The sequence below is a fragment of the Talpa occidentalis genome, unplaced genomic scaffold (genome assembly GCF_014898055.3).
Source record: "Talpa occidentalis isolate TD23 unplaced genomic scaffold, MPIMG_talOcc4v2.1 talOcc4.15, whole genome shotgun sequence".
NCBI lineage: Eukaryota > Metazoa > Chordata > Mammalia > Eulipotyphla > Talpidae > Talpa > Talpa occidentalis.
Window position 1 is genome coordinate 52880985 of NW_023601543.1, and position 56033 is coordinate 52937017.

Sequence of the window (56033 nt, forward strand, 5' to 3'; positions counted from 1 at the left end):
GGGGCTTCTCTGGCAGTGGTTTCCATGCTTGGTGAGTCCTCTCCAACCACACTGGGCCACTGGTGGTTTAGCTGGGGGCTTCTGCAATGTACTCTGACTCCTGCCTTGGTGTCTTTGGTGGTGCTGGTGTCTTCTGTGATGGTTGTGGCCCCTCTCACCTGCTCTGGACTGGAAGTTGTGATAGTTTCTTTTGCTATGCAGAAATATTTTAGTTTGATGAAGTCCCATTGTTTATCTTTGGTTTTCTTTCCCTTGCTATTGGATTAAAAGTCTCAAATACATCACTGAATACAATATAGCGGCTTACCTGTACTTTCTTCTATATATTTCATGGTTTCAGGTCTTGTAACCAAATCTTTTAATCCATTTTGTGTTAATTTTTGTGTACCCTGGTATTGTGTTCTAGTTTCATTCTTTTGTATGTGGCTAGAAAGGAAACAACTTTTCCTTTCTCTAATGTATATACTCTTTGCTCCTTTGTCATAAATTAACTGGCTTAGAAATGTTTGCTTATTCCTAGACTATTCTGCTCAAGTTTTCATTTTTATTGCAATTATATACTGTTTTGATGACCATAGCTTTGTAGTATAGTTTCAAACCTGAAATGTGATGACTTCATTCTTTTTTGTCTGGATTGTTTTGGTCATTTGGATTCTTTTGTGGTTCCACATTAATTCTATTATGTTTGTTCTATTCTTTGAAGACTGCCATTGAAACTTTGGTAAAGATTGCATTGAATCTGTATATTACTTTGTGAAATATGACCATTTTAACAATGATTATTCTTCCAATCCATGAGCAGGAAATATCTTTTTATTTCTTCATGCCTTCCATTTTTTTAACAATGTCTTATATTCTTTGTTGTACAGATTTTTACCTCTTTTGATAAGTTTATTCATAGGTATTTTGGGATGCAGGCCAGATTCGCAGGAGGGTGAGAGGTTTCACCAGAGACAGAGCAGGGAGCAGATCAGGCAGAAGGACTGAAGTACACTGCTGAGGGGAGCAGTGGGTGGGACAGGAGAGGTCTGCTATGCCATGTGGGAATCTCCCTGCCTGGCCGGGAATCGAACTGGTGCTGCAGAGTCTGCAGATAGCTTCACAGTGCTGCACTCAACCCACTGTACCACCGGAGAGGCCCCATAGGTATTTTTTGATGCAATTATAAATGAGACTCTTTTATTGATTTGTCTCCCAGTTCTTTCACTGTTTGAAGAAGTGCAACTGATTTCTGTGTACTGATTTTGTACCCTTCCATTATATATGTGTGTGTGTATGTATGGCATATATATATATTATATATATATATATGGCATATAGCATATATATATATTTACTAGAGAGATTAAGGTTTCCTATATGTATTATTATGTCTTGTGCAAATCGTAATCACATCACTTATTTTCCAATTTAGATTCCTTTTATATATTCCAGTATTGGCTAACTTTTCTAAGACTTCCAATACTATCCTGAATAGTAGCTGTGAAAGTGAACATCCTTGTCTTTTAGGAAAAGTTTGTTTTTCAATATTAAATTTGATTCTAATTGATTTGTATACTCTGCTTTTCACTACCTACTGTGGTGAAACTTCTTGTGTCAAAGCCCCAGTGAATAGTGGAGTAAGACAGGGCCACAAACATGTGGTTTACTATTTCTAAATTAGTAAACATAGTTGTAATATCATAGCTATATACCACATCTGGGTTCACCTCACATTCTACAACACAAGTACCTTTAAATACATGGAGGCCATATAACTTCAAGGTTAAAGTTCAGTGTACAAATTCTGGAATTAGATTAATTGAATTTAAATCTCAATCTTATCACTACTACATAACTGTGAGCAAGTTTCTTATTCTCTTTGGTTTGTCTCCCCACCTGATTAAATGGGATAGTGATAGCACTTATCTTATGGTGTTCTTGTGAAGATTAAATGAGACAAAACTTAAATGACATTTATCTGACTATTAGTAAATGCTGAATTAAAAGTAGCTCTGTTTCCATTCAAAAACCCACCTAAGTTTTCATATCTTATTAGTTAGCAAACAATACTGGTTGAAACTGGATAAAGCTCAATCTCTAAACAAATTACTACCCATACTCTTTACGCCACAATGGTTTCCATTGCAACATTATTCTTGGTGGTGGATAAGGGGTAGCAGAGTGTTTTAACAATCCCCATACAAATGGTTCTGATGCATGCTCAAATTTAAGAACCACCTCAATCCTGCTAACACTGGTAAGAACGCATAATTTGATTGTATCGTTAATTCCACATTTTAATTTTTGATTTCTTCTCTCCATCGTGAAGCATATGGCTTCACTATCCATTTGTGTTTTCTTCAGTTTGAAAATGGCTCCATCCTTGAGAAAATATCTTTCTCATATTTTTTTGTCTTCAATGACAAAAGACCAGCTGATCATCACCATAAAAGGATTAAATCAAATTGAGACACAGGGCAAGCTAGGAATTAGGCACTTTTAGGGACACTGCAGGAGGGGACCTTGGAGAATTGAGGAAGGCTTCAGCGATAAGGGCAGCAAAAGGAGTGTAACTAATTCCACCTGGAAAAACAAACATCCCAGGACCAAGAACAACATTGTTAACGCTGGCCTTGGTTTCCTTCAGGCGATAAAGGGAGGTAGAAATTGGGGAAATGGAGAGTGGTTTAATTTATGGACAACTTAGAAGGGCAGCTGTTTAACTTCAATGCAGGGATGCCCATCCAGAGGACTGGGCCATAAAGATAAAGATGTAACAAATGGGGAAAGACAAACCTGTTAGATAAGGAATGTGAAGATCCCCCACTCAGTAGCAAATTAAGTGAGACAGCCGAGAACTAACCAATCACAAAGAAACTGGTGGAGCTTTAGAACAATTAGGGAAAGAAGGTATATATTCCCTGAGACACAACTCCACTTTGGCTTCCTTGACCCTCCCAGGCCTGGTTCCCTGGCCTGGGAGTCCCACTTTATTTCTGTTCTTTTTCTCCTCAATAAACTTTTCTTTCTCTAAACAAACCTGCCTCTTCTCGTTTACTTGCTTGATCGTCTGTGAAGTTCCTGCTGCGGCTTCATGAGACACCAACCCGTGGGGGTCTAGTGGCTGGGACTCAGCGCTGCCCCTGCAGCCTGGAATCTGTTCCTGGCTGGGAGACTAGGCCTGACAATTCCGGTATCAAAATCATAACCTTAATTTTCTAATATTTCATCCTGTTATATGTCCTCTAAATCCAAGTAATAACTAGAATCTGAGCAAGGGCTTAACCAAGGGCAAATTATTTCCTCATGCTTATCTTATTTAATGTCTACATTTATCTATATCCTAAGCAAAAGCACAGTTTTAGGTAACTCTCTCAAATTCAATCCCAGATTTTGAGGATGTTGGGAACAAGTCAAGGAATGATTCATATCAGTTAAGAAACAGACCCCTGGTTCAGTTACTCTTTTCATTTTCCTAGATGATAACAGGATAGGATTCTGAAACATCTACTTAAAAAAACACTCCTTTGTTGAAGATTAATACAACTGCTAACAAAATTAGTCACATGCAGTTCTTTTAAAACTAATAATATAGGCTACCTAAAAGACAAAATGTTCTTTGCTTCTCAGTGAAAATGCTCTCAACTGGAGATAAGATGGGGAAAGGAATTGCTGTATCATATGGTAATGGAGATGGAGATTATGCTAAGTGAAATAAGTCAGAAGAAGGAAGACACATTCTACATGATTTCACTCATAATGTAGAATATAAAGGAAAATAACCAAAGGAACTGATAGAAAACTAAGTCAAAACAAACACTAGAAGAATGACTGCAAATTGAGGCTACTAGATAGTGAGGGATAGCTGGGCATGGGAGTAAAGCAGAGAGAGGGCTCAACAGCCTAGGATAAAGGACTATAGGTGACTTGATGTTGGGGGTGGTACAGTAACATACATCTGAGGTGTGAACCTATTCCCCTAAATAATGTACATTGGTTGTAAACCAGTATTATCTCAAAGAATACAAAAAACTAAGATGGGTAAAGGTGAAGTTCTGGTGGTCTGGAAGGAGTTTCTTCATGACATGAGACTAGCAAAGTGAGATGAGTCTATTGTGCAATAGATTCCCTACATGTTGTTATGTTTTGTTATCCTACCTACGAAAACTGAAAATATTTAGGTCTTTGAGTAATTTTAGAGTTGTCAAGCTCCATTTCTCCCAGTTGACAATGCTTCATCTTTTTCTTAGGTGATTAAGTAAAATATGACTCCAACTTAAAAAAGTTTTAACACTACTTGATTAACATAATGCACATCCCACTACATATTATGTATGAAATAGATAAAATTAACCATTCTTGACTCAAAAAAGACTACATGTCATAAATTATATTTTCCCTCAATTTTTTATTCCTTCTCTAGTTATATCCTATAACACTTTTAACATACCTCAAGTCTGTATACAGTTTCTCCAACTGCTATCCATCAGTCCATATAATTTAGGTTAACTTTATTTCAAATTCCTTTCACATAATTCCCCTCCTCAAAGCCTACAATTGTTTCCTACTTCCTATCACATTCTATCTAAACTTTTCTGGTAGCTTTAAGGCTATAATCTGGCTCTATCCTTCCCATTCAACTTTATATTTTTTAAAAGTATTTTTATTGATTTATACAAGAGCTGGGGTACAGGCCAGAGGCATGGGAGAGTGAGAGAATTCACCAGAGACATAGCAGGGAGCAGAACAGTCAGATCTACTGAAATACACTGCTGAGGGGAGCATTGGGCAAGGCAGGAGAGGTCTGCTGCACCATGTAGGTAACTCCCTGGCTGGCCAGGAATCAAACCCGCGCTGCAGAGGCTGAGGACAGCTTCCCAGTGCTGCGCTCACCCCGCTGCGCCACCGGGGAGGCCTCCATTCAACTTTATTTTGTACTATTTCTCAACCAGCATATCACCGTTCCCTAAGATAATTGAGAAATTGATTTACTTTTAGGGGAAAGTTGAAGAAACAAAGAAACAGAAAAATAGACACTTAAATTCCTAACAGCAAGTTTATTTTCAATTGAAGTTACAGAATATTTTTAATTCATGCTGAGAAAACAGTATATTCCAAACATAGGTACTATCTCACAAGGAATACAACACAATGTTGGGAAAGGGAAATTTGACATACACAGCTATTAGAACCAGGTCATCAGAACAAAGACACTAGTAGAAGAACCTGTTATCAGAACACATACAAGCACCTACTTTATGTCATACCAACTTTATGAACAGCTTATCTTTTAACTCTTCACTGGCTATTTGAGTAAATAGCATCCAAGATAAACTGGGAAGTAGGGAAGAATACAGAAATGGTAGCATCACAGTATTTCAGAGCATACATATACTAATACAACATTAAGATTAATTAAGAAATAGTATTTCAATTTATTTTCTGAAACATTTTGGCAATGTTAGCGCATGAGAAGACACTGTTTTGGTCCATCCACTCTTTCCAGCTTTTCAAAGTGTTTCCTGGCGTTGCGGATATTGATCAGTGTAGCTGCAGAGGCTGAGGTGGAGGAAGATACCCAACAAATTAAGTACAGACAGTTAAAGGAAAGTTTGACTATTAAAAACAAATGAGCCAAATCCATTAATGAGTATCATAGAGAACATACAGGGATAGGAGGTACCAAGTTAACCATCATTTAATTTTCCGGATAAGTAGATTTGTTTATATTCTAAAAACAGAGATTAAAAAATAAGCTTATAAAATCTTTAGGCTTGAGGTTATAAACCCATTATTTTATGTTGCATTTTATTTATTTATTTATTTATTTATTTATTTATTTATTTAATGTTGCATTTTAATATTAACCTAAGGTCGGAAAAGTCAACATATCAGAGATAATTCAAATTTCTGGGAACATCTTGGAAATAATGCTAGAACTTTTAATTCAATAGTTAGGGGATATGACTAATATGACATGCAAGCACCAAATACCTCCCTTTATGTCCATAACACAAAAGTTGGAATATAGTACTTAGGAATGGAAAATAACATACAAAATGGCTGAATAATTTTAATTATAATTCAGGATTCAGATTGACTAGTCTTGAAAATTTATACCACATAGTATATAAACCACACATTCTTTTCTTTCTTTACTTTTTTTTTTCTTCACAGTATTCTTACTGTTTAGGAAATCACAAGTATTAGGAGCTCTGTACAAAGAAGACCATACACACACACACACACACACACCACACACACACACACACACACTTATTATAAATCACATTACATACAGAATTAGGTAAAGCTCTTACATTCTAACTATATTATATACCCATTGCTTAGAATTCAGCAAAGAATGTTGTTATGTGTAAATTTGAGATGAGGCAATACATAAAATTACTCAATTACAGCCTTGGAATGGGATAGTCTCCATTAATAGTTCATATAGAACATGACTAAATGGTGATAATGCATTCTTTTCTTTAAAAACTGTAAATTTAGTAACTTGATTTTTGAAATAAGTACTCAAGTCTAATATTTTTTTAAGTTTCCATATATATGTATTAACTAAAAAACTACTTACCACTAGTACTATATTAGCTTTAAAAAATTGGTAAAATAAACCTAACAAGAAATTTACCATTTTAACTATTTTTAATTGTACATTAAGTATGCTTAAGGTCAGTGGCATTAAGTGCATTCATACTGTTATGCAACCATTCTCACTATAAAATAATTTTATAATATCTAAAAAGTATTAACTCTAGTTTAAAGAACACATAGTTTTGAACCTATGTCAGCTAAGTTTAAACTTACGAATGGATGGATCAGACATCACAACCATCACATAAGTGTTGGATGTAAAGATGTCAATAAAAGCAGCAAAGTTAGAGTTCCTGACTTCCATGCTTTGGAAAGAGGCAGCCAACTTGCTATAGGAGTAGGAGAAAGGAGAAAAATTAGTAAATATAATAACATTATAATAAATTCTTATCTTTTATGTTACACTTTTTCATAGTATTATGCCTCAAATCATCACTTCATTTAGATGGTTAATCACTAATCCTACTTTATTTTGCACGGAAGCTCTAATGCTGAATTAACATGTTTTGGAAAGTGACTGAGATAGAAAGTGGATTAGGACTTGCTATTGACTGTGAAATCAAAGTGGGTTTAGACCAAAATTCCTGTTAAAAAAAGATTTCTCTAGTATTTAAGAAGCTTAGGTTAAAACTTCCTATCATTTAGATTAGTAACTATATCTTTTGAATATTATATTGAAATTCAATTAATGAGTCCACTTCTAAAATAAACAAGGTAACATATGCATGTCATTTTCTATTTCTTTTTAAAAATATTAGCATAAACATGTCAGAAAGTCTCAAACTGTGTTAAGGCATAAAATGAGTAAATTATTCTATTGTCTAGACATCGAAGTTTTACCAGGGTAAGAATTTTGATTATTGAATCTTTACTAAATTATAATGCTGAGTCTCTCTTTCTTCCTATATTCACAATGCTAAGATTCAAATTGTATTTAACCAAAGCTGAGACAACATAGTTCAGCATTTCTGTACTCTCTGTGTTGTACCATTTCTTAGTCAGTATCTCATTATTTTAAATGCTGTATATTTATAGTAAATCTTTTTATTTGGTAAGGCAAATTCTCCTTCTTTCTACTTTTTTAAAACTCTTATGAATTTTTTAAATTTATTTCTCCCCAAGTATTATTAAACATCCCAAAAGGGTGCTCTGTTTATATATTTTTCATATGCTTTTTTTTTATATCAGTTGATTTTGCACTAAAGGATAATGACTTTTACCCCAGTCAATTGTAGGCTCTCTTAGAGTTTTAGTTTTCTTTTTGATTGAAGAAACCTTTTTGAAAATGTGTGTTGCTTAACAATGTCTCCATCAATGACAGATCATATATATCATGGTGGTTCCGAAAAGCCAACACCATATAACTGCGGTTTGTAGTGGACTATATACTATTTAGGTTTGTATAATAACACTTTATTACATTTGCACAATAACAAAATTTTCTACTAATGCATTTCTCAGAACATATCACCATTGTTAAATAATACATGACTATAGAAGTATAATCAACTAGTTATTTGAAACTCTCAAAAATGGTAATAAATTTTTCCAGAGATATATAGATAACACAAGATCTCTTACCTGCAGCTTAGTTTAAACTGCTTAATAATGTTGCTGATTTTCTCAAATCTGTGGGCATCACGCTGTTCTTTACACTGATAATGAGAAATCACCTAAAAAAATCAATATCCTTTAATTCCATGTTCTATAGTCATATCACTTCTGCTACTCCTCAAGACAGGTACATGCCTCTATTTTTTTTTTAAGATTTATGTATGTATATATGTATGTATGTATGTATGTATTTATTTATGCAAGCACTAGGTACAGTCAGAAGCGCGGGAGATTGAGAGAATTCACCAGAGTCAGAGTGGGGAGCAGAATAGGCAGACTGACAAAGTTTACTGCTGAGGGGAGCAGCAGGCATGGCAGGAGAGGTCTGTGCAACATGTGGGACCCTCGCAGGTGGCCAGGGATCGAACCGGTGCTGCAGGGGCTGTGGGCAGCTTTGCAGCCCAGCGCTCAACTGCTGCGCCACCGGGGAGGCCCATTATGGCTCTATTCTTCAAGGTAGATTTGGTACCTGGCTCTCTCCTGTCCTATATCCTGCCAACATTGTGCATGATTTCAATATCCCCATGGATTGGGACTCACCCTGGAACATTTTCTATAATTTTATTAGGTCATTAAAGTATTATCTATTTTGTTTCATAGCTATTATTCTTCATTTCAATTATTAAATATCTTATTTCAATATTTCATAGGATGGGTTTTGATTTATAAATGTATAAAACAAAAAGAAAAAAATAAATAAAAATCCTTAGTTGTTCTTGAGGTTTACTTAATGTACTGAATTTATAAATAAATGTATTCATGACAAACATCCACACCATGTCAAAAATACTTCACCTAACACTTTCAGATTTTAATAAAACCATATGAGTATTTCCTCCAGGCTGATTATATACATGTAAATTTCTCATAGGAAGCAAAACTGAATCACTCACCAGAAGAAAATTTGCAGAGCAGTTCAATGAAAGCATATGAAACTTTCAAAACACAATTCTTAGATAAATGGAGGAACAAGTCCCCCTTATTTGACTTCAATACCCTCAATGAAACTAGTCAATAATATCTAAACTTAGTCTTCAAAATACACTAAAGCCACCTGTTAGAGTTAGTGAAGAACAGGGAGCTTATATTAGATTAACCTCTATGATCATGTGTGATGGATACTGGCAGAAGTAAACTGCTGAAGTAAAATTCTGTCATGTCATGTATATGAAGATAGACTACCTCACTTGCTTGTTGCTATTCACACCAGCAGGAAAAACAGTCTTTAGGGTAGTGTAATTCAAAGCAAATGACCTCTGCCAGTGGGCTGAAGCAGAAAGATGCTCTTGTCAGGACTCCTTGACTCACCTGTACCAGCTAGCTGGAAGGATAGTTCACAAATACAGCTAGGGTAACAAGGTTTCTACAAAGGAAGGGGTAAAGACTACACTTTTTTTCTTTTTAGATTTATTTGTTTATTTATACAAGCACTGGGTACAGTCAGAAGTGCGGGAGGGTGAGAGAATTCACCAGAGCCAGAGCGGAGAGCAGAACAGGCAGACTGACGAAATACACTGCTGAGGGGAGCAGCGGTCATGGCAGGAGAGGTCTGCGCACCATGTGGGACCCTCGCCCAGCAGCCGGGGATCCAACGGCACTGCAGAGGCTGCGGGCAGCTTCGCAACCCAGTGCTCAACCACTGCACCACCAGGGAGGCCTCATAAAACTACACTTTGCATTCTCTATCCTCCATTGCTATAATAGCAAAAGGAACCAACATTTAATATTTTGTCAACTATATGCTAACTCTTTTGATAAGGCCACTTTAACCTATACAATAAGACTATGACATAGATATTATCTCCATTTTATATAGAAGAGGAACCAACTTCAGATATTAAGAAATAACAGACATATGAAAATTGTTCAATATCACTTATTGTAAGGGAAATGCAAATCAAAATCACAATGAGATATCACCTCACTGCTGTTAGAATGGCCCATATCAAAAAGAATAGAATTAATAAATTGTTGGTGAGTTTGTGGTAAAAACTCTTATTATTCACTATTGGTAGGAATACAAGTTGGTGCAGCCTCTCTGGAAAACAGTAGGGAGATTTCTTAAAATAAAAACAGAAATTCCATATGAATCAGCAATACCTCTATTAGGTATTTATCCTAAAAATATGAAAATTCTATATGAAAAGATTTATGTATGCCAATGTACATAGCATCACCTTCAACAATTGTCAAGTCAGGGAATCAACTAAGTGTCTTTCAATAGAAGAATAAAGATTTTGTGGAATATATACTCAATGAAATACTATACAGCTGTGAAAAAAGATGAAACAGAGGTTTTTGGAGCAAAAAGGATACACCTCAAAGTGATTATATTAAGTGAATAAGTCTGAAAGTGAAAGACGGGTATCAGATTAGGTTTTACTCATCTGTGGAATATAAATAACCAAAAAATATATACATGCAAAATACAACAGGAATAAATCTTGGACTTAGTGAAGGAATTGAATGAGTAGGAGGGAGAAGGGAGTGGGGAAAGGAGGCAAACGGATGTTGGAATAGCTGATTTGGTGGAAGGTGAATGGAACATGTAAACATATGGAAGAGCAAAAACGTAACACCAAAATTAAAATAAAAACAAAAAATTAAATAAACAAGTCTAAATTCACCAAGCATTGGTAGAGCTCAGAAAACAATTTACAGTGAATAGCTCTGAGAGTTACATTTTCTAAGGTGATCAACACTTCTTTTGACATCTCAAATTAATTTTTATTACTGCTATTTAAAAAATTTACTATAATAATTGGTTTTTGTAACCCCCCTTAGGATCACACACAAAGTAAGCGCTAATAAAGTTGTTAAATTGAATTTATAAGTAAAATAAAAATGTCAACATCCCTCTTTCTCATTTCACCTGTCCATCTGAGCTCAGCTTTTCCACTGATTTAATCATTACAGCTCTTGTAATGGAAACTAGACTTTTGGTGATTATCATGACATGGGTATATAGATGTTGAATCATATAGCTGGATACTTGAAACTTACATAATGTTATAAACCATTGCTAGCTAAATAAAACTTCATATAAAATTGTTTTTAACTCTTTTTTTTTTTTGCAGAAAGGATAGGAATACAAGTTTTCTCAAAAGGAAAATATCCTTCATTTCATAATAGATGTTCATAGTAAATAGGAATCCTATAACAAAAATGAATGATTATTAGCCAAAATAAAATTATCTAAACTCTATAATAAGACATACCTATAAAACTCTAAGCTTTACTAACATATAAGGCACTATATACTGAAGGTCTTCTTTTGGGCTATTGCTAACAACCCAATCACATGTGGCACAATGATATTTCAGTCAATGATAGACCACACTGATGGTGGTAGACATAGGTCCTATATAAAGTCCAGGTGTGTAGTAGGCTATACCATCTTAGTTTGCGCACGTTTTATGACTTTTGCACAATGATGAAATCATCTACCAATACAGTTATTAGAATATATCCTCATCATTAAGCAATGCATTACTGTACTATTCTATAAATAAGGCTATGCATGTGCAGTAATGACAAGAGGGAAAGAGTCTTCCTGAAAGTGGTAGTATGTTGTTCTCTGTTGCTGAATAGAAGATGGTAAGTGAAGTATATCTGGAGAGCAGAAAATTCTCACCAGAAAAGTAGCTCTCTCAAATAGAAGCACTTCATCAGCCTCAATAATTTCAGCAAAATTCCTTAGGTTCATTTCCAGCTGCTGAACATTGGGAATTAGCTGATAAACAATGCTGGACCAAGCCTAACGGAACAGAAGCACAGAACAATATTAGTAACAGGCAGCCAGTTCCAGACATTTGCAAATGAATAAGTTCACTATAACGTACAGACAGCAAAATATGGTGATAATTGAGTCCCAAACAAATACTGATAACAAATATAACACAAATAAAATGAGAAAATGAAGCTAACATGGGATTTTTATCGTTCAGTTGGATTTCTTAAAATCTCAAAACACTTTTGCAAAATGCTGGAGAAACTTCTTTCCAATGATAATTAAAAACAAATCATTTAATTCCATCAAGTTGTCTTAGAAAAAAGTTGAAAACTGATCTACTGGAGTAAAAGCTTCTATTCTGGTCATTCAAATATGGACAGACATTTAAGTACAACCATGTAACAAGAGATTAGAACCTAATAATGTTGTATTTAATATATATGCAAAAATCAACTTCATGAAATATCACTCACATGGACAAATGGCCACTCCTCTCCATGGAATAACATACACGAGAAATTAGTGGCATTATGAATCCAAAAAGCTTATTGTCAGCTATATAAATTATGGATCAAATGGAATTAAAAATGGCCCACTGTGTTTGCCTAAAACTGACTTCATCCAGAGGAGTAAAACTAAAAAGTTGAAATTAACCACACCTCCCCTATATTCATTTAAGGCTCTTTAATTTGAATTTTCATTATAATACTTCCTTCAATCTCACTCCAATTTGTCTGTTAAATTGTACAATGTTCTTTTCTCCCCAACTAGAGGGCAGGAACTTGGTCTTATTGTGTGTTGAATAGCATCAAGCAGGTATGAAATGAGTGCTTTCAGATTAAAACTTACTATAAAAATTTAAGTCAGCTTTATGCAACAGTGACTTAATACAGCCATGTCTATGTTCCAATTAGTTTTATTATATAGGTATGGGGGTTCCGGTTCCAAGTTCCCAGGTCCGTGTAAATGTCACTGCTGAATTTACCTTGGGGAAATCACCAAAGCTAACCACAGCAGAGACATTGTCACTCACAGCAGTGTTTAGCCAATTGTCTTTGGCCGTGCTATGTATTGCCATCCTTCACACCGCAGTTGGTTCTTAGTGCATCATGTCCATCCTTATTCATGGTTACCTGTTCTATGGGAATAAGGCTTTGAGAGAAATTCAGCCCAAATTAATCTAGGATAGTACTTCCTACATAGGTATCGCAAAATGATCTGTCATTAGAGTGAGGCTGGGTTAATATAATATTGGGGGGGGAGGGGAAATGAATTAGTTAAAAAAATAAATCAATGGCTCTTTTAAAAGTCCAGTAGTTTCTCTCCTTGCAAAATCAGGTTTCTGTGCTTCTGATTGCAGATACTTGTCAGATGCAGTTGATACTGAAGCTGTAGCTACCAATGACAGAGAAGGATGCTTTCCCACCCAGAGTCAAACTTGTCAATGTATAACATAAGCAGTCTGAAGGAAAGGTCTGACCACAGGAGGATATAAGTGGAGCCATCTTTCAAATCACTAGATCGGTAGAAGAAAGAGAGGAAGCAGGATAAGGAAGTCTATGTGCCCAAAAGGTAATTTCAGCTTCATCCAAAACACAGCTATTGTTGTAACCTTTACAACTACTGCAAGCAGTGTGGTATCCATTCCAGCAATGGGAACAATCCTTTTGGTTGAAAGAATGCTAGTCTCCAATTTGGCAAAAATGTTGATGCTAACATACTCTAGGCATAGCATGCCTCATTCTAAGATTCCCTTTTTCAATCTCTCCCCTAAATATTGTTCTTCTAGGCAGACTAGTTTATATCCTGTAGAGGTACCTGAATATTAGACACAGCTCCAATCAGCATTGAGATCACAACAGGTCAAAATAGAGGATGGCCAGTGAAACCTCTGTTGTCACGAAGATCAGTATCAAGTTAATCATGACCAAACTGGCTAATTCAGTGTGATTTGGTAGGTATGTCGACACAATCTAAGATCAAAACCAAAATCTCTTAAGGTTAAGTCTGATATTTTCCAAACAGTTTATTGTAGATTTGTTTTTAGTACAACACATCTAGCTGGCTAAGAATTAAAAACCTTTTAGTTTTGATAATACCCTTCTAGCTTTTATCATGCTCTTAAAATAAGGGAATTCAGGGACATATACACACCTTATAGAGGGTTTCGTCCCAGATAGATGTTCGGAAACAAGAACATTCCAATGGGCGAGACAAGCGCCTCAGATCTTCTTCTCTCTCTTTAAAAATCTGAATTAAGAAGTCCAACACACTCATCAGCATATAAGAGATCTCCTCTATCACAGCAAAATCTGAGACATAATTATCTCAGAATATTTTAAACAGGAGCTTTAATGATTTCCTCAGTGGAATTTCTTGACTATGCATTTTACTTCATAAATGAGGATGCAGAAATGATTTCAGATCAGATTTAAAAGTGCAACTGCTATCAGGATTCTTCAAGCCCCTGATGCTAGTACTCAGTACACACTTATGACACTATGCTGGAAAATAAAATTAATAATACAGAGGAGTCCTAATAAAAATATTTAACATTCCAAATCACCCAGTTGGGCAATTTAAGATAGCTATATCCACATCAAGATTTTATAAATAAAAATTCTTTAACATTTGTAGATGTCTTTCTCACACACATGTGCATAAACTCATATATATTAAAACTCATATATTTATGGAGTATATCTGTTCAGTTATATGGCTATAACATCCTTAAACACACAAATATATACTTATTTTGGATATGAATCTATGTATATATGCCCATGTAAACGTGGAAAATATTTATTTATACAAATATATATACACAGATATTTTCCATGACTGGGTGGGTTTGTAGTGAGTGTGTGTACACTGTAATGGTTAACTGTAGGTATAAATTCACTCCATAGCACAATAGAGAGGTTGGAATCACCTTCCCTATTAATAAAACTATAAAAAAAATTCACTCAAAGATTTGGAATTTTCCTAGCAGAACTTTTCTATAAATGATTTGCATTAATATTGGTGGCTTGCTGCAAGGAAGGAGAGTATGGCCAGGAAACAAGATACCCCAGCTGAGAAAAAGGCTGGCGGTTAGCCATCTATGGGCATATGGGTGCAGTGAATTTCATGGACTTCACAGCAAGGAGTACAATCACATGCAGGTGTGGGAATGGTAGGAGTCACTGGGAATTTCATCACCAGTGCAGGCAAGAAAAGATCCTCTAATCCCCCTTAATGGAGGGAGAATAATGAAACTTCAGGTGAAGCTCTGCTAGAATTGGTTCAAGTTCAACAGGAAAGGAAATAAGACATGGGGAAGAGAACTTGCCACTCAAGTATAAAGACTCACGTGGACACAGTACTTACAGCCTAGGTCCCTGCCACAATATGGAGGAGCAAGGAGGCAGGGTGGGAAGTTGAGATAACTGAAGCATTGAATGGAGCTTGCTTTGGAGAAGAGAGGGGCAGAGGTGAACTACCTCATTCCACAAGACAGTCACTGAGTATTTAAGACCCTGCCTGTCCTCCTGTCACTTTACACCATCGCAAAAAAGAAAGATGAACAAAACTAAACTCATAGTAACCCAACTACAAAAAAGCAAATAGGCAACACATATGTCTAGGAAGCAAGGAAGATCTGAAAACAAGATGGAAAAGTAAAAAGATAATAAAAGTTCAGACATTAAAGGACACAGAAATAGAGACTATCATTTTAGTCTCTATACTTTAAAATAACAATAAAAATGCTAAATGAGATACTGAAACATCAAAGACAAATAGGCAGATACAAGATTATAGAAAGGAGGTCCAGAAAGGAAAGTGATCATCAAAGAGATTCAAAATATTCAAATAACACAAAATAGGACAGAATGATATGAAGATAAATAGAATTAAACTAGCAGAGAGAACATTTCAGAAATACAAGGCTCAAATTTTTTACATATCTCCTAACCAGAAAAATAAAAGATTTAGAGAAAATAAGGACACTATGACAAATATCAGACTCAATCACATGCAGTAACATAAATATAATGAGTATTCCAGAGGGAGAAAAGAGAGAAGGGAGCACAAATACTTTTCAAAGAAATAACAGATGAGGATTTTCTGAAACTAACAGAAGAATTAAGCATAACTACCCAGAAAGTAGAAAAAACACACAAATTTCTAAATTAAAAAAGACTACACCAAGACAAATCATTCTTAAATTATCAAAAATCAAAGATAAATATAAACTTTTATAGGCAGTCTAAAAAAGTAATATACAAAGGCATCCAGACTAGACTTTCCTCAAATTTTGCTACAATCTCCCTCCAGGCAAGAAAAGAGTGGAATGAAATATTCATAATCTTAAAAGATAAGAATTGCTAGCCAGGAATATCCTGCAAAATTATCATTCAAATGTGAAGGTGAAATACAGTCTTTCCCAGACAAACAGAAGCTAATGGAGTTCATCACCACCAGAACTGCCACACAAGAAACGTTGATTATTCTACATGAAGATGAAAAACAAGACACAAAACCCTGAGCAAATTGACAATAGGAATTAAAAATTAGAAGCATAAATAAGAATATTATGAGTCAGCAACAAAACACTAAAGGAAAGGAGGAAAAGAACAGAACCTGTATAGTTAAATGTCAGGGAGTCGACATCAGCCCACGAAGGACTTTTTAAAGTATAGTAAGCTTGATAAAATCCACATGGTAAGCACTAACCCAAAACCTAGAACAGAGGCACACAGAAGAAGAAATGAAGAGGCTGAGAGAATCATTAGACAAAGCCATTCAAATGGAAGAATGCAGACAGACAAGTTGAACAAGAACAAAAGAAACATAAAACAATGAAAAACCAAAAAGCAGAATGACAGTTAATATACATCACATATCACTAATCTCCCTAATTGTGAATGTCCTGAATTCACCAAGTAAAAGGCATAGAATGATGAACTGGGTAAAATATTTTCAGCCATACTTTGATCGCAAGAAACACATTTAAAACTGAAAGACAAAAACAAACTCAAAGTTTGGAGAAATATCCTCAGCCAGTAACAGAGAGAAAAGCAGGAACTGCTATTCTTGTATCTGACAAACTAAACTTATAGCCAAAAAGGTCATCAGAGACAATGATGGGCATGCGTAATGATCTAGGGAACAACTGACCAAGAAGATATATTTTATACTCATGTTTATGTACGTAACACACAAGGGGAAAGAGTTATAAAAATGAGACATAACAATCATATTGAAAAAAATACAATTATTGTTAGAAACGTCAACACACTACTCAAATAATGGCTTTAAATGAAATGTTGGAACAGACCAGATGGACTTAATAAACATTTAAAGAGCCTTCCCTCTAAACAAATGAACATACATTCCTTCAAGTGCATAGGAAACAGTCTCAAGAATAGATCATATGCTGGAACACTAATCATTTTTCAGAAAACATTAAAATATAAAATATATCAAACATCTTCTCAGATCCCAATGGTAAAAAGCTAGAAATTAACCAGAAAAAGTAACCAAAAAAACAAAATATGTGGGAACCAAACAAAGTGCTTCTGACCAACTCCTGAGTCAATGAAGAAATCAAGAAAAAATTAAAAGGATTCAGAAACTAACTAAAATGGAGAGACAAAATACCAGGTCGTGTGGTATGCTCTAAAAGCAGTACTATGAGGGAATTTCAAGGCAATACACAACAACATTAACAAAAAACCTCACATAAACAAGCTAACCTTACAGATAAAGGAATTAGAAAAAGAACAAATGAATTCAAAAATCAGTAGAAGGATGGAAATTATAAAAATTAGAACATAAATAAATTAAAAACAAAGATATGGTATAATGGATTAGTGAAATCAAAAGCTGGTTTGTTGGAAAAAATTAAATTGACAACCCATTAGCTAGGATTACTAAAGGAGAAAATATAATCATCAAATGAAAGAGGTGATATCAAAAAAACCTACTATGTCTCTATAATCTGGACAATGTCAAAGAAATAGACAAATCTGTAGACTTATCATTCCAAAACTTAACCAGGATGAAAGAGACAGCTTAAACAGTTCAATCACAAGCACAGAAATTGAAAGCGTAATCAAAATGTGTTTCTAAGCACAAAACGTGAGGACTACAAAGCTTCTCCAGTGAACTCTACCAAACATCCAAGGAGAACCTAATACCTATTCCACTCAAACTCTTCAAAAAAAAAAAAAATCAAAGGAGAGCTCCCTAACATAAAATGAAGCTAACATTATCCTTATCCCAAAAACCAAACAAAGATAGTGCAAAGAAAATCTAAAAGCTACAGGCTAATAACCCTGATGAACATAGGTGCCAAAGTCCTCAAAAGAATCCTAGCAAACTGAATACAGCAAATATTAAGAGAATCTTTCAACATGATCAAGCAGGTTTCATTCCAGGGATGCAAGACTGATTCTACATAAATCAATCAATGCCATTAACTAGATCACAACAAAAATACAAAAAAACGCACAATCATTTAAATAAATGCCAAAAAAGTATTCCACAAGATAATATCCATTTATGATTAAAAAATACTCAATAAGGGTCTCTCCTGGTGGCTCCAGCAGTTGAGCGCTGGGCTGCGAAGCTGCCCACAGCCTCTGCAGCTCTGGTTCGATCCCCGGCCACCAGCGAGGGTCACACATGGCGTGCAGACCTCTCCTGCTGGGCCCACTGCTCCCCTCAGCAGTGTATTTCGTCAGTCTGCCTGTTCGGTTCCCCTCTCTGGCTCTGGTGAATTCTCTCACCCTCCTCTCTCACCTTCTGACTGTACCCAGTGCTTGTATAAATAAATAAATAAATCTTTAAAAACAATACTCAATAAAATGGCAGTAAAAGGATGCTATCCAAACATAATAAAAGCCATATACAAGCCTACAGCCAAAAACATACTCAGTGGTAAAAAAAACTGCAAACATATCTCTCAGGTAGGAAAAAGGCAAGGATGTCTACAGCCATCATTACAGTTCAACACAGTATTGGAAGTCCTACCTGGAGCAATTAGGCAAGAAAAAGACATAAAATGAATCTGAATTGTAAAAGAACAATTGAAATTGTTGCTATTTGCAGATATATAATATACCTATAGAGCCCAAAGAACTCTTCCAAAAAACTATTAGAAATAGAAATACTAAAGTGGCAGAAGACATAATCCATACACAAAAGTCAGTTGCATTTATATGCCCAATGTATCAAAGGAAATGGACATTTTTAATAATAATACCATTAACAATTGCATCACAAAGAATGAAATACTTGGGAACAAATTTAACAGAGGGAAATGGCCTATACAATGAAAACTATGAAACTCTGACAAAGGAAATGAAAAAAAGAGACAAAGAAATGGAAAGATAATCTGTGTTCATGTATAGGAAGAATAAGCATTGTTAAAATAACCATATTACTTAAAGCATTTATATTCAATGTAATACCTATCAATGGTATAAAATACTCCCAGTGACTTTTTTTTCAAGGAACTAGAACAATTATACAATTTATATGGACTAAAAAGGTACCAAATAGCCAAATTCACTCTGAGAAAAGAAGCTAAATGGAGCCATCATACACCTTGACTTCCAACTATACTATACAGCAACAGTAATCAAAACAGTATGGCATTGAAACAGAAAACAGAAACACAGACCAATGGAACTGAACACACAGCCCAAAGAAAATCCCTCAAAAATATGGTCAGCTATTTTTTTTAGAAGATCAATAAAGAAGCATGACCATGCAATGGAGAAAGGAAATTCTCTTTAATAAATAGTGCTGGGAAACATGGAGAAACACATGCAAAATAATGTTAACTATTATAGATCCATACTTAAGTCCACACACACAAAAATTCAAAATGGATCAAATATTTGGATATAAGATCTGAAAACACCCATGCTGCTGCAAAAGTCACGAGCTAAAGAATACGTTCAAATTGCAATACAGGCATATGAAAATTTGTTCAACATCACTTAAGGGAAATACAAATCAAAACCACAATTTGATAGCATCTCACCCTTGTGAGAGTTGCCTTTATCAAAAAGAATAGAAACAACAAATTTTCCAAGGATATGGAGGAAAAGAAACTGTCATCCACTGTTGGTAGGAATGTAATTTGGTACAACTTCTATGGGAAATAGTATGGAGCGACCTTAAGAAAATAAAAATATATAGTGTTTTAAACCAATGTTACCATAATTTAAAAAAAAAATTAAAAAGAAAAATGGAAATCCCATGTGATTCAGCATTGCCTCTGCTAGGTATCTGCCAAAACTGTAATAAAACTGTAGTAAAAACTGTAGTAAAACTGTAGTAAACAGTAGTAAAACTGTAATACAAAAAGATTTATGTACTTCTATGCTCATATCACAACTTCCCTCAATTGTCAAGTCATGGAATAAACCTAAGTGGCCATTGAAAGGTGACTGGATAAAGAAATTGTGGAATACATACTCAATGCAACACTACTCATCTATTAAAAAAAAAAAAAAACAATGAAATAATGCCTTTTGGGACAAAATGGATGGACCTTGCTAAGCAAAATAAGCCAGAAAGTTAAAGACAGATATTGGATGGCTTCGTTTATCTGTGGAATATAAATACTCCCCTACCCTGCAAAAAAATAAAAATAATGCAAACTACAGCAAAGACAAATCTTATAGTTAATGAAAAATAAACTGGTTACCAGAGGGATCCAAGAGAAGTCAAGAGGGGATTTATGAAGTAATAGGGCACTGGCACCAGAGGTTTGATGGAGGGCGATTGAAGCATAAGAACATACATATGGAGGAGTAAAAATGTAACCCTAAAATCATATAGACAAATTTAATAAAATGAATAAACAAATTTTATTATTAACTTGGCTCGGCCATAGTAACTAGACATTTGGTGAAACACCAGTTTAAATATTGCTATGAAGGTATTTTTTAGATGAGATTAGTACTTAAGTCAGTAGACCTTGAATAAAGCAGATTCCCCTCCATAATGTGAATGAGATTTATGTAATCAGTATAAGACCTTAAGAGAAAAAGACTGCCATCCACCAGCATAAAGAAATCTACCTCCACACTTTCTTCCAACTCAAGATAAACATCAACTGTTTCCTGCCTGGGTCTTCAGTCTATCAGCCTCTCCTACAGATTTTGATTGTTAGCCTCTGCAATTTTATGAATCTATACCTGAAAACCAATTTCTTGATACATACAGATACACACACATATTCTTATTGGTTTTGTTTCTCTCAGAACTGTAACTAATATTTGCTTGAAACTGATATTTAGGAATGAATTTTTACTTTAAAACTCCCAAATCTAAATTTTTAATGAAAGTATACTTTTCTTAATTAATCTTAAAATCCCACAAAGAACATTAATATATCTTTGTGGATATTTATATAAGCAGTTACAAAACAATACAATAATCAGTATAAATTACAAATAATTAAAAATTCTATTGTTGAAATGCTCTAGTTTTTTTTTTTTTTGTGTGTGTGTGTGTAAATTGGGCCAATGAATAAATGAAGCAAAACAGAAAAAACAATAACAAAGTCCTTAACAATCTGAAAGCCCAAGCTACCTACAAGATGTTCTGCTGAATCAAAACAGACCCAATATTAATAAGGAATTAAAAAACAAGATACTCAAAAGCAGTTTTTTAGATTGAAATATGGAATAAAACCAAGTAGGTTTGAAAGTCAATAAGCTAGCCTAGACATCCAAAATAACCAAACACTGAAACACTAAATGCAATCCTGCAACTATGTTTGGGGTTAAGCATTCCTCATCACAACTATTATCAAAAAAGGGTATCCTTAGACTTCTTGTTTTCAAAAAAGGAACTATATTCTTTATCAACAGAACAGTCTAAAACTTCTTTACCCAGCCTTATCTTTGGAAATATAGGATCTAAACTTTCAGGTTAGACTTTAAAATCTAATTTTCTTTTTTTATATTGAGTAAACTAAAGTGAGATGATGTTTGTGATTTGCTGTTCATGTAATCTCAGAGCTATCTAGGAGTTTATCTTTGCTATTTTATTTTCTCTAGTTTAAATTTGCATGTATTAACTCCCATGCTATGAAAGGAAAATATACCATGTTAGTGAAATTATGAGGAACTTTTAGCATTGTACCTAACACAGTGTAGTTGGCATCTGAACTGGTTCATACCAGTTTTCTAAATTAACCTAGTGATAGCTGCAGCCTTTCTTCATTTCACCCCTGGTGGTCAGTCTTTGCAGTAACTGCCTACTGTGATGGACAGTAAAACAGAAGCAGCACATATACTTAAAAATATGTAAAAGCTACTTAGTGATTCTACACATTCAGGTCACCTAAATCGGAAAATTGTGAAATGAATATATTTTCTTTCTCCTAGCCAAAGAAAATTTAATAGTGTTTTTAAAAACAAATGATAGGCACACTATCTTAACTCAAAATGGATTAAAGACTTGAATTTAAGACCTGAAACCATAAAACTCATAGAAGAAAATATAGGTGGTTGACAGCAGTCCTGTGATGGTTTTGGATCTGACTATAAAAGCAAAGGCAACAAAAGCAAAAATAAACAATTGGGGCTACATCAAACTAAAAAGTTCTGCACAGCAAAGGAAATCATTAACAAAGTGAAATGGTGACCTACAGAAAGGGAGAAAATATTTGAAAATCTTATATCTGAAAAGGGGTTAATATCTAAATATAAAAAAAATTCATATAACTCAGAAGGAAAAAAAAAACAATCAGATTGAAAAAAGGGCAGATGATATGAACACATTTTTTCAAAGAAACATACAGATGGAAAATAAAAACATAAAACAATGCTCAACATCACATATCAGGGAAATGCAAATCAAAACCACAATATCACCTGACACGAGACAGAGTGACTATTATTAAAAAGACAAAAAGTAACAAGTGTTGGTGAGGATATACAGAAAAGGGAATTCACGTGCACTGTTGTTGGGAATGTAAATTGGTGCAGCAACTATGGAAAACAGAATTGAGGTTCCTTAAAAAAATAGAATTAACTTATGACCTGGAAATTCTACTTCTGGGTATTTATCCAAAGAAAACATTCATTCAAAAAGATACGTGCATCCCCATGTTCCCTGAAGCATTATTTAAATAGCCAAGATATAGAAACAACTTAAGTGTCTCTGAATGAAAATGAATGAAGAATTTGTATTATATGTGTAGCTTAACAATGTCTCAGTCAATGACAGACCACATAAATTATGGTGATTCCTAAAGTTTATACCATGTACCCTAGGTGTGTAATAGGTCATATCACTGAGGTTTGTATAATTACTGCCATGTTCACAGAATGATGAAATCAGTGAAGGACACATTTCTCAGAATGTGTCCCTGTTGTTAAGTAATGCATTACTGTATACACAATGGAATACTATTCAGTCATAAAAAGGAACAAAATATTACCATTTGCAACATGGATGGAAAATGATGGCATTATGCTTAAGTGAAATAAGTCAGAGAAAGATAAATACTATATCATCTCACTTATATGTGTAATCTATAAAAACAAAAACAAAACCTTAGATACAGAGGCAGGGATGGGGGTTGAAGAAATGGGTAAAGGATGTTATAAGGTACAAACTTCAAGTTATGTATGTCATGAGGATATAATGCACAACATGGTGACTATAGTTAATAATACCATATTGCATATTTTACTGTTGCTATGAGACCTTAAATGTCCTCATCACATGAAAAAAATTCTAACTATGTATGACGATGGATGTTAACTATTGTGATCATTTTATAGTATATATAAATATTGAATCATTATACTGTACACCTGAAATTGTTTTATATCAATTACACTCCAATAAAAATGCATACATACATACACACAAACAGAAATAAACTGAAATAAAGTAGTTTAATCAAGGATTGACCTAAACAGATCTACTGAGAACAGGGGAAGAAATAGATTCACTTCCAATAGACTTCTTTTACCTAACAATAAATTCCCTCTGCATAGCACATTTTGGTTTTGTGTAAGTTAAAACATGTTTCCAATAGAGACTGGCTTTCATTCTTTGTAATGATAGCAGTAACTGCTAGGATTTCTTCTTTAAAGTATATTTTCATTTTTGTTAACAGAAATGGTCTACTCCATCTCTCAGAGATGATAATACAGGCTCCATTGCGGGGGAAATTACCTTCTTTGAAACTTTACTTCACATGTTGATAAATATTATGATTGCCCAATGGAAATGAATAAAACTAAAATTACTAAAAGTATACTTCAAAATTTTAGCAATCATAATTGTGCAAATATTTACAACTAAAATGACATCACTAGTAAAATAGAGTGACATTTATTGTTTCAGGAAACTACTGTGATGTTTCACTGAACTTCAAATGGAGACAAAATGCTTGAAGGAAAATCTCAAGATGTAAGTAAGCAAGTTACCTGGAAGATAAAATAAAGATTCTTAATTAAAAAAAAAAATGACAGAAGTCTATTTTGAAAGCTTATGCTGAGAATTTTTTCCTGAAAAAAGAATGGTATAAAAACCATTTGATCAAGCACCCTTTCTTACCAGGTCCCGTTGATCCTCCTGTACCAGATCCATTTTGTGCACCAAGCAAAAGATTTTGGCATCTGGAGAGTTCTGCAGAATGGCCTCTAGGCATGATTGGTAATAATGCATGTCCTTTTCCAGTTCCCGGCTTTCCACATCAAAGACATAAATCAGAACCTCCACATTTCGGAAGATGTTGTCCCGTTGGCTAGTGAAATAATTTTCCATGAAGGTGTCCTGTCTAGCAGGAAAAAAATCTAGGTAATAAGCAAGTCCTCAGTTTAGTCACTCCTACTTAAGTTCTATTTGTGTTAGCCTAATCAATACAAATGATAATATTAAGGCTTTAAAGTAAAAATAGCAAATGAGTCTCACCTTACCTTTTCATTTCTTAAGCTGTACCTTAAGCTGCACCACCCTTTGCCCCACTCGTGTTTCAAATATACTTACCTCAGTTCTTGTGGCCCATGGTCTATCCACCTAGGGGCCTTCACACATGCTATTCACTGTTTCACATATTATCCCCCTACCTCTACAACTAATTAATTCCTACTTTGCTTTTTAGAATTCAGTTCAATCTATACATCTTCATAAAAACCATCCCTGACCTCTCTGACTTGTATAAATCCAGTCATCATAGTCATCATACTAATACTTTATTCTTATTTTCAATTTACTACAAGTGTGATGTTACATGTGTTTACATAAGGTTTTAATTAATGGCATTTACTTCCCAAGACATCAAGTTCCACAAGGCAAGGACAATGTCTGTTACTGTTTGCTATTATTTTCCAACTTTCATTTAGTACAGAATCTAGGTGCTTAATGAATATGAAAATGACTCCAAGATAACTTTTTAGCAGTGTTATTCTTTGCTTCTTAGATTGTGGGTGCTTCTCTATTACCAGCTGCCTAGCAGATATCAGCACAGTTTTATTATGAAAAAAAAAATCAACCTAGCTTCCAGTCCTACACTTTGCTATTCATTAGCTGTGTGGACTTGGGAGATTCATCTCACTGCAGTTCAGTTCTCTTATCTGTAGAGAATGAAGATAACATCTTATTGCCTAAAAGCAAAGGATTTAGACTATTCTCTTGGCACAGATTACAGAATTAGAAATAATAATAATGAAAAGAACTCATACTTAGAGAACTGCTAGGTGGTATTAAGTGATACATCTACTAATAGTAATGGAGTCATTCTTTTTACAGACTATTTGGCTATTATGTTGTTCTTTGAACAAATACTCATAAAGCATCTACTCTATGATTGGCTTTATACTAGGAGCTGGGAAACAGTGAGCTAACAGTACCTTTACATTGTGAGGTGCTTGGTTATACATCTTTGTACATACATCTTGCTTGTCAAACAAACCTATGAGTTGGTATCATCATTATCCCTACTGTACAGTTGATGAAACTGTAGCTCAGAGCATAAATGATCTACCTAAGATAACACAGCTAACAGAAGAGAAATGCAAATCCCAATCTAACTCCAGAACGTAGGTTCCTAGCCACTGTACACTACATACTGCTGCTTCAGCAAAAAGATGCAAATGGCCATAGGGTACAGAACAACACTTCATACAAGCACAGTGGGTGTGTATTTGTCAGGAGATATTTCAGAAGTGCCTTGACCATGAGAGGGAAAACTGTCACTTACTCCAACAGTGAGTAACTTGACTCTAGAATATGTGCTCAGGTCTGATCTACAGTGTTTAGACTGCCTGGGATTAATTAAGGAAATAACAAAGAATGAATGAAGTGGCATGGTGTGATGACTAAGAGCTTGGCACTGATATAAGGCCACTTCAGATAGAAACATTCACCTTCAAAAGGGTAAAATATATCCCATACTACCAATAACTAGATACAGCTTGTGGCATACTATTTAAACATGTCACAAAGGGAGAACATTTTCACAATTGCATAAAAGCCACAGGTCTTCATTAAATCAAGTGTTGATTCTGGAGAGAGAGGGGAAGGGAGAAGGGAAAGAAGAAGAACAAAACTGGGAGGAAGCACAAGGATCTATGGGGTGGACTATAGGTTCTTTGGTGGTGGGTGCACTATGGTAACATCATTCTTATAATGCAAACAACAATGTAAACCAATAATAATGCAATAAAAATGTTTGAAAAAATAACGTTTTTATCATCTTGTTAATTTCCACACCCCAAAATATTCTACTTCTATTTATTAATTGAGAGATAATGTAATGGTGTCTGACAAGCTAAAATTAAACATTCAACTAAAGTGATACCTTTAAGTAAGAATATTTAGTATATGATTTCTTCATGGAGCATGTTGATATTAAAATTTCTGATGAAGTAAAAGTGCCAATTCTGAGGTAATTTCTATCTAATAAATCTATTAAAAATGAGAGATACTACAGGTGTATGCTCTGTACTGATTATATTAGATTCCATGATTATTGTCACTGACCTCACAAACAAGTAAGTAGATGGTACTTACCCACCACAGTCCCACAGGTTCAATACCAGGTTTCCCAGAAATCGAACATGAGAATGTTCTACATCAACTAGAAAACAAATGTGACAAATCTAATAATTGTAACATGGAAGGTGAAAATCAAAACAAGCAAAGCACTGCCCCATGGAATTCAGGCCCAAAGTGGAGTGAAATGCTCAAAGCCACAAGAAGAAGGTGATTTTTAGCTTAGTAGTATGGTTTAGTGGCAAGGTAGGCACCTGAACTACCCTTAGCTACAGAACTGGCTCTCATGTAAGTCATTTTACTTTTTAGTAGTTTAGTGGTTAAACCAAAACAATCTCCAATTATAATGTTAAACTTTCAACATGTAAAACAGACCTATATCATTTAAGAGCTCTTCCCTGACCTAGTTACCAACACCATCCGCAAAAAAAAAAAAAAAAAAAAAAAAAAATTAAACAGCAAAAACCAGACACAAAACAAACACAAGATATAACCAAACTCATTCCCTCTATTGATTTCCTTATTTTGGTTAATGACCCTACCATTTTCCCTTTTATTTTGGAGGAGGGTCATTTTTGTCCTCCTCTGTTCACATTTAATTCATTCTTTTTTTTTTTTTTTTGTAATCTTTCTGAAGTCACTCCTTGTTTTACAGCCTGCCATTAAGAAAGGTCCTTACCTTTTCAAGCCTATTCAACTACTGTATCTCCACTACCTACCCCAGGAGTCTTACCAGCTTTACTTCATCCTATAGGCTCTTGCTAAGTTCATCTTCTTAACACTTTGAACATGTCACTCCCCATTCAAAAAACTATCAATGGCTCCTCCATGGCTATTGGGAGCACAGGGGGCGGGATGACTATTCAAGGTCCTTCACTATTTGGCTTCCAATCTATTATTATATTCCCCAATAATTCACGTTAATAAAGCCTTTTGCTCCAGTCCAATTTGGCTTATTCATAGTCGTCCCAAGTCCCACAACCCCTACATCCCACAAGATACCTTACATCAGGGGTCGCAAACTTGCTAAGAGGGGCCAGGCCAGTAAATGTATACTTGAGCAAAGTCGATCAAGTGTAGAGAGTAAATATCCACCCAAGGGGATGGAGTGGGTGGTAATTACTCAGCTCTAGTTATTTGTTATGTAGGAATGTAGGCTCAAGATTTAATAGAACTTTACATTTTTCAAACGTAAGTGGGAAATCTACATTTTAATGGAAACTTACATATTAATAACCAATTCAAATTTTTCTAAAACAGTGTATAGGCCAAACAAAACACATCTGTAGGTCTTATCTAGCATACAGGCTGCCTGTTTGCGACCTCTGCCTTACACTTTGCCTCCCCACCCTATATCTTGTCTACTCTGTCCATCTGCCTAGTAAATCCTCCCCACCTTTCTTTCAAAGTTAGATTCTGCTTTTAAGACACAGTTTAAATCCCACCTCCTCTAAAAGCCCTACCTAGCCACCCCCACTTAGCGCTGTCACACCCTCTGAATTTATTCAAACATTTATTAAGCATCTACTCTCTGCCAGGCACTAAAAATCACAAAGCAGAACAATGAAAATTTTTGTCCAGGAAATTTCTCAAAGTCTAGCAATTTAACATCTTTACAATTTATGTGACAGTCAAACCAACAACACAGTGGTGTTTATTCTATGACCATCTCAAAGCTGTTACTTTAACTGATTGCTATTTAACTTTTATACAATATTAGCTTTTCATAAACCAGCTAAACATTTTGTAAAAAACCATGGACATCGGAGTCAAACATCTTACTTCAAATACCAGCCCTATCTTTCTGTGTGACCTTGTACAAGGCACTTAATCTCTCAATATTAGCTCTCTCTTGTATTAAAAACAAGGTGTGATGGAGGGCATATTATTGACCTCACAGGATTACTGTAAGGGTTAAAGAAGCTATTATACATAAAGTGCCTGGCACATAGTAGGTGCACAAACTACTTCCCTTTCCCCTTTACTTCCCCCTCCTTGGAAAAGGAATCATATCTTACATGTTTTTGTATTTCCAACAGAGTCTACGAGAGAGTAGGTGCTCAAACTGCTATTAATTTGAAGACTATGTAAACGGTCTAGTACTAAAAAAAAAAATGGAAAGAAGTACTACTGAGAAAAGGAAAGACAATAACAAAAGAAGTGACAGGATTCAGTGACTCTTTAGATATGGATTACATCAGATAGAAATCTGATCTCTACTCCCATATCATAGAAATTGTTCTTATCTAGTGACCAATGGTGCCATTACCAATTCCAGTGGATGTTTTAGTCCTTGTTTTAATTTTGCAACATTACACTGTTGACAAATTTCTTCAAAATTTCTCTTCTCTTGGCTCTAATATCGTACCTAAAATCTCTCTGGCAGATCTTCCTTTACAGCCCCTATTCTTCTTTCTGTCCCTCCAATGTTGAAATTATTTGGCATTTGATCCTTGGCTACCTACTCTTCTATGTATTATTCTCCCAGGCAAGATAATTTATTAATATTGTTTTATTTACCATGTGTATACTGATAACTCATTAATATATATTTCTAATACAGATTTCTCTCCTTTTCTGGACCAGATATTGGACATTACCCCTTCAATAAACTACAAGTATCCCTAATTTAATGTATACAAAATAACTAACTCATCATCTCCCCTTAAAATCTCCCCATTCTTCCACAAAATCTATTCCTCTTTTTGTCTTCACCATCTCATTGAATTTGACCAGTTACTTAAGTCTAAACCTTAGCTTCATCCTTGAGTTAACTCCTTCATTCTCCTCTCCCCCAAAATCTACTGGCAAGTCCTATCGATTCTACCTCTAAAGTATATCCTAAATCCATATACTTCTCACCATATCCACTACCACCACCCTAGTTAAGTCTCCAAGTTAAGTCTCCATTACCACTTATCTGGTCTACTAAAATAGTTTCCAAATTTCCCGTTTCTACCTTTGCCAAACTCCACTCTATTCTCCACATTATAGACATAACAATCTCTTCAAAATGCAGATTTTATTCCACTGTTCCTTAAGAAGGCATGTCTTATACATGTACATCTGTATGCTTCTGGACAAAAAAAATGTCAGAAGGATAACCTCAAACTACTAATGGTAGTTGTTTCCAGAAAATAGGACTGAAAATGAAGGAAGGGACTTTGATACTTATGTAATGTTTGAATTCTTCACAAGTATTACTTTTGTAATTAAAACTGAAAATTAAAAATAATAAAATCTGATCATGTTATTTTTCTGTTTAAAACTCTCTAGGGGCTACCCTCCATCTTCAGTTCAAACTACCTATAGTTTGGCATATAAACATGGTTTATAAGGCATTTTATAATCTGAGCCCTACTTTCCACCTCCTTCTTGAGTCTCATGTTTCCTCTATGGTCCTCTGCCTTTCCTTCTCTTCCTGTCCTGCAGTCATATGAACAACTGAAAGGAACCAAGAACAGAGCTTTGGGAACTCACATACATTTATGGGGCAGAAAGAAGAAAACATTTCTTTTTTAAAGAGGGAGGGCTGTTAAAGATAAAGGAAGGAAATCAGAGTACTCAAACATTAAATAATAGCCAAGAGAACCGAGAATTTTGAGAAGGTAGGAAATCTTTTGTTCCTCAACAGTGCTTGAGACTAAACATACTTCATAATATTATTTGTTGTGACACATTTACTATTTCAACAAACACATTTTAACAGTCACCTAATAAATTAATAATACCATCATTCTGTATTCTTTGAATTTTCAAAACACAGTAAGTAGTCTCTGGACCTTTTTCAGCAGTGACTAGAAAAACACTAAAACATTAAGGTGATATAATATTTTGGAAGATGTACTCTCTTATTACTTTTAAAGAAAATCAGAAATTGCATACAAACAAATTGTAAATAAAAATCAATATATTCTATGTACCTTTAATTATTCTATGAAGTTTAGCAATAGAATCCAGACCTTTCTTCAGCAATGAGAAATCAGTTAATGATACACTAAAGCATTAAGACAAACAAACTTTAAAGTATACGTTTACTACTTTTGGGGACATATAGTAATTGCTAATAATGTATTATAAAGATCCTAACTGAACTATCTTTAAGGGCAAGTACCTGGTCTCATTCACAGTGTCTGGCCAGAGGAAGCTTTAGAAAAGCATTTGTTGAATAAATGGCCAGCTTTAATGTATAGGCTTTACATAATTTGCAACATTCTGCAACTTTTTAATGATATTGCTAGATTTCAAAACTATTTTAAGAAGCTTGAGAAGTTCTGAAATTTGGTTGCAAATTCACTTGGCTTAAGGTAGTAAATCAAATCAAATAAGCTAAAAACAAAAGTTAATTGGAAAATTAAGTCTTCAGCATAATGATTAGAGCAGGAGCACAGACTGACATTCTACTTCTAACACTTGCTAGTTGAATGAATTTCACTTCTAGGTCATATTTTCTTCATCTAGTAAAATGATGCTACTATGAAAACTAAAGTAAATAAACAGAAACATTAGTTTGCAGAAACATTAGTTTTCTCTAATCAACTAAAACCATATGACAGATTATTTAACTCGGAAGAATAGGACAAATATAAATCTAAAATTAAAATCTAGCAAATCAAGAGAGGAAGAAGTTTGGACAGGTACTTTCTAAAAGGAAGTCTCTCAAGGCATGGCATACAACCTTGCCTGGACCCAATTTATTGATGAATGTCTTAGATTGAAAACTAGAGAAGATGCAAAGTAAGGAAGGCTAGTTAACATATCAGAGGAGAGAATAAGCAGCTAACATGAAAATAGAATCCAACCCCTTTTCTACAGATAAGGAAACCGAGGCCCATTGAAATAGTGACTTTGTAGTTATCAAACACTAGGTACAGTAACACATTATGGGCTAAAATAAAACAAAATTATTTAATAGGTTCAAAATATTAATTTTACAAGAATCAGAAGGTATTTTAATAATGATATATCTGAAAAGGAATAAGGTTGTTGTTGTTTTTAGTATAACTCAGTATAATCCACAAAAGAAGGTTTAGATTATGCTAACAGAAGTCTGATGCCCAAAACAAGAGATTTAATAGTCCTACTCTGCCATGATCAGACCACATCTGCATTCAAGTCTCAGTACTTGAGAAAAATGTAAACATGTTGAAACAAGTCTTTACAAGTGCTTCAAAATGATGTGAAAAGAAAAATAAATGGAGGAACTGGAAATGTGAAACTTAAGGAAGCTATGATTTGGGAGGCAGGGATGGTTAGGATAGACAGAGAAATTAATCACACTAAAATATTTCTAGAGGCTCAAAAGAAAGATAGGGGACCAGCTAAGAGAAATAAAAGGAAATAGACTTGTGATTCTGCTTAAGAAACAGCTTTCTAACCATTGAAGCCACCCCAATTATGAGAGTGTATACTATACTCCAAGCACTTTAAGAATAGAAATGTAGTTTCCTTTTTCTTTTGTATCCTAGGGTCTGGGACATAAGGTTTCAAAAATGTGAACTGTTTTTGAAACTAGAGTAAGATACTTTATGAAATAGTGGTTGTCTTGTTCCTAAAAGCATTCAAGATACTAGAAACCTAGCTCAGGAATCTTTGAAAGACACATAGGGCAACACTTTTGTTACCTAGAAGCCAAAGACCAAGAAAAGTCAGAAATACTGGATGCTGTACAATGAAATGGCTTTACAATTCACAGACAGAAAGTGTCTCCCAGGAGCACAGATCCACTGAACTGGCAGCCATATTAGCTTAGATCAAGAAACCAGATTTAATATTCAAATCATAAAAGGCAATGAAATATTTCTCAAGTCAGAGGTGGAACTCCAAAGACGACATCTATGTATATTCAGAAAGAGAGACAACAGAATGCAGATAAGGTGTTAACCTCCCACTCACAGCCCCAAACCACATCAATTTCCCTTTAATGAAGACTAGGACTAACTACTGCTTTTAAAAAATCTTAGATTTTATGGTTAGGTTTGCTAATATCTATCAATTAATTTTCCATTTATATAACACTAGTTAAAAACAAACACTTCCCCACAAAACAAATAAAAGGTTCCCTATACTTGTTTAGGAACAAGAAAAAAAAAAAAAGCTGGGCAAGGGCATTCCACTTGGTGAGCAACCTAGAAAGGAGAGAGCACGCAGTAGTAACTAAAATTAGGCCACACTCTCTGACAAGGAATGAAAACAGGGCAAACATGCTGCAAACAAATTTCTCAATCTCTGCATTCCCAATTTACTACAACCAAGTGTTATGCAGATTAATAGATAAGATCACCTGACTTTACAATAAGATAAAACATCTTACTTGTTGCACCAAGGCGACGAGTGTCTCTGGCAATATAATTTGCAAAGATAATAGACCTCATGCTGGTCTTACCAGACCCACTTTTGCCCATCAACAGCACCTAAGGACAAAGTGGGAAAGTTGTTAGAAATTCAGAGCAAACTAAGTCTAACTAAAAGGATCTATTTCCTCCTGTACTGTTTTACCAGCAGTACCAACAAACTTGTGTGGATATTTGTAACAAATTGGCTTTCCAACCAAAGTGAATGCAGATATCTAGAATTCCAGGTGCCAGGCATTTACCCATTCTGGGTCAGACATCCTCTTGGCCACTGAATCACAGTGACTGTGTTATGCTTTTAACATACAAAATCATATATTCAGAACTATGTTAGAGAAATACCGACGAGAGGAAACTGAACCTTGCTCTCACACAATCTAATGTGTCATGCACTAAACTACCTGGCAGCGGATTTCAGTATAATTCAAGGTTCCTTCTCCTGCTCAAGGTCACCCTTTCCACCTGTGCCCTTGATCTCATCCCTTCTACTTACCTTTGTGTTTTGTTCCATTAATTATTCTGTGTCTCCTTTTTCTTTTCAAAAGTGTTCCATACCATATAGGGTCAAGTCCTTAAGCTACAGGTAAGACTTCCTTTAATTGTGTGACCCTCCTGGCCTAGAACAACATAAAGTCCAGCCATACTGAACTCAAGAATTTGTAGCACCTTTGATTATGCCCTATCTTCAGGGAGTCCTACTCAATGTGTTTGTTTAATGCTGTACTGTCTGCAACTGACTTTGCAATCTCCTGTCTTCCTTTAGCTAAGCACCACTCATTCTTCAGGACTTGGTTCAGTAACCATCTCAAGAAGCTTCTCTGACTCTACTGTCCTACAATGGCTTAGGTGTGTCTCACCTCTGTCCTCCAATGGCATTTTTAGTGCATTGCAAAAACTGTAATGCACTTCAGGTATCCATTTTTTTTTTTTTTGGCCTATTCCTTACTAGACTCTGAGCTCTTGAGTGGCAGGGAGAGTTCCCTTTATATCTCCAGTGCCTAGCATATAAGAAGTGCTCAAATATGTTCCATAAGAATGAGCAATCTATCAAAACAAAGATTAAAAAAACCAAAAGTGATTTTAACAATGACAACTGTTTAATGGGAAAGGTACCCTTATAAAGGTGAATAGTTTTCTTGCCAATGCCAGCATTTAACGAAAACAAAAAAGGACCAAAGATGCTGCAGATTCTTGCAGTGATTAAGGAAACTTTTGAATTTTTTCAAAATTAAAATTTATTACATATAGTTCCAACTACCTTGCTTTTCAAATGAAGTAGATACATTTTCTATTTTCAATCCCAAGATATTTTATAAAAAATTCTAATTCCAAATAAAAGGAAGTTTAATGAAAGCATACTGATTTTAGCCTTAATTTAATCTAGTTATTTAGACAAATAACTTTATCTCAGTAAGGAATATAAACTAAAGTTGTCACAAAAAAGTTTTTATTTTTAATCATGTAATTTAGTTTAGACAGGTTTATGAAGAACACCCCCTTAGAGAAACGGAGTGATATAACTAAATCATTAGGTCAAGTTAAGGCTAAATATGGTGCATTTTATTCTTAATTTAAGAAATCTTTCCTCATTCGCTTATGAAAGACTTAACAAGATTGCTAGATGTTAATTTAAGTGTTCTACATACATGCATTTGCTCATTTAAACTGCGTAACAACCTTATGAGACAGGTAATATCATTATCACCATTTTACAAAGGAAGAAAGTGAAAACCCCAAAAGGTTGAGAAATTTGTTCCAGAGCTGTGCTCTTATTGATTCTGCCTAAACCCCAAGGTGAGGCCTTAGGTTGGCATAGGTAATCTTGAAGTACCATAAGAGCAACAAAAAGGAGGGAGTGTTCAATTCCATCTAGGAAACTCATGTAAGCTTTATAGTGATTAACATTTGAGTTGGGGTCATCATAAATGTGCAAGCAGAGGCCTGTTCAGTGTGTGTGTATGGCTTGCACAAAATGCAAGTTAATTTACAAATTTGAAGAAAACCAGATTTTGTATGGTTACTATAGGGAACACAGGTGAAGCAGATTGTTTAGTTATGGATAGATCTTTAAAGGATATCCTATGTGATGAAGTCTTTAGGATTTTATTCTATGAGCCTTGGGGGGAGAGGGTACAAAAAGTTTTAAGTATGTGAATAACCCAGTTGGATTTATATCGTAGAAAATGTAAATTTGCTAGCAAAGAAAGGGACAAAGGTCAGGAAGAACATGTAGAAGGTTGCTACCAACAAATTTTCTGATCTTCTTACCTTTACCTTCATTTTTTGGATGTACCTAACATGACTTACCTTTTTCTTCATAGCTGTATTTGGTAGCACCCACCTGCAGATGTAAACCAAAAGACAGTTTCCATGATCAAATTGCCTTAGAAAGTGGAGTTAAAGAAATAAACAAACATGGAGGTACACAAGAGCATGTTTACCACAATAGCAGAATATAGCTGTATGTGAAACCTCAATTGAGTAGAGGGCCTCATTTCAGTAAATTATAAAACTGGGTTTATTACCCCTACTCCCTAATTATGTGCTCAGGAGATAGCTACTAGAAAGATTTATTTAGAAATATATATATGTCACTAAGATTCAAGATACAATTTTTCATCACCTTAAAAAGTTTATCAAAGCAACATAATACAAGTGCTTTAATAAATTAAACAATATTTAAATGTTTCTATTTTTAAATTCAGTTAATTTTAAAAAATTGGAAGTATCTTTAGTCCTTCAGTTGTCCTTCCAAGTCATATTTCAGTCATAACATGCACAAAGTATATAAAAGTATCAAATTCAGGTACAAAAAATTAAAACAAGTGTCAAAATCAGGTACAAACTGGCACTGAAAACACACTCAAATCACTGATCTCTGCCTAGGAAAAGCCAAATCCCTTCCTGCCCTTCCCAGCATCAGCACAACGATGTCAAATCTCCTTTATATTGATAATTGAAAGCAACTCAACACTGTCTCGTCAATTAGAACACCCCTCACCCAGGACTGACCTGAAATTTGTCCCAAGGATTGTTTCGGTCCAATTACTAACCAGTCCTGCTCCAGTTTATCTTGTCGCCAAAAGCATGGTACCAATCAACCTTACTGGTAAGTTGAAGCAATTTATCATGGAGGGGAGGGGTGTTCTAATTCACAATTCACTTCAGTTAGAAGGCCCCACCTTACAAGTTTAAAATAATATCCATCACCCACCCTAGTGATCCTTCCGGTTCCCCTATGGGAGGATCCATTCTCGGCCCCATAGTCTCTTTCTCCATCTTTTTCTGAGAGTCAGATTCTTCCATTGTGCAACAAGTCCTTTCCAGTCCCTTCTAAATCTGCTGTACTCTTTCTCTGGTTTTCGGTTGTTGTTGTTTTTTTTTTTTTCCCTTTCTTTTTTTTTCGACGTTCCCCACTCAGCCGCTTATTCTCATCGACTGCGACTCTTAGGCCTGCTCTATTCTTGCCTTGCCTTCGCCTTTGTCCACTGGGGGGCTGCTTTCTCCAGTTACCTTTACTGCCTGTAACTTGGCCTCCAGGCACGGCTCAGCGGGCTAGCACAAAGGCGAAATGATTCGGTGGTGCAAATGAAAGATGGAGGATGAGAGGGAAAAGGGTGGGAGGGGGAGGGTCCTTTCGAGGGTGAGCCTCAGGCCCCAAGGTCTCCAAACCCAAAGGTGACTTCACCTGCAAAGAGTGAGAAAGGTGAAGGCGGAGATGGCAGAAAGAGCCGACCGGTGCTGTAGGTACTGAGCGTTGAACGCTCCACCTGCTCGTTGTTCCTGAGCCTTGACGCAGGAGAGAGTCCGCTAGCCGTGGCGGTTAAGACCTATCCGCCCGCCCTTCAGTAGCCCAGGTACCACACCACAGCCACCCGACTGCAGGCCAGGATCACATGGCACCGGCCGTAAAACCTATCACGTGACAGCTGCTACCCTAGAGGCGGGAGGGTTTGGAAGGATACCATAGAGACTGCTCCCAGAAAGACAGAGTGCCGCCTGTAGTTTGTCATGTGACCCTGACTCTATGCTGCAGTTCCTTAGGATTCTGGACACCCTGCTGGCGCTTTCCTTGTCGGTGGGCTTGGCTATAATGCCAGCCGCGGAGAATTAAAGGAGACGATTGCAATTTCAGTCCTAAAGAAAGCCCTTTTTATTCCTGTAACAGGGAGGTCCCCAGGATAGGGGGAGGTTCCAGGTTCCCTGCCCCACCCAAATGGAGGGTGGAGCTGAGCAGGGAGAGAAGAAGCTGCAGAGGGGACTGAGGAAGGAAGGAAGCAGGATGGAGAGCCAGAAGGAGACCTGGAGGAGGCACATGGAGCCTAGAGACACGTGAAGAAACTGCGCTTGTCTTTTGGTCGTGTATAGAATACGCAGGTTTGCGGGGTTTGGGCTGCCCCTCTCCCTGCCCTGTAACATTCCTATTTCACCCTTAACGGTTTTTCTGCAAGGAACGCCTCACATTGTCTCTGTTTGTTTTTAAGTCTTTGTCTTAATGCTTTTTTAAAAAAAATATTAGTCCCTGTAACTGATCTTGTAATTAAATGAGTTAATGTAGCCACGATGATTACAACTGTGTTTTTCAAATAGTAACAGTACAATGAAAGTTATGGCTAGGATCAGAGGTTTCATCGGAAATTTTAGGACAAACACACCCATCTCCCCACTTGTTTAAAATTGGAGTAAAGGAAAGAAATTCTCATATACCGTAGTGAGAAGTCAATACATAAAAGTTTAGAATTGATAGCTCAGGGACTATTGGTAGGTGTATATACATGTCACATTCAGATGTAGAGACCACTTGAAAAATGGAAGGAGAATAAAACAGCTCAGAGTTCAAGGGTTTGCTTCTATAGTGGGGCAAGGGATAGGAAGTGAGGGGACATCTTAATCCCATTTATGCTATAACAGGTGTGTGTGTGTGTGTTTAAACTATGTGTATATATTATTGGATAAGAAAGAAAAGGAAGAAGGACTAGAGGAAGAAAACAAGGGAAGGGAAACTGGATGGAAATAGTACTGACTTCTCCATTTACAGTCCTATATGATCCTTTCTCACCACAACTGCCATGCCTCAAGAAAGATTTAGACTAATCATGATGTCCTTATCCCTATAACTTGGTAATCACCTCCCTCTTCCCCACCAACTGCCTCCAAAACAACTCCTATTTCGGTTTTTCTGAGTGGTGGTAGACCCCAAGCCCCATTACTAGATCACTTTAGATTCATTGTCCTTCATATAGTACAGTGAGTCTAAACCAAGATGAAAGTCAAAGAGAAACACAGCTTGAGTTAAAGGCATAGGAATAGACTATTCAATAACTACTGACAGTAGGGGGGAAAAGCTGGGCTACATTCCGATGTGTGCAGATGTAAATAGGGTTTTTTAAAGGACAATTAGTGGGGTGAGGAGAGGCTCAGTAGAGTCAGAGAAGTGAAAAATAACTAAAGATTGGTCAGTATAAATGCTATTAATACAACTGTGTTTGCTAGCAAGCAGTGACCAAAGTCAGGAATCAATTAGCACAGACTGGGAGAAAGAGACCCTATTCTCCCTGATGATAATTACATTTCAAAGGAATGGCTACTAGGTCCTTGAGAAAGACACCATGAGTTCTAAGTGTTACATATTCACAATTGCAATCCTTTTTCCGTAAATACTCTAAGAAAAAGTAAGTAAGGGGTCTATCATGGTCAAACAAATATCAAATTCTCCTTGCATTGTTGGGATTTCTCAGGTTTGCATTTTAATGAGGGTTTGGAATAAGTGGGGATCTGGATACCTAGGTGGAAGCCAGAATCTTAACCTCTAAGCCATATAGGAATGCATTGCACCAACAAGCCTAATTCATTATTGTGGAATCATATCTTAATTTTAGTTCTTCAATCTTTTCAAGTTCCTTTATTCCATTCCCATCATCCTACTCTTATTCCTCCTGTTTCCCATTTTCCTTTGCTCTTCCCAGTCCCTATTTCCATCACACCACTTCTCTCCCTTTTTTTCTTTATCCTCTTCCCTCCTTTTCTTCATTTGTTCCTCTTGGCCCTTGAGGGAGGTAGTGAGCATGAATAAAGAAATATGGCTAGAGAGGTTGCTATAGGCCACATCTTAAAGGTCCTGTGTTGATAGTCTTTTTCCTTAAGTTATGGGAGGAGTTTTAAGCAGAGAAATAGCCTCTTCTGATTTATGCTTAAAAAGATCACCCACCTAGCTGTAGGGAGGATGAATGGTTCATAAGAGGGGGAAAGGAGAGTAATAACATAAACAGTACTTTTTTAAATAAAAGAATGGTTTAGGGAGATATTTTGCAGGTGAAGCCTGGCAGTGGTGGAGGTCAGAGGGTATGTTTGATTGTGGTTTTTAGGCAGGCACATAATACTTACATTGATTTGTGTGTGTGTGTGTGTGTGTGTGTGTGTGTGTGTGTGTGTGTGTAGGGGAGATGATGCATTAAGATTATTCCAACCACTCCCAACAACTTTACAGTTAGTACTTTAAGACAATCATTTAGGAGGCTATTCCAATTATCTAGAACAGATAGAATAGCAGCTGGGATAAAAACAGTACCTATAAAAATATGGAGGAGCAGAGAGATTGTAGAAAATGAGCTAATGAGAACTCTCAACATGTAATTTCATCCAAACCCCTGGACATAGATATTTGCCCTGCCCCTAGAATGACTCCCAGTTCACTAATGATCCCAATCCCCCATTAAAATGCAAACCTGAGAAAGCCCAACAGTGCAAGAAGAATTTACTATTTCTTCTACATGGTGATAGCCCCCTGACCTACTTTTCTTAGAGCACTTACTAAAAGAGGTTTACATGTAATATGCATATGTAACTCTTAAAACTCACAGTGTCTTTCTCAAGGACCTAGTAGCCATTCCTTTGAAATGTTATCATCAGGGAGGATGTGTTGATTAAGTTCTACAGAATTATTCATACATTTATTCAGCAAATACATTTTGAGCAACCATTCAATGCCACAACTATGTTAGACACTAGAGATACAAATATATATTGACTTCAGGTTCCACTGCTTATCAGATCCTTCTGTCTTAACAGCTCAGCTCCACTATTCTCACACACATGTACACAAACAAACACATCACTACCCCATCTGTCCAGATCCCTTCCATAATTTTACAACCATCCATTTCAGAAAGAAATAATTATATAGATCTCTAAGATGTTTCCTTTTATTCCCTACATTATTTTTCTAATTACCTTTATCTTTGATCATATCAATGGGTCCTCAATTCCCAAACTGTCCCTTGTAACTTCCCTGACTTTCTTCTTCACTCTTACATTCTTCCCATAGTTCATTACTACTTCTGAGATCTGCCTGAGCTTATTCCTACATCCTCAATGCAGCTCTTTCCTCTCACTCTCGCCCCTTTGCTTGAAATATCAGAAAATGTCCATCCAGTTAACTAGACTTCAGTATTTGATTAATGAAATGTCCAGGTTTTTGCCTAACATGTTAGGAGCTTAGAAGTCATCACTCCATGCTAATAACAAATAGAAAGATGAACAAATAAAAAAATCAACAAGTGTTCTTGGAGTAATATGATAAGTGAAGTCACACGGTAATCTACTGCCCAAAATTGTAGAGACAATAAGGGAGATAAAGAAAAAAATAACTTTCTAGAGCAGAAACTCATCCACAAAATCCTCTGTGGAAACCACTATTGGGGTAGGAAATCCTGAAACTGACAATATGATAAAAGCTCAATGGTTGGCAAGTCTGAGAGTTAAGCTCAGGGCAGCTCAGTCATAGTGAGAACCCCACATTTTTGTGGATGTCTCCAGGAACACTATCAGGCCCTTACACTAAGTATCAGAGGAAAGGTTCCTCCTCCTGAGGGGTGATGAAAGGGGAAAAGAAATCATTTTGAAATACTCCAGAACATTCTGTTCTTAACAAGATCTGCCTTCAGAAAACAATTTTCTAGAGTCTAACTTGCTGATATTTTATTAATGTTTATCTTACTGAGGGGATGAAAATACCCAACTCCAGTCAACTCCGGCTTTCCTCATAGGGAAAGGAAAATACTCAACTGTGGCCACTCTAGACATCCTGTCCTCAAAAGAGGAAAAACAAGCCTGAGAAGCACTGGTGAAGTTCACAGTCTAGGCACAGGCTAGCCAAAGACTGAGATGAAATCACAGGACTATAGATTACAGTCCCACTCCTTACAAACTACCACCATCTTACTAATGGCCCAGTTACTAAAATTCCTTTTACCCCATACATCATTATCACCTTTCAACAAAAAATTCCAGAGCATGCAAAAAGAAAAAGCACATTTTGAAGAAATTGAACAGCATCAAAACCAAAGTCAGATATAACAGAAATATCGGCACTACCTAAAGGCGAATTAAAGTAATGATAACTAATATGCTAAGGGTTCTACTGGAAAATGGAGGTAACATACAATAACATATGGCTGATGTAAGCGGCCAGATGGAAAATCTAAGAAAGAATAAATAAGAAATGATTGAGATAAAAAACATTGTAAACAAATGAAGAGTGCCTTGGTTGGACATATTAGTACTAAAAACACAACTAAGGAAAGAATCTATGACCTTGAAGATATGTAAAAAGAAATTTCCAAAACTGAAAAGGAAAGAGAAAAAAAAAGACTGGAAAAAAAAAAAAAAAACAAACAAACAGAAAAGAATGTCCGAGGTCTATAGGACTGTAGGATAACTACAAAATAGGTAACATACACATAATGGCAATACCGGCAAGAGAACAAAAAGAGAAAGGAAAAGACAGAAACAGTATTTGAAGCAATAATGACTGAGAATTTCCCCCAGGTTAATGTCAGACACCAAATCATAAATCCAGGAAGGTCAGAGACTACTGAGCAGGATAATGCCAAGAAAAGAAAAATCTACACCTAAGCATATAATTTTTAAACTACATAAAACCAAAGATAAGAAACAAATCTTGAGAGAAGCAGGGAAAAGCATTACAGAATAAATAAATGAAAATTAATCTTGCTTATTAAACTATTCAATAGATAAGTGTTTCCAAAAATAGTGATAGCAACAAACAATGTATCTAATGATTATGGTTTATGTATAAGAGAAGTAACAGCAAAGATACAAAGGATGGGAGAGAGGAATTAGGATTATTTTGTTATTAGGAACCCACAATAAATTACATGCACTACCTATGAAGTACTATAGTGGTCCCTGAAAATGAATTTGGATCAGTTATAAATGTATATTGCAAGTTTTAGGGCAATCACTAAAATGTAAAAATAAGTAAAATTAGTGTGTGAAGAAAAGAGAGAAAAAGAGATGTATTCAAACTACAAATGACCCAAAAAATGAGTAAAAAAAAAAAAAAATGGGAAAATGGGGCCTCCCTGGTGGTTCAGTGGTTGAGCGCCACACTGTGAAGCTTTCCGCAGCCTGTGCAGCGCCGGTGTGATTCCGCGCCGGCCAGGGAGAAACCCACATGGTGCGGCAGACCTCTCCTGTCTCGTCCGCTGCTCCCCTCAGCAGTATCTTTGGTCCATCTGCCTGTTCTGCTCCCCGCTCTGTCTCTGGTGAATTATCTCACCCTCCCGCACTTCTGACCTGTACCCCAGTTCTTGAATAAATAATCTTTTTTTTTTAAATGGGAAAAAGACAATAAAAAGAAAATGGTAAAATAATATAGTTGTTCTAAGGCCTTCCTGGTGGCGCAGCGGTTTGAGGCGGCGCTGTGAAGCTGTCCGCATCCTCTGCAGTGCGGGTTCAAGTCCCCGCCGGCCAGGGAGAAACCCACATGGTGCAGCAGACCTCTCCTGTCTCACTCGCTGCTCCCCTCAGCAGTGTCTTCCATCCGTCTGCCTGTTTTGCTCTCCACTTTGTCTCTGGTGAATTGTCGCACCCTCCCATGCCTCTGATCTGTACCCCAGTTCTTGTATAAATAAATAAATATTTATAAAAATACAGTTGCTCTGAATCCAGCTATATGAGTAATCTCTTTAAATATAAATAGTATTGATGACTAATAAATAATAATCACCACTGTGTGGAGAAAATTAAAGATAAAGCCTAAGAGTCAAGGCTGAATTGACATATCAAAGAAGACTGATTTAGTCTATCAATCCTTTTATAAGTTTGGGGAGATTAGTGGGAGATTTTGTCCAGGAACCCCAGATATGCCCCCTTTATCCAAAGAAATGTGAAATAGCAAAGCATCTAGGTGGGAGCAAAGGTCATAGATTCTTACTTAATATCCACTAGGTCTTGTACGTTCGATCCACTAAATTTTAGGTTCTTCGCTAATCAGTGCCAGACAAGTGAGATTCCTTTAGGTGGATAATATCATTGCAAGACTCCAGATGTGTCCATCTTAATTTTCGAGTTGAAGCACATTAGTATGATTATTTTTATCCTAGCAAAATGTTCCTTTGAGCTTAAATGATTGTAACTGGGAGTCAGACAGCTGGAAATAATGTCATCAAGAAGTCTAACAAAACCAGCTTTAAGTTTTTGTCTAATCCTATACATTGTTTTTCTTAAGGTAGCATTACATCAAAGGGAAAAAAAATTATGACTAGAACTGGAGTATGTTGATTTGATGTGGTTAAGTTAGGGAATCCCAGTGAGTAATATCAGGGGCAGACAGGAAAGGACTTGCATTCATGGCATTCAGTTATGACATAATTCCTATGCAAATGCCAATCCATTCCTTGCAATAGAGATATTCACCAAGGTATACAAGAGTGCTGGATACTGGTAGCTAAGTACAACCCCAACAATTTGAAACATTTATAAAAGTGGTGTATGTGTGGGCCCACTGTAAATAGGCATTAGCACTATAAGTTACAGAGTATACATATAGTACAAGACAAACAATAAAATGGAAAATGAAAACATTACTGCTTGTGTTCCATTTCTTGGGCCTACTGTCCACATTTGATATTAATGGTTCATTATCTTTGTTTGTAGCTGCTTGATGATAACCTAGGTTGGAAGTACATAGGAGGTTTTTTCAATATTTTCTCAAAAGTCCAGTTAGGAGCTGGGGTCCTTTTAAAATGGAGTGCATGGACCCAGACACATGAGTCAATGCCTTACATTTCATTATGTATGAATTAGTCAATGGAATATTGACTTAAAGTGCCTTTCCATTTGGATTGCAAAGAATTTTTTTTCAGTTGGTGTCATTTCCAGTAAATAAAGTCACCTGGTTTGAGATCATGGACTTGCGTTTCATCATCCAATGGTACATAATTCCCATGCATAATATGCATCATTTACTAAGCTTGATTGTTCCCATCAATTTGTTTGTAATAGTTAAGTGTTCATAATAATTTAATAAGTCAGCCTTCCATAAATAGGGTTCATCCCACCACATGAGTTTGCCAGTGATGATTTCAAGTAGCAACAAGTGTTTTTTTCCATAGATAGATCTAAGGTTAAGAAACACCAATGTAAGGACTTTTGACCAAGATAAAGAGAATGCAGCTGCAAGTTTTGCCATTTGAATTTAATGAAACCATTAATACATTCCATTAGGCCCAATATTGTGGATGAAAAGCACAGTGTAAGTGCTATAATATAGGACATATTTTGCACATTTCTTTGGGGATTTTTCATGTGAAGTGAGTCCCACAATCATTGTGCAACTCAACAAGGTCTCCCCACAGAAGAATTATCCACTACAATAAAGAATTTTCTCACTGTTTGGGCCTTTGTCCTTCTGCATAGGAATGCTTGAGAAAATATAGAAATCATAACTAAAACATTGATATCCCAAGTAAGGTGGCATTTCAGAAAATCAAGTTTCTAGGTTTCAAATGGACCAGTAGGTAGTGGGAAGCCACCCTTAGAGCTGAGAACTATGCAAGGGATCTTTCTGGTTTATATTTTGGGCAAACCAGACAGGAATAATATAATTTTTGGGTATAGTAAAGGAAAGTTTACACAAATACTGTTTTCCTCAAGCCACCATTTTACTGGGACTTCAATGAGTTAATCAGTTTATGAATGTACTGTAGTAAAGAAGGCTATTCCTTAAGGGGAAGTATAAACCAACCATTAGGTTCCAAACATAGATCCCTATCTGAGTTAATTCTCCCACCTCCTGACTTTTTGCATACAGGAACTTGGGGAAAGGTAAGGCCATAAAGTTCCTTTTTTTAATATTTGAGAAAAATAAGTGAGACTCTCAGTATAGCCATGTGACATTACTGTCCAAGTGTACTGGCATCCTTCTCAGATGAATTAAAAAAGATATTGACCTTATGAGTGTACAGGAATGCTGAAAAGAAAGAACTACATAAAATAAAAATCAATCACTGAGAAGTGACTGTTACTAGCCAGCATGAGAAAGAGCAAGTTATGTGGATTTGCTACTAATCTGGCGAACTAATATGCCCACAAAGTTTATGGATCTCAAATCTGAGCCAAACCTCCAACCCTAACCATGAAGTCTCTTTATTGGTAGGATAGGGGTGTTACAGGGAATTCTGAGTCCCTTTTATAAATAAGTTGAATTAGGTGTTTCATGCTTTCTATAGCCTTTGGCTTAATGGATACTGCCAGATGTTGGAAAGGGGTTTATTTGTATATATTGTTATTTTCATGAACTCAGTGACACTTTCAATATTTGTAGAGATTGTAGCCCAAAGTTCATTAGGAACTTGATTTAGTGATTCCTCAGTGCTTGAGACTGTAGATGTAGCAGGATCATAATCTGACATTTGCAATGTTTTCATGCTCTGAGGGAGAGATACTCTAAATTTGGTAAGGTTTGGGACTGAAAATGTAGTCCCAGTATCAATTATTACTATTACACTTACACTTTGGATTTGTATCTCAATTTTCCCCAAGGTTTTGTACAGGAGGAAATAGAAAACTCTCTTGTGCCCCTGAAAGTACCCCTATTCTAGCAGTAAATCAGATTTCTGATTACTGCTAGGTTCTCTCATTTCTTTCAAGCTGTCTGTGTATTTTCTGGCTATCTTTCTTTTGATGGTCAGGTTTCCTACAGAAAAAGCAAACTCCAGAGTCTTTAGTAGGATGGGAATCTGATTTTTTTTTTAAAAAAAGATTTATTTATTTATTTATACATACAAGACCTGGGGTATAGGCCAGAGTTATGGTGGGTGAGAGGATTCACCAGAGACACATGGGGAACAGAACAGGCAGATTGACTGAAATACACTGCTGAGGGGAGCAGCGGGTGAGACAGGAGAGGTCTGCTGTGCTATGTGGGTAGCTCCCTGGCTGGCCGAGGATCAAACACATGCTGCAGTGGCTGTGGATAGCTTCATAGGTTGTGTCTTAATCCCTTGCACCACCAGGGAGGCCCTGTTTTTATAGTCATATTGCTGAGTCTGATCACACAATTGCTTTAATGAGAGATTCATAATCTTAATGGACTAATCTTTTTCTTTCAGATAATTGATCATCTAATGTGGCAAATGCATTGACATGAAGTGCTGACCAGTTCAAATAAATTACTTTAATCAAAGCGCTAGTTCTTCATCCATTCTTTCCAAAAAGGCTGAGTTTAGAAAGGTGTAATTTAGATTATCTTGGGAGAAGTTTGCAACCATGAATGAATATTATTTAAAGGTGTTCTTAAAAGCAATCTACAGATTCAATGCTATTCCAATCATAATTTCAATGTCATTCTTCAAAGAAATAGAACAATTATTGATGAAATTCATATGGAATCACAAAAAACCCTGAATAGCCAAAGCTCTCCTGAAAAAAAAGAAGAAGGGAATGGAGGCATCACACTCCCAAACTTCAAACTATACTACAAAGCCATAATCATCAAAACTGCATGGCATTGGAACAAAAACAGACATACAGACCAATGGAATTGAATAGAAAATCCAGAAATAAACCCACAGATTTATGGCCAACTAATCTTTGACAAAGGAGCAAAGACTATGCATTGGAGCAAAGAAAGTTTGTTCAATAAATGGTGCTGGGAAAACTGGGTCTCTACATGCAAAAGAATGAATCTTGACCACTACCTCACACCATACACAAAAATCAACTCAAAATGGATTAAAGAACTAGACATAAGACTTGAAACCATAAAATACATAGAAGGAAATATAGGCAAAACGCTACATGATTTGCACATCAAAGACATCTTTACAGACACATCACCCAAAGCAGTGATAGTGAAGGCAAAGATAAACAGCTGGGACTACATCAAATTAAAGAGCTTCTGCACAGCAAAAGAGACAATAACAAAAACAAAGAGAAACCCCACCAACTGGGAGAACATTTTTGCACACAACACTAATGATAAAGGACTGATCACAAAAATCTGCAGAGAGCTGATGAGACTCAACAACAACAAAGAAAATAATCCAGTCAAAAAATGTGCAGAAGAGGGCTTCCCCGGTGGCGCAGCTGTTGAGCGCTGGGTTGCGAAGCTGCCCGCAGCCTCTGCAGCACCGGTTCGATCCCTGGCTGCTCCCCGGTCACCAGAGGAGGGTCCCACATGGCGCGCAGACCTCTCCTGCCGCCCACTGCTCCCCTCAGCAGTGTACTTCAGTCCTTCTGCCTGCTCTGCTCCCCGCTCTGGCTCTGGTGAATTCTCTCACCCTCCCGCGCTTCTGACTGTACCCAGTGCTTGTATAAATAAATAAATAAATCTTAAAAAAAAATCTTTAAAAAAAATGGGCAGAAGAGCTAAAAAGAAACTTCTCTGAAGAGGAAATGCAAATGGCCAACAGGCATATGAAAAAATGTTCAACATCACTTGTAATCAGGGAAATGCAAATCAAAACTACCATGAGATACCATCTTACACCAGTGAGAATGGCACATATTAAAAAAACTAGCAACAACAAATGTTGGTGAGGGTTTGGAGAAAAAGGAACTCTTCTGCACTGTTGGTGGGAGTGCAAACTGGTCCAACCACTATGGAGAGCTGTGTGGAGATTTCTGGACCTACTAAACATAGAGCTTCCATATGATGCAGCAATTCCACTCCTAGGTATTTACCCAAAGGACACAGAAACATCAATTCCAAAAAGCACCTGCACCCCTATGTTTATAGCAGCACTATTTACAATAGCTAAGCTTTGGAAACAGCCCAAATGCCCAAAAATAGATGACTGGATCAAGAAGATGTGGTACATATATACCATGGAATATTACTCAGCATTTAAAAAAGATAAACACATGCAATTTGCAGCAACATGGATGGCGCTGGAAGGGATCATGCTCAGCAAAATAAGCCAGAAAGAAAAAGAAAAATACCAGATGGTCTCACTCATAGCAGGAATCTAGAAAACTTAAATAAGGGACCAGGAAATTGAATAACTATAAGAAAGTAAAAATCAGCAAAGATTATGAACCAGAGATGCTTTTTGTGGGGTGGGGGGAGGGAGGGAGGGATTGGGGTCAGAATGGAGGGGTTGAAATTGTATGGGGAATATAAAAATAAATTTATTATTAAAAAAATAAATAAAATTAACACAAAGATTAAAAAAAAATAAAGATGTTCTTAAATCTCTCAAAGTAATCAGGGATACTTCCAGCGATACAATGTTGAATTTTAGTCTAATTTAGTAGTTCTGGAGAATATGATAGACTAATGTCATAAGATGGTTTGCTAATGCCTGACATCCTTCCTAGTCAGTTGGGAAGTGGTGGCCAAAAATCCTCTAAAGGATTTTCCCATTCTTTCTTTTCAATCCATTGTTAGTTTTGTTCCCTTACACAAGATTTTTTTTACCCTTTTTAATTTATTTTTTATAGTTATATATTATTTTTTACATCATTTTTCATTTTTGCACAATGTATGCATTTTCATCTTAGTTATTGTCCCCATACAATTCCCAGGCCCCTTATTTTGACCCTAATCCCTCCTCCTTCCCATCCCCCCATAGTGTGTCACTGGTTTATAGTTGCTTGTTGATTTTGATTTTTACTTTGTATTGATTAGTCTTTTTCCTGGTCTCTTATTTAGGTTTTCTAAATTCCTGCTATGAGTGAGACCATCTTGTATTTTTCTTTCTCTTTCTGACTTATTTTGCTGAACATGATCCCTTCTAGCTCCATCCATGTGGCTGCAAAGTGCATGTGTTCATCTTTTTTGATTGCTGAGTAATATTCCATTGTGTGTATGTACCACATCTTCAAAAAGAAGGGAATGGAGGCATCACACTCCCAAACTTCAAACTATACTACAAAGCCATAATCATCAAAACTGCATGGTATTGGAACAAAAAAAGACATACAGACCAATGGAATCGAATAGAAAGTCCAGAAATAAACCCACAGATTTATGGCCAACTAATCTTTGACAAAGGAGCAAAGACTATGCATTGGAGCAAAGAAAGTTTGTTCAATAAATGGTGCTGGGAAAACTGGGTCTCTACATGCAAAAGAATAAATCTTGACTACTACCTCATGCCATGCACAAAAACTAACTCAAAATGGATTAAAGAACTAGACATAAGACCTGAAACCATAAAATACATAGAAGGAAATATAGGCAAAACACTACATGACATGCACCTCAAAGACATCTTTACAGACACATCACCCAAAGCAGTGATAGTGAAGGCAAAGATAAACAGCTGGGACTACATCAAATTAAAGAGTTTCTGCACTTATATATATATATTTTTTTTTATGTTTCTACCCATAATTTTGCGTGATGATTTAATGTGGTCTAATCTTTTAGGTTAATTTCTCTTCAAAGTATGAACAAATATTCTGTTGTCTCTTGGTTTATTTAATCTTGGCAAATTTTAGCCATACTTATTCAAATATTGTTTCTCTATTATTCTCTCTATCTTCTTTTCATTACTTTCCAAGAAAATATATATTAGATCTCCTTAATCTGTCCTTTATGTCTTTGTACTAATCTTTCACAATTATTATCTTTTCACTGCTACGTTCTGAGGAATTTTTTGTGCTGTCTTTTCCATATGTGTTTAGACTGCGACTTATGATGTTAATTAATATTTTTTTTAATAAATTTTATTGTTATATTCCCCATACAATTGCAGCCCCCCCATTCTGACCCCAATCCCTCCCCTCCCACCCCCGCCCCCTAAAAGTGTCTCTGGTTCATAGTTTTTTGTTGATTTTGATTTTCACTTTCTTATAGTTATTCATTTTCCTGGTCCCTTATTTAAGTTTTCTAGATTCCTGCTATGAGTGAGACCATCCGGTATTTTTCTTTTTCTTTTTGGCTTATTTCGCTGAGCATGATCCCTTCCAGCGCCATCCATGTTGCTGCAAATTGCATGTGTTTATCTTTTTTGAATGCTGAGTAATATTCCATGGTATATATGTACCACATCTTCTTGATCCAGTCATCTATTTTTGGGCATTTGGGTTGTTTCCAAAGCTTAGCTATTGTAAACAGTGCTGCTATAAACATAGGGGTGCAGGTGTTCTTTGGAATTGATGTTTCTGTGTCCTTTGGGTAAATACCTAGGAGTGGAATTGCTGGATCATATGGAAGCTCTATGTTTAGTAGGTCCAGAAATCTCCATACAGCTTTCCACAGTGGTTGGACCAGTTTGCACTCCCACCAACAGTGCAGAAGAGTTCCTTTTTCTCCACACCCTCGCCAACATTTGTTGTTGCTAGTTTTTTTAATATGTGCCATTCTCACTGGTGTGAGATGGTATCTCATGGTAGTTTTGATTTGCATTTCCCTGATGACAAGTGATGTTGAACATTTTTTCATATGCCTGTTGGCCATTTGCATTTCCTCTTCAGAGAAGTTTCTTTTAAGCTCTTCTGCCCATTTTTTGACTGGATTATTTTCTTTGTTGTTGTTGAGTCTCATCAGCTCTTTGCAGATTTTTGTGATCAGTCCTTTATCATTAGTGTTGGGTGCAAAAATGTTCTCCCAGTTGGTGGGGTTTCTCTTTGTTTTTGTTATTGTCTCTTTTGCTGTGCAAAAGCTCTTTAATTTGATGTAGTCCCAGCTGTTTATCTTTGCCTTCACTATCACTGCTTTGGGTGATGTGTCTGTAAAGATGTCTTTGATGTGCAAATCACGTAGTGTTTCGCCTATATTTCCTTCTATATATTTTATGGTTTCAGGTCTTATGTCTAGTTCTTTAATCCATTTTGAGTTGATTTTTGTGTATGGTGTGAGGTGGTGGTCAAGCTTCATTCTTTTGCATGTAGCGACCCAGTTTTCCCAGCACCATTTATTTATATATATTTTAAAAAGGGTATGTAGGGCAGCAAAATGTGGCAGACTAGAAGGAACCTAGAGTTGTCTCTTCTGTAGACACAGCAGACAGGCATTTTCATTGGAACAACTACATTTAGAAGAGAGCTGGGGACTTGTCAGTCAACATTCTGTAAGGAGGAGGGACCGAGACTACTAGAAAAGGTAGGAAAATATTTGATATGATTATGCCAGAAACAATGTCAGGGCACTGGTAAATGCAGCAAACCCTAATCTCCCCAGGCTCCAGGAACCTCTAATTACATGCAGGACTATGGTAGCTGTCCTGTTCCAGGATGACCCCACAGGAAATGGGGTGCCCTGAATGTGAAACCAGACCCCATATGCTAAAAAAATTGAGACAAAACCCAAAAGCAAATAAGGAGGGAAAAATGAAGGGGAGATCATAACAAGGTTTATTTTCAAAGGCAACTAGAAGAGGGAGGACAGGGAAAGAGTACAAGAGCAAGAGTGAGAGAGAGATGCAAGTCAGGGTTGCAGAAGCAAGAAGACACCCTGGGTCACATATATTCATTTTTATTTTTTTTAATAATTTATTTATTTATACATTTTTTACATCATTGTTCATTTTTAAAAAAAATGTTTGCTTTCTTTTATCAGGTATAGTTCCCATAGAATTTCCACCACCAATTCACTAGTGCACCATCACCATAGTCCCTTGTGCCCTTCCTGCCCTAATTTTGATTCCTCCCCCCAGAAGAATCTCTCTGATTTATAGCTGTCTGTTTATTTTTGTTTTATTTCGTTGTGTTTTTTTTTTAAGATTTATTTATTTATTTATGCAAGCACTGGGTACAGTCAGAAGCGCAGGAGGGTGAGAGAATTCGCCAGAGGCAGAGGGGGGAGCAAAACAGGCAGACTGACGAAATACACTGCTGTGGGGAGAAGTGGATGTGGCAGGAGAGGTCTGCGTGCCACGTGGGTCCCTCACAGGCGGCTGGGGATCCAACTGGCACTGCAGAGGCTGCGAGCAGCTTCGCAGCCCTGCGCTCAACTTCTGCGTCACCGAGGAGGCCCTATTTTGTGGTGTTTTTTATTGTCATCTTTTTATCCCTGATCCCTTATCTGGTTCCCCTATATTCCTCCTGTAAGTGATAAACCAAGGATAGCTGCTTGACCACACCCCTAGTCCCACTACTCAGGAGATCCTGTTTATGACACCTTGGGACTTGTGGCCTAAGGCAGCTGCAAGTACATGGGAGCAGGGAAATGGCATCTCCCCTCAATGGAGGTCTATCTGTAACAATCTCCCAAGAGAACTTGGCCTCCAAAATTGTTGGGGCGCTGATGACAGGAGCACCCAGCTCTGATTTATGCTAACATTGGTGGTACTGAGAAACACATGTCCTTCCTCCACTTGGATTCCCTAGGCTTCCTTCACTTGTTGGCATACAGTATCCCCACAGAGCATGTTTCCTTTGAGGAACACTGATTGAAGAACTGAGGTAGAGTACACTGTGCTTGGGTATGATGGGAGCTAGGGCTGTGGCCCTGAGAAACACCTTCCTCTCTCCCATGTGGATTTGGAAAGCATTTGAACAGCCTAACTACTATGCAGACTGCAATTTCTCATAGTGCTTGCCTGTGACTCAAGCCCACAGTCCCACTGCTACTCTGATCATGGATGAACCTTAGTTAAAATACCCTACTCAAAAAATCTGTTGAGAACAGAGCTACAATGTGTCTGAAGGACCAGCTAAAGTCTGGAGATACTGGAAGAGAACTGCTGATGTAGTCTGCCTTCACCTGAAAGGGGTTGTAGATCCCTCCCTTAGCTCAAAGAGCTGTATCACAAGGAGTCTTATGTCTTTGGAATTCTGTTGCAACAACCTCTTCACCCCTGGCATCTGAGGCCCCCACCCTGTAGGTTGGGTATTTGGACCACCAGTCTATGCTGACTCAAGCTCTAGTCATCTTGATTGGTGATAAGTCTTCAGCCAATACAAAAACAGAAAGCATAATATCCAAGGTCAACACACTAGTTCAATAACTTGCTGCATTCAATACTAAGACAAGATCATTCCAGCAAGACTGGGAAGGAAAGCTATGTACCTCAGTCCACAGAAATGAACACAGAGTACCACACAGAATGAGGAGCGAGAAGATTTCATCTAATCAATGATGAATCAAGAAAAAACTCTGGTAATGGGGCTCCCCTGGTGGCGCAGGCGGTTGAGCGCCTCACTGTGAAGCTGTCCACAGCCTCTGCAGTGCGGGTTTGATTCTGGCCTGCTGGCGAGAATCCCGCATGGCGAAGCAGACCTCTCCTGTCTCACCCACTCTCCCTTCAGCAGTGTATTTCGGTGAGTCTGCCTGTTTTGTTGCCCGCTCTGTCTCCGGTGAATCCTCTCACCCTCCCATGCATCTGGCCTGTACCCTGGTTCTTGTATAAAAATCAATAAATCTTAAAAAAAAAAAAAAGCCTCTGGGAAAATTTCAAATACAACAGAAATAATCAAACTACCAGAGGAAGACTTCAGAGGAACTGAGTTAATGACGCTTACTGCAATTATTAGAGTAATGGATGAACAAAATGAGAAATAAAGCAAGAACAAAGAAGATATGAAAAATCTCCTGAATGAAATCACAGAGATAAAAGCAACAGTTGAATTTAAAAATATAGTAGGGGGGTTCACCGATAGACACAATGTGGCCAAGGAACAAATCAGTGAAAAGGAAGATAGGGTGGAAAGCATCCAAAAAGACCACAAAAATAAAAAAAGAATTTTAAAATATGAAGACAATATAGCAGGTTCCTGGGACAACCCATAATAATAAAATAAACAGCATTTACATAACAGGTGTTCCATAATGAGAATGGAGAAAGAGGAAGAAATCTTATTTGAAGAAATAATAGCTGAAAACTTCCACAAATTAGGGAAAACAACAGACATCTAGATTTAAAGCTAAGCATTTGAAACAATATGAGCTTTATCAGAGACATACCAAAGCACATTATGATTAAAATGGCAGAAAATAAAGATAAAAGAGAATCCTAAAAGACACTAGAGTAAAACAAAAACCATATATAAGATATTCACCATAAGATTATTAGTGGATTTCTCAGTGGAAATATTCCATGCCAGGAAGGAATGGCATGATATTCAATGTAACTAAACAAAAAGAGCTTCAAAAAAGTGTCTTCTACCTAGCTAGGCTAACATTCAGAATTAAAGTTTTACAACCAAACAACCATTGAAGAAACTTATTCCCTCTAAACAAATTTTGAAAAAAAAAATTGTTAGAATTGTTATTATTTTTCCTGAATTGTTTTAATTTGCCAATAATTTACAGGACTATATAATTTGGGGAGTACAACTTCATGCCTCCTTATGTACACAACCTTCACTCACCCTGCACAAAAACTCCAGTACTGAAGTCTATCCCATTCCTTTCTCTATACCATCTGTCCCCAATACCTCTGGTAATCAGTATATTTTCTAAGATTCTAAGAATTATATTAGCTGTGTTTTTTCAGTTTGTTTTCTTTGGTTATTTATACGTCACGAATGAAACCATACAAAATCTGTCTTCACTTCTGACTTATTTACTTTGGCACAATAATCTCAAAATCCATCCATTGTGTCCCAAAAGTCATAATTTCATCTTTTAAAAATATCTGGGTAATATTCCATTGAGTATATATTCCACAATTTCTTTATTTAGTTGTCAGACCTGTGACAGTTAAGATTGTTCCATGATTTAACTATCATGACCAATGCTATTGTGAAAAGAAGGTTACAAAATCTTTTCCTATCAGTGTTTTCATATTCTTTGGGAAAATATCAGTAGCAGTATTGATGAATCATATGGTATTTCAATTTTTGATTTTGAAAAGGCTCTTCATAATACTTGCCATAGATGCTAAAATAAATTATGTTCCACCAGAAATATGAACATGACTTTTATATGTCTTGCTGCCTATTTCCTTTTACCTCAGTATACTGGGGTTCTTTTAGCTTCCTGGATTTGTGCATCTATGCCATTCGCACAGGTGTGAGGTGATATTTCATTGTGGTTTTGATTTGCATTTCTTTAATATAAGTGATGTTGAATCTTTTTTCATATGCCTGTGGCCATATGCATTTCTTTTTTGGGAGAAGTGTCTTTTTTGCTCTTCTGCCCATTTTTTGATTGGGTTGTTTGATTTTGTTGATTTGTGTAAGTGCTTTGTAAATCTTTGATATCAGTACCTGATCAGTAGTATGGCATGCAAAATTTTCTCCCATTTAGTAAGAAGTCTTTGTTTTGGTTACTGTCTCTTTTGCTGAGAGAAGTTTTTAGTTTGATGAAACCCCAGCTGTTTATTTTCTCCTTTGTTTTCCTTGTTTCTAGAGATGAGTCCTTAAAGATGTTTCTGAGGTATATGTGATGAAGTGTCTTGCCTATGTTTTCTTCTATATATTTCATGTTTCAGTTCTTAGATTCAAGCAAGACTCCATTTTGAATTGGTTTCTGTTTATGGGGTTTGAGATAGTCTGGTTGAATTATTTTGCAGGTGACAGAC

The 56033-nt window shown here is 36.2% G+C and overlaps 1 protein-coding gene across 5 annotated transcripts; it reads right to left on the bottom strand.

Moving 5' to 3' along the window:
- Positions 1-5024: 5024 nt before the first annotated feature.
- Positions 5025-37233, bottom strand: RRAGB (Ras related GTP binding B). Of its 5 annotated transcripts, none has more exons than XM_037512342.2 (11): positions 37004-37233; positions 35623-35656; positions 33276-33375; positions 28981-29064; positions 26981-27047; positions 24524-24746; positions 14096-14191; positions 11843-11965; positions 8176-8267; positions 6808-6923; positions 5025-5541 (listed from the first exon to the last, which is right to left on the bottom strand). In XM_037512342.2, exons 2-11 carry the CDS (start codon positions 35632-35634, stop codon positions 5444-5446), a joined length of 1011 nt encoding a protein of 336 aa, XP_037368239.1. In that variant the 5' UTR covers positions 35635-35656; positions 37004-37233; the 3' UTR covers positions 5025-5443. The 5 variants fall into 5 exon arrangements, with proteins under 5 accessions (XP_037368239.1, XP_037368236.1, XP_054551680.1 ...); XM_037512339.2 differs by having other exon boundaries at positions 36530-37233; XM_054695705.1 differs by lacking the exon at positions 37004-37233 and adding an exon at positions 36328-36515.
- Positions 37234-56033: the final 18800 nt, after the last annotated feature.

Bases quoted from the DNA above. Each gene is read 5' to 3' on its own strand.
- RRAGB (XM_037512339.2), bottom strand. From the start codon at position 36,621: ATGGAAGAATCTGACTCTCAGAAAAAGATGGAGAAAGAGACTATGGGG. The intron at 35,657-36,529 runs GTGGGTGATGGA...TTACATCTGCAG, and splicing joins GAACCGGAAGGATCACTAGG to GTGGGTGCTACCAAATACAG. The intron at 14,192-24,523 runs GTAAGAAAGGGT...TTCTTAATTCAG, and splicing joins AGGAGGATCAACGGGACCTG to ATTTTTAAAGAGAGAGAAGA.